The sequence below is a fragment of the Panicum virgatum genome, chromosome 7K (assembly GCF_016808335.1).
Source record: "Panicum virgatum strain AP13 chromosome 7K, P.virgatum_v5, whole genome shotgun sequence".
Taxonomy (NCBI): domain Eukaryota; kingdom Viridiplantae; phylum Streptophyta; class Magnoliopsida; order Poales; family Poaceae; genus Panicum; species Panicum virgatum.
Window position 1 is genome coordinate 4,292,193 of NC_053142.1, and position 70,858 is coordinate 4,363,050.

General features: G+C 51.7%; 1 protein-coding gene, 4 long non-coding RNA genes and 1 other non-coding gene across 7 annotated transcripts; 1 reads left to right on the top strand and 5 right to left on the bottom strand.

The window, feature by feature from the left end:
* Positions 1-12,536: 12,536 nt before the first annotated feature.
* LOC120639628 lies at positions 12,537-16,475 on the bottom strand. The gene is made up of 3 exons (XR_005661524.1): positions 16,152-16,475; positions 16,061-16,063; positions 12,537-12,720 (listed from the first exon to the last, which is right to left on the bottom strand). It is a non-coding gene; the product is annotated as an uncharacterized LOC120639628 (long non-coding RNA).
* A 1,061-nt stretch (positions 16,476-17,536) lies between these two features.
* On the top strand, positions 17,537-18,455 carry LOC120639629. The gene is made up of 2 exons (XR_005661525.1): positions 17,537-18,104; positions 18,171-18,455. It is a non-coding gene; the product is annotated as an uncharacterized LOC120639629 (long non-coding RNA).
* Positions 18,456-31,675: 13,220 nt separating this feature from the next.
* On the bottom strand, positions 31,676-32,515 carry LOC120639631. The gene is made up of 2 exons (XR_005661526.1): positions 32,373-32,515; positions 31,676-32,221 (listed from the first exon to the last, which is right to left on the bottom strand). It is a non-coding gene; the product is annotated as an uncharacterized LOC120639631 (long non-coding RNA).
* A 2,869-nt stretch (positions 32,516-35,384) lies between these two features.
* LOC120639632 lies at positions 35,385-37,754 on the bottom strand. Its single transcript, XM_039915488.1, has 3 exons — positions 37,476-37,754; positions 37,300-37,365; positions 35,385-35,690 (listed from the first exon to the last, which is right to left on the bottom strand). The coding sequence occupies exons 1-3, from the start codon at positions 37,737-37,739 to the stop codon at positions 35,649-35,651; spliced, it is 372 nt and encodes a 123-aa protein (XP_039771422.1). The 5' UTR covers positions 37,740-37,754; the 3' UTR covers positions 35,385-35,648.
* Positions 37,755-39,112: 1,358 nt separating this feature from the next.
* On the bottom strand, positions 39,113-39,218 carry LOC120643247. Its single transcript, XR_005662932.1, has one exon. It is a non-coding gene; the product is annotated as a small nucleolar RNA snoR103 (small nucleolar RNA).
* Positions 39,219-39,570: 352 nt separating this feature from the next.
* On the bottom strand, positions 39,571-40,637 carry LOC120639633. 2 transcript variants are annotated; one of them, XR_005661528.1, is made up of 3 exons: positions 40,312-40,637; positions 40,051-40,207; positions 39,571-39,924 (listed from the first exon to the last, which is right to left on the bottom strand). It is a non-coding gene; the product is annotated as an uncharacterized LOC120639633 (long non-coding RNA). The 2 variants fall into 2 exon arrangements; XR_005661527.1 differs by having other exon boundaries at positions 39,616-40,207; positions 40,312-40,636.
* Between the last annotated feature and the right edge of the window lie 30,221 nt (positions 40,638-70,858).

The following is a 70,858-nucleotide window of genomic DNA, read 5'->3' on the forward strand; positions in this document are numbered from 1 at the left end:
ATTGATGGTTACGAACAACAATTCTCGTAGGTTGAAGTCATCTTGTTTGTATTCGTCCCACATCCATACACCATCTTTACGCCATAGCAATAATAGTTCCTCGACCAATGGTCTTAAGTACACATTGATGTCATTTCCGGGCTGCTTTGGGCCCGGGATAAGTATAGGCATCATGATGAATTTCCGCTTCATGCATAGCCATGGCGGAAGATTGTATATGCATAGAGTGACAGGCTAAGTGCTGTGCCCACTGCTCATTTCACCGAAAGGATTCATGTCATCCGTACTCAAACCGAACCTTATGTTTCTCGCATCCAAGGCAAAGTCAGTGTACGTTCTATCTATTTTTCTCCAATGTGACCCATCCGCTGGGTGTCTCAACATTGAGTCTTGTTTGCGTTCCTCTTTGTGCCATCGCATCAACTTAGCATTATTTTTATTTCTAAACAGATGCTTCAGATGTGGTATTATATGCGAGTACCACATGACCTTGGCGGGAACTCTCTTCTGGGGACTCTCCCCGTCGACGTCCCCAGGATCAGCTTTTCGGATCTTGTAACGCAATGCACCGCATACAGGGCAAGCATCCAAATTCCCGTAGTCACCTCGGTAGAGGATGCAGTCATTGGGACATGCATGTATCTCCTGCACCTCCAATCCTAGAGGGCAAACAAGCTGTTTCGCTTCATACATCATGCTAGGCAATTCGTTGTCTTTAGGAAGTATTTTTTCAAAAGTTTTAGTAATTCACCAAATCCCTTGTCTGATACACCATATGTTGTCTTCCATTGCAGCAACTCCAGTGTTGTGCCAAGCTTCTTCAACCCATCCTCACATCCTGGGTACAACAACTTGTGATGGTTCTCTATCATCTGCAGGGGGTATTTATAGGTGGCATTTTGCCTCCTAGGTACAATTACTCTTTTGTTCCCTTACAACGGTCATATTCCAAGAATATTCCTGGGCGCACACATAATTTCCCTAAAACAACTTGAGTGCGCTATAGCTCAGACGGGCCCGCAACTCCAGGCAATCATCTTCGGCCTGTCTGACGAAGGCCATGTGGCCCATTGCTCACTCTTCGCTACGAAGCTTGCGTCCCCCGGTCTTCCTGTATCTTCGGCTTCCGACCCGAAGACCAACAAAGACGGACTTCCTCTTTGTTCGCTCCTGGCGTTGGCTTCAGTGTGCACGCCGTCTTGTCTTCGCGCACCTTCGGCGTCAGGCCCGAAGGTGGTGTCCCCAACAGTAGCCCCTCAGAGCCTCGGCCGATCTTCAGGAGGGGCGCGGCTTCGACCTCGTGGGAGCCATCGGCGCCCCGAAGCCCCACCCTTCAGGCTGGGCGTCGCGATGGTGTCCGGCGAAGCGCAGTCCGTGTTGACCTGCAAAAAATGTTGCACTCTCGTCGAGGAAGCAAAGATTTCAGAATTAAACCATTAGTTCGCGTTCAAATTATCGGATTAATTTTTTGGCAGGAGTTTTTCCTTTGGCTTGTAGATTTGAAAGGACAAAGTTGCCCCTCGGTCTCCTAATATCAGACGCGTAACGCGGGGTGCTGGCATCTTTCCACTTTGCGGCGCCATGCGTGCTAGATCTCTCGCGCTCGCCCCCTCCCCTTTAAATAGCGGGGCCGTGACTGTGCATGTTACTTCTCATTGCCTTTGCTTCCCAGCCACCTCGCTTCTCATCTCGCGAAGGTTCTTTCTGAGCTCGTTCTTGTTCGAACTTTTTTGGTGCTACACTTGAAGAGTGGCGACCTTGGAATAGTCTGCATCTTCGGAGATGGCTCCGAAGAAGAATCAATCAGGAGGGCCGACGACCACCGTACTCGGCTTGTCAAAGATGACCGTCCCTCCTCGACGACCTGGCTCGTCGAGGCTTTGTCTCCTCGGACGATGTCTGTGCACCTCTGACGGGTGAGACCGTCGCACGTCCCCGCACCGACGAAGTTATTGTCTTCCGCGATTTCTTCACCGCCGGCCTTCGGATGCCCCTCGACCCCGTGGTGGTAGACAAGTTTCGTCTGTTCAAGGTGTACTTGCATCAGATGACTCCTACTTCAATCGTGCGGCTGAATCTATACTTGTGGCTGGTGAAGACCTGCCGCCTTTCTCCAAGCGCCGAAGGCTTCGCTCGTGCCTTCAGGGTGCATTATCAACCGAAGAGGATTTCCGTACAATCAACCAGAGGCACAGAGATATCGGCCATTCCCCAATACGGCTGCTATTCCTTCGCCTTCCACAAGAACCTTCCAAGTCCAGTCACTGCGAGCAAGAACAAGTGGGCCAACGATTGGTCATCTCACTGGTTCTATCACAAGGTGACATTGGATCCCGTCACGAAGACCCATCCCCTCGTCATCGACCACGTTGCTGCTCTTGGCGATGTGCCGAAGGCCGCCTTTCATGTCCGAGCCGAAGATGAGGCTCTTCTCGCACTACTGCAGAAACTGTCCAAGACCTTCAGCACGCGCGACATTATCGAAGAGTTCGTCGCGTGCGGCTGCTTCCCCGTCAGGGTCGGTTGGGCCATCTCCGGCTGGTTGGACGAGGACCTCTGGATCGAAGGTATTCCGGTACCTGTCTTCGCGTCCGTCTTCAGTCTTCGAGCTGAACGTAAGTTTTCATGCCTAAGTTCATGTTATGGAGATGTACGCCCCGCTCTGTCTCTTATGCTTTGTGCCTCTTCAGTGATGCAGGGGTAGATCCTGTCGTTATCGAGAGCCGGGCCGACGAGATGGTCGGGTCGGTCTCGAAGGACGAGTACAAAGCCCTAGTCGGGCATCTTAGCAGAGCTCGATGGAACCGGGTGTTCCATGCTTTGGGCCTCTCCGCTCCTTAGCGGGCGGCCAAGGCGAAGATCGCCGAAGGTCAGGGCGCCGCCCCCACGAGTGCCTTGGAGATGGCAAAGAGGACGCGGGCGTCTTCGACGGCGGCGCCGAAGAAGAAGGATCGGATTCTGGATGGTATCTTGCAACAGTCTCCTCTACGGAGCAAAGGTGACTCCGAAGATGGTTTGAGCAGAGACAGTAATCGTCCCTCCTCGAAGCGCCTCCGTTCACTGCGGAGAAGGTGTCACCACAAAAGGCAGTCCCCCCAAGCCTGGACCTTGAGTTCAGCACCGCCCAGGAAAGTGACGACGAGGGGGCTGGCGACGAAGTGCAAGTCGGGGTCGTCTCCCCCCATCGCACTCCCGCCGCTCGCGAAGCTCCTCCAACTGGCCCTGATGCCGAAGCTCTATCCATGCATGAGACAGCCTCCTCCGGTTCCGAGAACGAGGGCGACAGTGGCGACAGCAGCAGCTCTTCTGATAGTAGTAGCTACTTCATTCGCAACGCTGATCCGGAGGCCGTGGCTACTGAGTTGGGCACGAAGCCTACGGCCGTGCGTCTCGGTGGCAACGTTGTTAAGTCTTTTCGGTTCGAGAGCCAAGACCGCGAGCGCACCTTGCTAGCCGCGGCAGGTGTGTCATTCTGCTTCCCACTGATGGAGAAGGACCTGATGGACACCGGGCTTAAGAACATGCTTGAGAACGCCCAGGACCTGTCTCTCAAGGCCTTCGTGGCCGCACATTGCGTGGCCCGGCAGCTGGAGGCCGAAAGCAGATCGAAGTCTGCTGTCGCGGACCTAGGAGAAAGCTGCCTTGCAACAGCGCCTTGAGAAGTCTGCTGCTGAGAGGGATACCCTAGCCACAGAGCTATTGGCAATGGCCGAGAGGGCGGTAAGAGCCGAAGACGCTGCGAAGGCTGCGAAGAAGCTGGCCGAGGACGCGGAATCCTCTCATGAAGTGATGCATACTCGGCTTCGCATTTTCAAGGAAGCAATCAAGACCGGGGCGGAGAAGCTGCTAGAGGATCTTCCGGACCTCCTTGCTAAGTATGGGCTTGTGGCTCTGGACATCTTTCCGGAGGGCACCGATACTGTTGGCCTGGAATCATTTTTAAAGTGCCTTCGAACCTGCGTCGCCATGGTCGATGCCGGGGCACACTTCCACGAAGACATCAGCACAGTTGTCGCTGTCCGCACATTGAGCACCGCAGTATATGGGCTCTTTCCCGCTGAAGCCGGCGCCACAGCCGGAGTGACGAAGGCCCAGCTCCGCTCCCTTCGCGACACAAGCTTCCGCTGGCTGGGCGAAGAGGCGGTCCGTTCGGAGACGCTGCCCGCCTTGGCAAAAAATATTGCCAGGAACTTCTTGGACCACTTCTTCAAGGGAGAAGGCCGTGCTATTGTGCGGCGCGAGGTCGAGTGCATGAAGCCCCATGTGATCGTCTATTCTCTTTATTGCCAATCAACTTCGCTACGAAAACCTGCTGGCGACTTCTAGTTGTTGTCATCTTTCAGCTCCAGGACAAGGCCGATGCCATTGCGGAGCTCATCCTCAAAGAAGTTGCGACTGCCTTAGAGGGACCTGGCAACGAGGGAGCTGGCGACGAGGGAGGAAATGTCGACAGCGATCGTGGAGCCACCGACCGAGCCCCGGCGCCCGAAGACCAAACCATGGGGGGCTCTTCTCATGCTGCAGCTGGTGAGGTGTGAGGGCCGTGGTCGTGTGATTGTCCACTTTCATGTTGTAATTATCGTTTTTTGGAAACTAACACCTTCGGTGTCTACGCAGGACCCTGCATTGGCCCCTGCGCAGGTGATCGAAGGCGTGCTTCCTCGCATTCTAAAACGAGGGAATTTTTATGTTGCTGGTACGTCTTGGGTGAAGTTCCATGCTCGTTACCCTTCAGTTTCGTTTGAAGAATTTTGGGCGGATAGGGTGCACGTTTATGAGCTTTGGAACGCCGATACGAAGCATTTTTTTGCCGAGTTTCAGCGTGATCCAGAGAAACACGCGAAGATCCTTGCTGGCCGCGCACTTCATCGCGAAATAAAACGGATTCTCGATACTGATAGGCCGTATAGTGCTCCCGCCGGTCTCCGTGAACCAAAGTCGGAGCCGGTGGACGAAGATCCCCTGTCACCACATGAATTTATGTATTGTCATAAAGGCATCTTCGATGAGAGCTCAGGTTAATTTGCGTTGCCCTCGGTTGTAGGGGACGACTTCGAAGCATTTCTTCGATCGACAGCCGAAGAAATAATAGGTGTGGCGGTCCGGGAGGTCATATCTGAGGTGGACCGCCTTGTCTTTGAGGAAGAGACCTCGGATGTAACTGTGTAATTTATTTCTTCGTGCTTTCGCACGAAGTGTATCTTTCCGTTGTAACAAACTTGTACTTTGTGTGTGATCCATATTGGATATATGGTTGTTTGGCGTTTATCGTTCGGCTCTGCACAAATGTATGTTGCGAAGCGCCAACACCCCCCCCCCTCTTTTGTGTGGGCGAGGAGATAAACGAGTTTTGCCTTGTTCGTCGGCAACGCTATCGTGCATGAGCTGTTTGCGAAGCGCCACCCCCCCCCCTCACTCGACTGGCGGGGATGATGAGCTTGCGCAGCGGGTTTTAGCCCCTTCGGACCTTTATTTTGATTGTGCACATCTAGGTCTCGGACTTGCATGATGAGAGGAATCTTCAGCTCTTTAGTCAGAGAGTGTCGTGCTTAGCCTTCAACTTTCACGCAACAAGAGTTTCTGCCTTAGGCTTCCGCATGTAAGGACTTTGTTGGGGGGACCTTCGGCTCTTTAGCCCGAGAGGTTGCGCCTAGCCTTCAGCTTTTGCATGACAGGACTTTCCGTCTTAGGCTTTCGCACATAAGGACTTTGTTAGGGGACCTTCGGCTCTTTAGCCGGAGAGTGTCGCGCCTAGCCTTCGGCTTTCACGCGACAGGACTTTCCACCCTTCGCTTTCATGTGAGAGGATTTTTGTTAATTTCTCATGAAGTGAAGCTAAGAGGAGCGAAGCCCCTAATCGGGATTGCGCCTCGTGCTTACTTCTATCAAGCGTTATGGCTTGCATTTCGCGCCGATGACTCCCCTCTTTGCTTTTGACGAAGAGGGATATACGCTTCGGCGCCTTTCCAGCGGGCCAGTTCCTTCAAGATTCTTTTGTGGGGGCCTTGTTTATATTTTACAAGGAGGTTACATAGGGTTCCGCCTCATTAAAAACCTCACACCTTCGGCGCCCGAGTGGACACGCAAAAGCTTCCCCCGTGAGAAAAAGAGCACGGGCCCTTCGGTACATTGTGCGGATTTACACAAATGAGAAAAAGAAAAATGCAAAAAGAATAAATTTGCTCTATGAGCCCCTTCGGTTATTTCCGTCCGGCGGCTCTTATATGGTTCCTACACGTAATGCTTCTGTAGCATATCCTTGTTCCACGAATACGGGTCTTCGGTGCCTTCTGGTGTGCGGAGCCAGTATGCCTCCGGCCTTGCCATGGATGCGACGATAAATGGGCCGTCCCACTTGGTGTGCATCTTGCCTTTTTGCTTGGCCTTCGGTATTCTTCGAAGCACCAAGTCCCCCTCTTTGATGTTTCTGGGCTTCACCTTCTTGTTCTTCCACCTTCGTGTTTCTTCTTGATATTTCCCAAGTTGATTGCTGCTTGTATCTTGCCAGCTTCGATTGTGTCGATTGAGGGCTTGATGTCTTCTTCGGCGTTGTCTGCCCCTTCGGCTGTTCTCCAGGATTTGAGTTTGATTTCCTCGGGTGTTTCGGCTTCTTCACCACAAAGAAGCTTGAAGGCAGTGAACTTCGTGGTCCTGGACTCTATTGTATTGTGAGACCATATTGACCCTCGGCAATTCATCCACCCATTTCCCCTTCGGAAGCTCAGTGATATTTTTCTTGATGCCTGCGAAGATGATGCCGTTGGCCCTTTCCACCGCGCCGTTTGACTGCGGGTGGTAGACCGAAGCGAAGCATAAGTTGGTGCCCAGCTGAGTGGTGAACTCCCTGAACGTTGCACAGTCGAACTGCTTGTCGTTGTCCACTGTAACCTGCTTCGGAACCCCAAAGCGGCAGACAATGTTCTGCCAAAAGAACTTTTGTAGGACTCCGGCGGTGATATCCCTGAGTGATTTAGCTTCAACCCACTTGGAGAAGTACTCTACCGCCACAACGGCGTACTTGTAGTTTCCTGGAGCTGTAGGTAATGGCCCAACGATGTTAATGCCCCATCGCGCACGATGCCATACCGGAGGCAGTAGCTGCACCTCGTCGGGTGGGAATTTGCTGTAAGGGGCATGCTTTTGACAATTTGGACATGTGCGAACCACATCATGAGCGTCCACCACAGCCGAGGGCCAGTAAAAACCTTCGCGGAAGGCTTTGCTCACCAGGGCCCTCGTTGCGATGTGCAAAGAACACATCCTTGCATGTATCGTTTGCCCTCTTCGCATGAGATGCACTTTAGGAGTGGTGCACAGACTCCCCCCGCGGTATAACGCTTCGCCTATGATTCTATAGTTCCTGGCCTGAAGTGCCATTCTCTTTTCCTCCTTTTCATCCTCCGGGACAAAGTGTCCGCGAAGATAGGCCATGATTGCGGCCCTCTAGTCTTCGCTGGTTATAGCGTTGATGAATTTGGTGGGTTCTTCGACACAATTGACGGAGGCCCGCTTTAATGTTTCAAAGAACACATATGGTGGTAAAGGATCAAATTGCGTTGCTACCTTTGCCAGCTAATCGGCTTGCTTGTTCTTCGTTCTAGAGAAACTGCGGATACTGAACCCGAGGAAATATTTCTCCATGCTTCGCACTGCTGCCAAGTACTTTGCCATTTCTAGATTGAGAGCCCTGTTTGACTTATTTATTTGGCCTGTGATCAATTCTGAATTAGACCTGATCGTCAATCTTCGCGCCCAGCGCTCTTGCTTTGCGAAGACCCAAGAGAAGGCCTTCGTACTCTGCGACGTTGTTGGTGCACCCCTTGAAATCAAGTCTGACTGCATACTTCAGTTGTGTGGCCGAAGGTGCTGTCAATACTGCCAAAGCTCCTGCCCCGTCTCTCTGGTAAGCCCCATCACACTCAAGTTGCCATGTTGCTTCTATCTTTGGGTTTTCTTGCGAAGGTGTGGCTGGAGTCCAATCTGCGATGAAGTCTGCCAAGACCTATGACTTGATTGCTGATCTGGACACGAAGTCAATAGTGTGCTCTGCTAACAGCGCAGCCCATTTGCCTATTCTGCCGGATTCTTCTCTGTTTTCAAACATGTCCCGAAGTGGGAAGGAGGTTGGGACCATGATTTTGTGGCTCTGGAAGTAGTAACGAAGTTTCCACGCTGCCATGACCACCGCATATGCAAACTTATCCATTTCTGACTACAACAACTTTGACCCATTTAGGGCTTCGGAAATGAAGTATATGGGCACCTGTGTCAAGGCCCCTTCAATCGTTCGTTCTTCGACGAGAGCGGCGCTAACAGCTGCGCCCAATGTGGAGATTACAATAAAAGCCCTGCCTTCTCCGAAGGGCTGGACATGACTGCCAACTTGTCAATGTATTGCTTGAGGTCTTCGAAAGCTTCCGCCTGCTCTTCGCCCCATTCCATGTTGGCCCGAGCGTTTCAGCGCCTTGAAAAATGCAAGGCACTTCTCCACTGACTTTGATATGAATCGGTTCAGCGAAGCCAACCTGCATGTCAACTTCTGCACCCCTTTTCTTGTGGTGGGCGGTTTCATCAGCCTTATGGCTTCGATCTTCTCTGGGTTTGCCTCGATTCCCCTTTCGGTGATCATGCAGCCCAACAACTTTCCTCTTCGAACACCGAAGACGCATTTCTCTGGGTTCAGCTTTAGGCCATGGCGATGAAGGTTTGCGAATGTTTCGCGAAGGTCTTGAATATGATCCTCTTTCTTGCTTCGAACAACCACATCGTCGACATATGCGGGGATGTTCCTCCCTAGTTGATCTCCCAGCACTTTCTTTATCATTCTATTAAAAGTGCATCCGGCATTACGGAGGCCCTCTGGCAATCTCACATAACAATACATCCCAAAGGGGGTAGTGAAACTGGTTTTCTCTTCATCTGCCTTGTTCATGAAGATCTGGTACTAACCGGAGAAACAATCTAGCATACTTAGCATCTCCGAGCAAGCTGCCACATCGACCACGGTGTCAATACGTGGTAGAGGGTATTCATCTTTTGGGCACGCCTTGTTCAGGATTGTGAAGTCAATGCACATTCGCCATTTTCCATTCTTCTTCAGCACCATGACAACATTTGCCAGCCATTCTGGGTACTGGACCTCGCGGATGACGCTCGCGTCCAGTAGCTTTTGCACTTCGGCCTGAGCTGCTTTCTGCCTTTCTTCGGACATTGTTCTTTGCCCCTGCTTTACTGGCTTCGCCTTCGGATTCACCCTGAGTTCATGCTCGATAACTTCTCGACTGACTCCTCGCAGGTCCGAAGAGGACCAAGCTAAGACATCTTGATTGTTGCGGAGGAACTGTATGAGTCTGGCCTCTTCGGCCGCTTCGAGCCCCTTTCCGATGATCACCATTTGGTCGGGCACATCTTCGCATAACGGCACCTTCTTCGTATGTTACGCCGGGGATACTCCTCCTGATTCCTCTGGCTCTTCGCCGATTGCAGCCTCCTTGTCCTCTTCTGGTGTCTCAATAACATGAACATTCTTGTTTGTGGTCGACACATTGTCTTCGCATCTTCTTGCTTCTTCTTGGTTGCCGAAGACCGCCGCTGTCTCTTCGGCCTTTACTGTGTCGTTCTTCACGATGGTGACGATCATCGTGGTTGGACCTTTCTTCATGGTGGTCCCTCTTGCCATTGCCCCGGTGATGGTGTCTGGACTCTCAGGGTTCTTCTTCGGAGACGTTGTTCACTGTTCTTTTCTGCTTCGGCTCATCTGCGTGCCACGGTTTTGAATGGGACCTCTCACTGCTTCGTGACTTCTTCTGCTCATTCTTCTCCTCGAGCCTTCTCCTCTTCACACGGTCAGATATGCAATACTCTTGCGTTATCTCGAATAGCTTCGTGATTGTCTTCGGCTTACGCCGGGATATGTTTTCTCCGCATGGTCCCAGGTTGATCCCCTTCACCACCGAATCGATGATGCTCTGGTAGACAACATTTGGTGCTCTTGCATGAAGCTTCATAACACTCTGAAGATATTCTTGCAAAGTCAAGCTTCCTTGCCTCAGATCGTGAAAATCACAAGATGTGATTTCGTCGGGCCTCACGGCGCGGAAACTTGCACATAGTTCGAGGCGAAGCTGCTTCCAAGACAGAATGGTTCTTGGTGGAATGTTTGCATACCAACGCTGTGCTAAGCCCTTCAATGCGAGGACGAGCGCCTTCGACTTACACGCAGTGCCTCCTCCTGATGCTTCTATGGTGGCTTCGTATTTGAGGAGGAACTCTTCGGGATCTGACTCCCCGTCAAACTATGGTAGTATTGCTGGGTTGAGGCGATGAGGCCACTGCACCTCCTCCAGTTCTTCGGATAATGGTGATATTCGTTGATGCCTTCTTCGGTAATGCTCTTCGCCGTCTGACTCGGAACGGTCAGAGATCTCTTCGATCGGTACGAACCTTGAGCAGAACCTTGGTGGTTCGTGTTGCCGCGGGTTGACCACAATCATCTCCTTCTACGGTGGTGGTGGTGGCTGCAATTTTTCAAGCTACAGCCGCTGTGCACGGAGCTTCTCCTGTAGCGCCTTGCAGCGGAGCTCCTCCTCCCTCAACTTGTTGTATTGTTCTTGACGCTCTACTTCAGTGAGCATGGTCTCCTTCCCATTCGCTCTTGTTATCATCTGTCGCTCAGAAGGCTCTGCTTCCAAAGCCTACTGCAGAGCCCTTCGTGCTTCTTCGATGCGGGCATCGATGCGACGCATCGCCGCGATGTCTTCGGCTGAGACGCCGATGTCTAGAAGGATGACTTCAAGCTGGCCATCTGCGACGGTGTCGACGGAGACGCCGTCGCTGCTGGTCTCGTTTGCCTGTGTTGCCGCCACTTTGCCTTGCAAAGGTGTTGTCGGTGTCGTCGTCGTGACCTCCGAGGTGGCTCCGGTGGTTCCTCTCTTCTTTGTCACCACCATGTGGTGTATCAAACCGACAGGTGGGCGCCAAACTATTGGTGGAGAGTGTCTCCGGAATGGACGAATACAACAACAGTAAAGGAAAAGCACGCCAATCAAGTAGAAAATGTACTCGCTCTATTCAATGTGTCCCATCAATGCACATTACAGGGGGTATTTATAGGTGGCGTTTTGCCTCCTAGGTACAATTACTCTTTTGTTCCCTTACAACGGTCATATTCCCAGAATATTCCTGGGCACACACATAATTTCCCTAAAACAACTTGAGTGCTCTACAACTCAGACGGGCCCGCAACTCCAGGCAATCATCTTCGGCCTGTCCGACGAAGGCCATGTGGCCCTTTGCTCACTCTTCGCTACGAAGCTTGCGTCTCCCGGTCTTCGTGTATCTTCAGCTTCCGACCCGAAGACCAGGGAAGATGGACTTCCTCTCCGTTCGCTCCTGGCGTTGGCTTCAGTGTGCACGCTGTCTTGTCTTCGCGCACCTTCGGCGTCAGGCCCGAAGGTGGTGTCCCCAACAAGCCTCTCTTTTTCACTCTCACAATCTTCCCGCTAACCGCACAATGCCTGCCCAAGCTTGTCGGTGGGCTCATTTTCTGCAGCATCTGCTTCAGGCTCTTCCATGGCAGTATCATCATCAAAGGCACCGAATCTAGCATGGATTGGAATTTGGGCATCATCATAATCTACTTCTTCATTGTCTTCCATCATAACACCCTTTTCTCCATATTTGGTTCAACATAAGTATTTGGGCATGAAACCATGACGGAAAATGTGACTGTGAAGGGTTGTTCTAGAGAAATATTCTTTATTATTCTGGCAGTGTAAGCATGGGCAGCACATGAAACCATTCTGCTTGTTTGCCTCGGCGACATTCAAAAAATAATGCAAGCCATCAATGAACTCTTTGGTACGTCGGTCAGCTTTGTACATCCATTGCCGGTCCATCTGCATTGTTTGAATAACATGAATAGAAAAATAAATGGTCCAAAGTAATAACATTACTCATACACAACGATTAATTAAAAGGTCTACATAATCCATCACACAAACATAATAATTTAAATGGTCCAAGCTGAAATAATAGCAAATACAATACATGCATGCTAATACAAACTACTCACGAGACCTATTGACCGAGGCCTCGTGAACCGGCTCGCGAAGTCTCTCCACATTGCAGTCAAATTTTGCTAGCCCTGACACTTCACGCCTTGCATTATATCGAGCCATCAACTCGCAATCGTCATCTGTACCATGTAGTTCGACATTAAATTCATGCTGAAATTTGCGATTTTCTCGACCAAGTTCAAAGCATTGAAATGCTCTCTTAACCCAACGACGAATACGCCATCTCAGAAGTCCAACACGCTCCTCAGGTCGGAACTCAAGGGAATGTCCGGTGGGCTCCATTTGATTTTGTACCGCCGCCCGAGCGGACGCCCGACGCTCTAATGTACTCACAGGTGGCAAACTCATACTCTCTACACTTATCTTTACAACTATATAATGAAGACACATACAAAATACAACTAATTATTCATAATACAATAAAAAATTAATAAAATGATAAATAGTCAATTGTAAAATATACATACTCACATTGTAATATATATACTCTCATTGTAAACAAAAATCTAGTTTTAATTTATAAAAATAATATGAACTCTCTATACATGGAAAATCACACATCAACTCTCTATACAAGAAAATCACACATCAACTCTCTATACTCATCTAGATAAACTAAAATAAGTAAATCTGTCTATATATGCTGTGACATCCCAAAAATCCATCAAATTAAATCACGCGTTAAAATATTTTTCAAAACTTTTTCATCGTTGACCTCATTTAACCCTAACCAGAAAAATTTTCGCCGTCCCGACACCCGATTTAAAGCGTCGTTCCATCTTTTCTTTTCTTTTTCCACCGACCGTACCCATCTCTCTTTTTCCCCGCCGTTGTCCCATCCCGCGCCGTCTGGCGGCCTGTTGCCCACGCGCGACCGCCGACCGCGAATATCGCCGGCGCGCGCTCACTCCTGCTCTCTCTCTATCTCTCTCTCCTTTTCTTTTCTCTTCTTTTTCCTTTCCTATTTTCCTCCTTTTTTTCTTTTTCTTTTTCTTTTCCTCCATCTCTCTCCTTCTTCTCTGCTGCGCGTCCCCGAGCGCTGCACAGCTCGCCGTCGCCCTCGCTCCGTGCTCCAGCACGCGCGCGCCCCTGGCCCCTGCTCCCGACCACGCGCTCCGCGTGCCGCGACGCACGCGCGCACGCACCGCCGCTGCCTCCCTTTGCACTTGCCACTCAAGCTGCCGCTACGCGCACGCGCTCGCCGCTCCGCTCAGCACCGCCACCCGCGCGCACGCGCTCACGCACCCGCCTCCCCTGCCCAGCCCACGCGCACGCCTGCCCACGCCGCGCACCATGTGGCTGCTGTCACTGCCGCGCCGTTCGCCTGCTGCCAACGCGCGTGCCCCCGCGCGTGCGCCACGCGACGCGCGCTGCCCGCCGTGCCGTTCGCCTCCCGCGGCTCGACGACGGCGTCCCCGGTCCCGCTAGCCTCTGCTCCCGGCCCCGCCCACGCGCGCCAAGCCCTGCTACCATGTGCGCTCGCCGTGTCGCCCGCCGCCTGGCCGCACAGCGCTGCCGCCTCGCTGGCCGAGCCGCACAGGCCGCGCGCAGCAATGCCACAGCGCCCCGCCTCGCCACCGAGCCTCCCTGATCGCGCACAGCGGCCGGACCTCCCACGTGCGCCTGCCTGGGCGGTCTTGTCGTCCTCGCCGCCGCACGCCACTCCACGACACCTGCAAGCGGCCAAACGCCACTAATGGTGCCCGCCGAGCTCGCCGACCGGCCACCGCGCGGCCCCCTCCTTCCCACCGCCTCTTTTAGCCTATAAAAGGGCCCCCGCGTCGCTCTCGAGCTCCACATCCCTGGCCACCACCGCTCGCCGCCTCCCTGGTCCCCTAACGCCGCCGCCAGAGCCGCCTAGCGCCGCCGCCGCCAGTCCTCGTGGCTCGACCTCTCCGCTCCACCCAGCCCAAGGTAAGAGGGGGAATCGAACCCCCTCGATCCCCTCTCTCTTTCCCCTCTCCTCCCGGCCGCCGCCGCGCCCTGGCTCGCCGGCGCAGGGCACCGCCGTCGCCCCCTTCCCCCTCCTGTGTTTTGACCACGGGAGAGAGGAGGAAGAAGGGTGGTTTTGCCCTTAGGCCCCTCCCCTTCTCCCATTTTATTTAAGAGCCCTCACCCCTTTATAAACCTTTTTGCATAAGAAACCCTGGCTAAATTCCTATTCACAAATAAACCGTCCACCATGTAAATGTATTTATAAATAAACCCCTACCCTTTTCTAGAATAACCCGAACATTCCCCAGAATTCTAATCAGGTCCTTTCACTAATTACAAACAGGTCCCTGACTCCTTGTTTAACCCCTAAGCCTCTCCGTAACCTATCATTTCATGCGCCAAACAACCTCCGATCGACCTGAAACTTTACCACACCATTGCTAACATAATTTTAGCCATGCCATTAGGAAACCATCCAAAAATACTACTCCTATCCCCAAATCTTAATTGTTTCCGATTCGAGCGAAACGATAAAACTTTTATTTCTTCTTCTTGATTGTGTGTTTGTTTGTATGCGCCGTAGATCATAGTGTGAACAAGGGAGAACCCGTCAACGAGCAGTACTGCGAGCAAGCGAACGAGGATCAGTTCCGCGACACCGAACCTGAAGGACAGTACCTCGAGCAGGATTTCCCAGAAGGCTTCGAAGACGGCAAGTTCAATCCCATCCTTTGATGCATACTTTTGTCCTAGTTTTTATAAACACAACCTATTGGCCTGTTTTAGAAAATTGCATATGTTTTGCCTGCTGAAAACATGGTTGGATAGCCACCCCTTGATTTGTTATAACTATTCATTGACCACCTAGATTAATGTCTGAATGTGTTTTGTTTGGACGTTAATCATTGCTAGAACGCTTAGGACCTTATACACAATACAACTTATTTTATAAAGAAAATGTGTGCGTGTGTGGGAAGGGAGGAAAGTGGAATTTCGAAAGATGAATTTAGACGGGATGGATGGCATTTTTGTGTGATTTGCCGATGGGTGTGCTCGTGCCTGTGTGGCAGAGCAAGAAAGGGAGATATCCATCTTGTCACAATTAAGGACCGAGTTGGTGTGTCATCTCACCTAACTCCACTATCGTGCAAACCACTCGACCGTTGAATGGGCAACGGCTTAGCATAAACCCCACTAGTTAGTCTGATAGCCATCAGGAGAGCTGAGAGCAACGGGTGATCAAGGAGAAGGGATTAGCTCTGTGTGACTTATGCCCCAGTTACAACCTCTGTGATAGGTCAATGACCCCTTGGTGGATCCCGTGATGGCTAGTCAGGTCTAGCTAAGGTGGGTAACGGCTTTGTTGGGATCCACACCGACACTACGGTGTTCGAGCTGTGGTACCCCGCTTGTGGGTAAAGTTGCACACCTCTGCAGAGTTAAAACCTATTCGAATAGCCGTGCCCACGGTACTGGGCGAGTTACGGTGTGGTCACATAACTAGTGTTTATTTTGAGATGGGTTGGCGTGAGTTGTTTTGGGAGTGTGTCCGGCAGTTGTGCCGAGTGCTACGGCGGATGAGGAGTCCGGTAGCAGCTTAAAATTGGGTCCTGTGTGGGCCAACATTATGTGTTATTCGGTACAAAGAAAACTTGTTTTGAAAATCCTTTCTTTCAAATTAACCCATGCATAAAAGATTGCTTTCCGCAAATTAAACCATAGCCTTATCCTTGATTTATCATATGCATTATATTCTATTTATACCCCCTCCGTGGGTGTGGTTGGACTTGCTGAGTACGTTTGTACTCACCCCATTCTTAATTTTTACAGAGGAAGATCCAGACTTTGTTCCCGAAAACGTCGAGTAGAGGTTCCGTCCTGCACCCAACCTTGCCTGTGGTAAGGGTCCCCCGCAGGAAGTTCCGCATGGCGCAAGACTCTGATGACCCCCTTTTCGTAGTTAATATCGTTGTGTGGGTGTTAGTTGTTATCCTCGCGATAGTGGCGCTTCACTGCCCACTTCCGCGCAGAGTTGTACGGTGATGTACCATCTGATGTAATAAAAGTGTTATCAGCCTCCTGGGACTGATAATGTATCACTTTTAAGTCTTCTCTTTTGAGGGGACGCTTCATATGCACAGCTAAAAGTACCACACACATTTGAGTTCAAATGGTATAAAAATGAAGAAATTTTCACAATGAAACCTCCCATTATTTCTCTATTTCTAAACAATAAAAACTGAGCTAAACAAGAAATAAATGATGAGAGGAACAAGCTCCTAACCTTTATAACTGTTGAATGGACAGGGAATCAAAGAGTCTTCACAAATCGTGGACGAAATGGGCAAGAACTCCCCCCACCCGAGCCAAGAACAGCAAGAACACTGAGCTGAATGGCTCGAGCAGGGGAGAAAGAAAGGGGATATAGGCCGGGGCCTTTTGTCCCGGTTGGAGCCACCAACTGGGACCAAAGCTTCATCCTTTGGTCCCGGTTGGTGGCTCCAACCGGGGACCAAAGGTCCCCGGGACCAATTGTCCCGGATGGAGCCACCAACCGGGACAAATGGAGGAGATTTGGTCCCGGTTGGTGGCTCCAACCGGGACAAAAAGTCTCTACCCCCCCCCCCCCCCCGCTGTCCCGGCTAGCCGTTGGACCCGGGACTAAAGCACTTTTTGGTCCCGGGTCCAAAGGCAGCCGGGACAAATGATTTGGACCACAGACCTATTCTGTAGTAGTGCATGTGTGTACCGTGTGTGACGATCAGTGCTATATATATGCATAGTAAAATTAAGGTGTATGATCAGTGGTATATGCGAATGATTACAACAAGAGTGATCTCTATACATTGTTGATACTCTATATCTGGTTAACTATTTGTAGCTGACATTCTCTACATCCAATCCGTTCCGTATACATTGCACTTTTATTTATATTCAAAACTGAGACAATCTCTATATCGTCCGATAGAAAGTGCATTCATCTAATTTTTGTGTACTAATAATAATCTCATTAAAGTTTTAATAAATTCTAACGAGTTCATTTGAGAATGAGAGCATACATATTGTACATGAAAACAAAAAAGTTTGATGATAGGCCACCCCCATTCTTAAAGTGAACGACGCCATCCGAAATCAAGATGAAGGTGAAAATTTATTTTATTTTGTAAATTAAGATTAGGAAAGTTGTTTTATAAGGGAGTCCATGGTTAATGTCTTGTAGGACTCTCAAAGCTCAAAAATTACATATACACCAACCAAACACTCACACAAATCCCTAAAATAAAATCCTATGTGCTGTCACTGCGGCTGGTCAATTGAGTTTTTCCAAGCTCAGTTAACAAGTCGAGCTCTCAATCTTAACCCGTCTAGAAAAATATCAACCAATTTTTAATCCCAGTTACTTATCTTCAGATAAACTCATTACTAGCTTGCACTCCTTCCTTGCTCCACTGCTTTGCTAATCTTGCATAGATTTGGATTTGTGGAGATTGGAGAGTTATTGGTGAGAGCCTTGAGTGAGCTTTATTCCCGTCTCTTGAATTTTTAGGAAACTTCGTCAAGCATCACATGATTTGGATCTGTTACTCAAGTAGCCTCGGTCATAGACAACTAGGTGTCACTGTTGAGTACCCAACTCGTGTCGGCTGTCCCAGCTAGTTTGTGTTATCCGATCCTCATCGAGATTCATAGTAAGAGCAACTCCAACCCACCTCCCTTCCGACCTCCTATTCTGCATTTAGGAGAAAGAAACAGAAAAAACACCTCCAACCCACCTCTCATCCCGTTCCTAGCGATAGGAGAGCTCTCATCCGACGGGCTCCTACATCTAGGAGCCCCAGTCTGGACTCTCATCCAAGGCGAGGAGCAACGGCCGCTCCCTTCCCGCATCGGCACGGACGCCTCTTTCGCCCGGTACGCCTCCTCTCCTGTCGTAGGAAGTGGATCTCGAGCAGAGGGCCGGCGGTGGCGGTGGCGGCGGCCAGCTGGATTTGCGACCCTGGCGGCCAATTGATGTGCTACTCTTGAAAGGGGAGGGGAGCAAGCCGGGCTCGTGGCCGCTACCTGCTGTGCCACTCGAGGAAGGGGAGGGAGGTCAGGGAGGGGAGCAAGCAGGGCTCGTGGCCGCTACCTGTGTGCCACTCGAGGAAGGGGAGGGAGGTCAGGGAGGGGAGCAAGCAAGGCTCGACCTCCGCCTGCTGTGCTTGAATAGAGAAAGGGAGATGGAAGGGGAGGGAGGTCGGGGAGGGGAGGAAGTAAGGTTCAGCCGCCGCCGTTGCGCTGCTCGTCCGGCTGCTGTGCTTGAACAGAGAGAGGATATGCTTGTAGTTTAATTCTAATTATCCTGGTATTGTATGGACTTGTAGTTTAATTGAGTTATCCTGGTATTGTTTGGACCTGTAGTTTAATTTAATGATATTGGTATTGTATGGACTTGTAGTTTAATTATATGCTGCCGTGGTGATGCTTGATCATAAATTATATGCAAAATACGGTATTAACGGGGCGTTTAAAATGTAGTGGTTTGAAATATAGCCATTGAAAATAAATCATGCAAAAATTAAATGTTAATTTAAAATAATTCTCATGGTAGTTACTTGATATGAATAAAAAATGAGGGAGATGGAGATATAGGAGTAAGGATGAGAGGTCGGTTGGAGTTTATTGTGAAATAGGAGAGAGAAATGGGATGAGAGATTTTCATATGGGTGGAATAGGAGGTTAAAAATAGGTGGGTTGGAGTTGCTCTAAGTATCCAAATCTTTGTGGGCTTCTCACCTTTGTAGGAGTCAGGTTATCTGATCTTTGTGGTCGGTTGAGAGAAAAAGGGTTGAAAGCAACGACCTGACCCTTTGTGGGCATCTTAATGGAGATATATATAGTTTCCTTTGTGAGAGTGAATTTCGGATCTAAATCTTGGATCTCTTATTTTCCTCATATTCTTACTTGTTCTAAAGTTGACTTTTCGAGATCTAGTCCGATCTACTTGTTCTGAGTGTTTTGGGCACAAGTGTTCTACAAATCTACAAGTATCCGTGTCATTCCAAGTCTCGTAGATTCAAGTCTCAATGGGTTGTTTTAAGTTTAGTTCGTAACAAGTGACTAAGTCACTAACTCCAATAAACATAAACTAGGTTTAATTAGGTCGGATCAACAGGGATTGAAACCTGGTTGATCCACTTCTATCATTTTTGTTTTTATTAAATTTCATATTAGCTTATTCACCCCCTTCCCTCTAGGTGATATCAACAGACCTCTCATCCGACAGCTATTCATCAAGAGACCTCTCATCCGACTGCTATTCAATCTGACTCTGACACAAAAGAAAAATATAATAACAAATATGGTGTCGGGTTGCTTTCTTGAACTTGACTCTGTTTTAGCATATAATTGTGATATTCCTTATAGATGAGAGACCTTCTAATGCATATCCATGTACCTATCTGCACTACTACAAAAAACATTATCCGAGACGGACATTTTTCATTTTCCGAGGCGGGCAAAGGCAACCACCTCCGAGCTAACGTCTCGGTTAATCAGTGAATAACAGAGGCGGTTTTGAGCCCGTCTCGGTAAATCGAATTAAAAAACAAAAAAAAGCCCGATAGGCCCGCCGAGCCCATCACAAGCCCGCTGAGCCCATCACGAGCCCATCGTCATGCCTGGCGCCGCCCCGACGCCACCGGGCATCCTCCGCGCTGCTGTCGCCGCTCGGCCGCCGTCCTTCGCGTCGCAGCCACAGCTCCGGGCCACGGCCGGCCCCTGGCCCCCCCCCCCCCCCCCCCCCCCCTGATTTCGCCCCCGCGTCCCGGCGGGGCCCCTCCCCACCCCCCCCGGATTTGGCCCCTGGTCGCCGGAGGGGCCGTGCCCACGACGAGCCGCCGTCGAAGAGGCCGCGCCGCGCCAGGAGGGACCACGCCCCCCACGCGCTAGGCCGCGCAGATCTGGCCCCGGGCAGCCGGATCCGGCCTCGGGCCGCGCCGTCGCCGGACTTGGCCTCCCCGGCAGCACGGATCCGGCCTCGGGCAGCCCGGATCCGGCCGCGCCACCCCCGGAGTTGGTCGCCGGCGTCGCATCCCTCCCTTACCGCCGGCGCCTCGCCGCCTGGGCACCTCCGCCCCGCCGCCCAATCTGGTCGGATCCGCCGCGGGGAGACGAGATCCACCACGCCACGCCGCAGGGAGGGGAGCACCTTGCGCTGGTGGAGGAGCTCGGGGGGAAGGGGAGCGCTGCCGCCTCGCCTACGCCTGCGCCGCCTGCCGCGGCCGCACCTGCTGGAGGAGAGGGCTACGCTGCCCGCGCCGCCCTGGGAGTGGGAGATGGATGGGGACGCCGCCTCGCGGGAGAGGGAGAGGGAGAGGGGTGGCGGCGGTGGGCCCTCTCGGGAGGGGAGGGAGGGCCGGCGTCGGGGCAGATCAGGGGCAGGGGTGGAGAGAGAGAGAGAGATGGGTGCGGCGGCAGGGGTGGAAGAGGAAGTGAGGAGTGAGACTTAGGGTTTATTTCATTATATACTCCTTCTGAATAACTGGGCTCATTGGGCCTTGCTTGGGCCTGGTATTAATCGAGGCGAACACTTTAAGACGTCCGCCTCGGTTAATGGATTTTGAGAGGCGGTTCTTCGTAATAAAAAATGACCGCATCGGTTAATCGCAGGCATTAACCAAGGCGGTTTTTTAACGTGCCCGCCTCCGAGCTGTTTTCAAAGCGCCTCGCAAAATCGTTTTTTGTAGTAGTGCCGATAATTTAACAATTTGCGATACAAATGTTATTGCCTCGTCCTTGAATGCTAGTCATAAGCAACTTATGCATCAGCCAAATAAACTTTAAATGGATATTTTATCGGTGAGCTAATAACTTTAGCAATTTTGATGAGCCTTCTTGCCTTCTCAAGCAAATAATGGTCACTTAAAGGCATATATATACTTATGAGTTTGGAGTACTATCATTTGGCAACTTTTACGAATATACCCTTTCTCTTGGCAATTTTAGCTTGTCAGATTTTCGCTTGTTTGAGACGATACTTATATCTTGATTTTTGCCACTTCCTGCCTTTTGCCTGTTTCTTATAGCTTTCATGCTGATGATTTAAAAAAATGGATGCATAACTCTATCATGGAGTACTGTTCTTGTTTGAGATTCCACTGTACGGTTATTAGCTTATATAATGTACATATTTGCAAGCAATTTGAAGTATTTATAAACTTGTGCACGCAGGACACGCTGGTGACAAAAAAAAATGCAAACACTCTTTTCTTGAGACATGTTCGACTACTATCTTCTTTGTTTTACGTTATCCATATAGGAAGTCAACCAAAGGCTGATGCTAGTATGCTACTGTGTATGCACTAGCTAATCGGAGGCGTACGACTGAAAATTAGCAGCTCAAAATTGAATTAGCATCTAAGAAAACATAAAGACGTGTAGGCCCAGTTAACATTTTATTTTTCAACGAAAAGTGCGCAGCACACGCTAGGTATATAAAGTAACGCATCATTCCTGGAAAATTGGAAAATAGCCCATCCGATGCTTACTTGGCGAGAATTGAACAGTTATAAAATTTCAAGTAGGCATCAGTGAACTGAATAGTTATAAAATTACTACTAAACATCAGCAATAATATAATCAACTACATGCAAGTTGCTCAATTTAGATGGACACATCCATTATTGTTGATTGGGACCCAACTATACATGAATAACACTACTACAAAAACTAATTTGTAGCAACACCTTAATCTTTTTAAGGAGCGAATTAAAATATCACCCATTCTTACAAAGGGACTATGGTACTGTAGCAGATGATCCTCCCCTAAAAATGCATCTTTAGGGGTGGGTCACCCCATCACCGCCCCTTAAAATAAGTTATTTTGGAGGCGGGTCATGAGGCCACCCACCCCTGAAATATTATTTATAGGGGCGGGTCGTCCCGTCACCCACCCGTGTAAAGTTTGAACTCAGCAAGCGCGACAGGTAAAAAAATTCCAGTGGGCGGCGGAGCACCTCTTCCTTATCTTATCTCTCCTCTCTCTCTCCTCGTCTGTCTCCTATATCTACTACAATAACTATTTTCCAAGGCTGTCAAAAACTATTAACTAAGGCAGGCAAACCCAACCGTCTCGAAGCCAAAGTCACGATAAATGACCTATTTTCCGAGGCGATTTGTTGCCCACCTCGGTTAATCAAATAAAAAAAAGAAAAGAACAAGCCCGCCGAGCCCATCCCGCCGCCGCTGGATCCCGCTACCACCGCCGTGCGCTGCGGCACCGGACGGCCTTGATACGCCGCGGACCCGCGCTCCTTGCGCTGTCCGGGCCTCGAGCCGCCAGGAGGAGCGCAGCCACCGGATCCAAGAGAGGAGAGGGAGGGAGAGGGGCCGGCGCGGCGGAGCTCGAGGGAGAGGGGCCGGTGCGGCGGAGCTCGAGGGAGAGGCCGCGTCCCCGCCAGATCCGGCCCCAGTGCCGCCAGACCCGGCCGCATCCCTCGGCGCCCGCCGCCGTGTATCGGCGCTCGAACCGGGCTGCCGCGTCCCAGCGCTTGCGCGAGCGCCGTTGCCTCTCGCTCAGGGCTGCTGCCGCCATTGCGCACACGCGGCCACGAGGGGCCGCCGCACGCAGCCGCGAGTGGAAGAGCGGCGGGCAAGCTCGCCCGGAGGGAGAGGGTGAGGTGGGAGGCATGAGAAGATAAGATTGGAGAGGGATGGGTGGAGTGGGTTGGGATTTAGGGTTTGGCAACAATAAACTGAGGCGGGTTTTATTAGTTATCCGTCTCGAAAAATAGGTCTATTTCTGGAGGCAGTCTCTTTAGAAATAACCGCCTTCGTTAATGGATTTTGCTGCCATTGCCGAGACGCTGCGGTGGTGCACTGGGTGCGGACGAGCTCTAGAGCTTGGGACCTGGGAGGAGTTGGGAGAGACTGCGAGAGGCATGCATGTTTCTAAACCGCCTTCGTTAATGGATTTTGCTGCCATCACCGGGACGCTGCGGTGGTGCACTGGGTGCGGAGGAGCTCTAGAGCTTGGGACCTGGGAGGAGTTGGGAGAGACTGCGAGAGGCATGCATGTAAAGCTTAGAGCTTGGTAGCTGGGCGAGAGGCATCGGGTTTCTTAAAGCCTACTGATCCCTGGAGCTCTCTCCGCATTTCCTGTGCCGCGCGACACGCAGCGAGGCTGGCCGCCCGTGGTCGTCTCCTGTGCTCATCCGTGGGCCCCACACGACCTCCCTCCCCTCTCTCTTTCTCATTTGTTGCGGTGCCGATGCTAAAAAAATACTGCTCTACGACAGCGAAGGGCGGCGGCGCCACAGCGGCGCGCGGCCTCGCCGACGAGCCCACACAAGGTGCTCTCTTCATTCCCCCTTTCATCTCTCCCCTATTCTCATTAGCTTTGATATCTCAGCTCCTCCCTTAGTCCCTTTCTCTGGTCCAGGCAGCATGGAGGCTGGAGATGGAAACCGGCGGCGGCGCGGCCTCGTCCACAAGGGATTCCCCAACGCCTCCTCCCTCCTCCGCTCCCTGCCTCCTAGGGTGCGCACCCGCTGCCCGTCCTGAAGTATCGCTAGACATCGGATAATTTTGTTTGTGCTTAACCATTTGTGTGAATTAACTCCATCTGCCTACTAATTTGAGAGCCTCCCCCGTCGCTGTTCGCGACCTACCTCTGTGACGGCGTCCTCGCTGAACCCCCTCTATGTAACAACTCATATCCACCCACTGTTTTCATCTAAATCCGCTGCTGGCCATGGAGATAGGGGCTTCAGCAGCGCAGCGTTTCCCTCTAGAGCTCCACGCAGCGTGGAGGGAACGCTTTACGCCCCGTTTGGGAGGGCTTCACCGGCGGCTTCACGAGCGGCTTCAGGTGAAGCCCTCCCAAACGTTTGTTTCAGGACCGGCTTCACGTGTGAAGCCGGTTCTGAAGCCGTCGGCGGCTTACACAGGCAAGGTGAAGCCATGAAATCGTGGCTTCACGCGGTTTACACATCAATCTAACAAGTGAAGCTGTTTTGCCAAATATTTTCTAAAACGGCTCCAACTCCACCAGAAAAGCCGCTCCATCTGAGGAGCCAGAGCCGGAGCTGTTTTTAGAAGAGCCGAAGCCCTACCAAACGGGGCCTTAGTCTTTAGAGCTGCAGATCACCCCAACTCCCGCCGCCAGCCATTGACTTGGACGGGCTCAGGCTTTGGAGCTTAAGAATTAAGATATTCTCCTCACGCACCAGATAGGCCACAAGTACAGGCAGGTCATCCGAGAGGGCACATGCAAGAGTGATGATTTCACCGCATACAAACACAAGCAGACCCTCTGATTGGTCAATCTTCCTGCAAATAAATTAATTGATGAGGTTTTTCTCCCTTCACTACCGGAAATCCCAAAGTTACCGAGTGTTGCATGCTTTGCCAAGTGTCCCGCAAAAAACACTCGGCAAACAAAATACACTCGGCAAATAAATTATTTGCCGAGTGCCAAAAAAACCACTCGGCAAAGAGGTATTTTCAAAATAAATTTATAAGAACATGTTATAAAAAAGAAGGAGAACAAACAGGAAATAAAATAAAAAAATATTTACCGAGTGTCTCGATCTGGCACTCGGCAAACAAGAGGTTTACCGAGTGCCCCGAATCCAACACTCGGTAATCATCTCCTCCGCAATCCCGCCCTTTTATTTCAACCGCGGGTACTCTCTCTTATCCTCTCCTCTCCCCGTCTCCCTCCGCGCGCAACTTCTCCTCCTCATCTCCTCCGCAGTCCTCGTCGGCGGCGCGGCGGCGGCGCGCGGAGCCGCGACGGCGAGGAAGCGCGTGGGACCGCGACGGCGGGGCGGCGGCGCAAGGCGGGACAACGACAAGGCTGCGACACGCGGGTCCGCAGCGGCACGCGAGGCCGCGACGGCAGGGTGGCGGCGCGCGGGTCCGCGGCGGCGCGCGGGGCCGCGATGGCGAGGAGGCGCGCGGGCCCGCGTCGGCGTGGCGGCGGCGCGCGGGGCCACGACGGCGAGGAGGCGCGCGGGGCCGCGTCGGCGGGGCAGCGGCGCGCGAGTCCGCGACGGCGGGGCGGCGGCGCAAGGCGGGACGATGGCGAGGCCCCCGCGGCCACCAGTCACGACGGCGCGTCGGCGGGGGTGAGGCGCTGAACGACGGTGGGAGCAGCGGGCGGCTCCGTGCGACGGCTCACCCGCGGCCACCGGCTACGGCAACGACGGCAACAACAGCCTCCTCGTCGCGGCACGGTTAAGGCTGCGCGGCGGCGCTGCCGGCGAGCAGCGTGACCGTGTGGAGGCGCTAATGTAGGAAGCGGGCGAGGTGGTGGATGTGGGGGCGGCGGACGGTGGTGGCGGCGGCGGATGGTGTGGCCGTTTTTTTTTTATTTCCTGTTGAAAATGTTCGCCGAGTGTTAGTTTTGGCACACGGCAAACTTTTTGCCGAGTGTTCGACAAAAAACACTTGGCAAAGAGCTCTTTGCCGAGGTTTTTTTTTACTGAGTGCTATTCGCCGAGTGTTACACTCGGCGAATCATTTGCCGAGTGTGTTTCGCTCTTCGCCGAGTGCCCTTGGCACTCGGCGAACCCCTGCTCTCCGGTAGTGCTTCATTTTACCAGTGATCTTTGCTCGATTTTATTTTTCCCTGCATATAAGAGACTATAGCTATTTCCTAAAACATTTCAATTGTCATAATCACGGCAGGAACATAAAAAAATATTTTCAAGTTTAACTGGAGCAGAATTCGTATCTCTCATATCCATTATATTGTTCGGATAACAATCGTAGGAGCAGATACAGTTAGTGTCACCAAGTACATTCTACAGATAAACAATGGAAGATGCAATTATCCGACTTGATTTTAGTTTTTACAAATCATAGATGAAAGATTTAGCTATTGGCCAAAGAAATAGAATACAATACTGATTATTTTAGTATTTAGGCTCAAAGTTTGTGTGACACATCACTTGTATTTCAGTAAAATCGTGGTGCTAATCCATGTTCTCATATCAATGCTCATGCCAATTCTTTGATGTTCCAACACCACGTTGTGAGAACCGTCCAATTTGATACTATTTTAAACGAACCGCCGGTCATTATCATCCAAATGAGAGTTAACACGTGCTTGCCGGAGAGCGTGCCACGTGTTATCCCACATCTAGAGACACGAATAACCGACACATCATTCATCTAAAATAATATCAAATCCGGTAGTCCCGGTATGTGCTCTAATATACGCCCAGAATCAGCATATGCACATACCGTTTACAATCGAATACATCGCTAATAATCCTCAAAAAGCAGTTTTACAAAACTAGATTTCGAAACTTAATATTACAAATTCAAAATAGGAGGGTTCAACCAATTTCCATTACAAGCTTGAGCTCACGAAAGCCATATTAAACAGAGACTTAAAATTTATTGTATTTACATGCTCTCACGGAGTTCAGCTACGATAAAACATACTTAAGATAATGATGCCTTGCTCAAGGACATCAGCACAGCCGCAACGACCTACACCTCCCCCGCATTAGGATCGGCGGGGTAGAAGTGGCCGAACACCACTTCCGGTTCACCTGCAACTAGGTTTAGAAAGCAACCTGAGTACAAAAGGTACTCGCAAGACTTACGCGATTAAATAAGCAAGGATCATGCATTGGCTCAAGTAAAAGCTTTAAGGTTAAGTAATTATTGCATAAGCATTAGCTCTCTACACTATCACCTATCAGAATTGATTAATGTTACCCAAACCCCTAATAACTTTTAGTTAGCTAAGAGTATAACATGTAAAGTGTCACAGAGGTGCCATGAACCATCTCCATCATAACCGAATTTCTACAAGGAGTTCATGGGATAATGAGCTTGCTCATAACCGAGAGCGCGGCAATTCGAATTGATTAAAACCTTGCATGGGTGTACTACTTTACCCACATGAAGCGAGGACCATGCGACTCGGACTATACATTAATGATCAAGTCAAAAAAAGTAATTGGCTCATCTGTACCATTATTTGGATATGTGGTAGCATGGAAAGTTGCTCAAAACCAACGTCATCCACGGACGGTCCTTAATCGGTCCAAGCGGACTATGCCCATGTGACTTCATTCCTTAGGCCCTACCATTCCGCTCGAACCTCGATACTACCAGACCTGATGACCAGGCCGAACGAGTGCGATCAAGGGTAACCGGTAAATGTGATCATCCAAATTATTCCTGTCTAGCGAGCAATATAAATATTCTAAGCGAAGCTAAGCATCTAGTCAGGTTAAGTAATTAATTGACTAACTAGTGCCAAGAACAAGAATGACAAATCAAGGAAGGATAATGCCCGCAGATAGGTACAAGAATGCAATACATACATACTATACATAACCCAATATTACCCGGTGAGATAACTAATTAAGTCAGATTAAATAGGAGCAAGGATTCATGTTTAGCTGCTTGCCTTGGTTAACTTCCGGCTCGACCACGAACGGGATTCCGGGTTCAAACTCGACAGACTCGATGGGCTCCACGGGTTCGACCTCCGACGGTTCGGTCACTATAATGCATGAATGTGGTGCAAGAATTAAGAAATGAACTAAACAACAAGTATAAATCATGGAATGAATTGAGCATGTAGAGAACAATACAAGGAACTCATGAAAATTGAATTTGCAGAAAAAGCAATTTCCTACAATTGATCATAAATATATTAGTTTTCAGCGATTCAAAACAGATAAATCAGAAAAGATAATAAAACTTATCTAAACAAATCCAAGAAAATTATCTTAGATACTAGGCACGAAAACAAAGCTAACAAAATTCGTTTTACTATTTTCTCATTTTCCAGAAAAAAGTTCTATATTAAACCATTTTCAGACAAAGCATAAGAAAACAAGCTAAAAATTTGATAAACAGCAAGTAAGCATGTGAAAAAATTGAACCACTGAAAAATACACCTCACAAAGAGTCTAACAAAATTTAGTTTGAAATTTTTAGAGCAATACTCAAATAACTAAGCATTAAACTCACTTTTGCAAGATAAACCTATAGATAAATTTACAGAAAAGTAACATACAAAACAACATTTTTCCTAAGTAGATATCAGCGATACAAATCCAACGAAACAAGTTTTGCATTTTTCCGAGATCGGTACGATTTTCTATGCATTTTTCAAGATTGCAGACATAAAAAACCTAAGAAAACCCTAGCCAAAATGCTAAACGCACCCGGATCCGGCCACACCCGCCAGGCCAGAGGCCGACAGGTGGGCCCCACGAGCAGGCGCCCCCGGGCCAGGTCAAGGCAGGCCGGGCGGCCTTGACCCGGGGCGTGCCCGCGCCCACGGCGCGACGCGCGCGACGTGGCGGCGCCGGCGAACGGCGGCACGGCGGAGGCAGGGCCGGAGCGGGCCAGGGGAGGTGCGCACGGGGATGAGGAGGAGGTGGCGAACCTCACCGGCGGCGGCGCAGGCGAGGAGCGGCGACGGACGGGCAACGCAACGGACAGGGGTGGCGGCGGGCGGAGACGCTCGCCGGCGGCCCTGCAGGGAGGGAGAGGGGGCCGGGTTAGGGGCGAAATCGGTCACGGGGAGGGAGGGGAAGCTGCTCCTACGAGGAATCGGCGAGGGGATCACCGAAGACGACGAATTGCGGCGGCCGGCGGAGCTCCTGGTGGCGGCGGCAATGGAGATGGGGGCCAACGGGGCTAGGGTTTGGGGCAGGGAAGCCGGTCGGCATGGGAGCTAGAGGGGAGGGGGAGCGGCGGCCGGTGCGGATAAGGACGGGGCGGCACGAAAGCCGTAGAAGGCCGGGGAAGCGATGGAACACCCCTCGGCGGCCGGCGCGTGGCGTTGACGAGGCTGTTCACGGTCGCGGGATGGGCGCGGCGCGGCGTGCAGTGGACGAGGATGGCCGGCGGTGAGGCTGACACGCGACACGAGGATGGTCGACGGCAAGGCTGACGCGTGGCATGCCGCGATGCGTGCGCCGGCGCTTGACGTCGGGGTCGTGACACACTTGAGATTAGAATTGCAAAGTTTTATGCTGGTTAATCTATAAACAGAGTAATCTTGCAATGCTCCAAAGCATAGTGGCATAATCGTTTATAGTACTGACACGCTATTGGTACTAACATGCTTTGACAAATGTTTTATTCTTCAAGCTTTCCTTTACTCTTATCAGAGCTCATTTTAGATATTGGTCTTGTGTATGTTTTATTTACCTAGAATGATATCACTTCTCTATCCTGTTAGAGGCAGTCTTGAATAATTTTATTTTGGATGCCGCAATGCTTCGCTTACTTTTGATGCCTCCCTGAATGTATGTGTATGCCTTCATGATTTCGTTTAATGCCCAAGCCCTCAAGGTTTCGCTAACTTTCAGAATAGTACAAGTTTCCATTATTGCCTTTTTTTTAAATTTCGCTCATAATAATTCCTGTTTGCGAATTAGATTATTTTATATATGTTAGAAGTTTGATTTGCATAGTTGAGTGCATTGTAAAGATAGTTTTAACTATACTGTCTGAAAATGCAATTATATCATTTTATAAGGTCCAACCTGCAGCTCGATTCGTTTGACTACAAGAATATGTACAAAATTGCAGTTTAGCTCAGGTTATATTCTTATGCAGTGGCATTTTTGTTTACTTCTCTTCTGAATGTCTCGATTTCAATGGTCATTTCGTTTGCATGCTTCACTGCAGGTTGCCTTGGATCCTGAAAGCGATGATGTAGCAGTGGATAGTGAAAAGACGCTCACATGTATCCATTTCTCAGTGAGCTTAAAAAAATGAACTACTTTGGTTGGCTCCTAAAGAGATCATGGCAACTTCATTTTCTTCCACTCTACAGACTTGCAGGAGTGTGGTCATTACAGCAGTTTTTTATTCAGACCTCACATATTCTACCTGCATGTAGTTTACTTTTAGTTCAGATTGCGATTGCAAGGCTCCTGTTTTTATTTATATTTGAGCTACATCATTTTACTGTTTACCTATGTCTGTGTTTATCCATCATCTCCCTTTGTGTTTCCCTCACTTTTATATAGTACCATTAATCCCAGGTAAAGCATAATTTAATATTTAGGAGCTACAAACTCATATCTCATTATATTCCTGAAGTCATGATAAAATTTTCCTATAAGCTTTGCATCAAAGAATGCAGACGTTCTCGATAATCTATTTTGTAAGTTCTTTCGTGCTTTATGTTGTTTTGTGTCCCTGTGCTGTTAAGGTTTAGAAACTGCCAATCTAATAGACTATGGCAATTGGGTATCTTGCTTTGGAAGGCATCCATGGTTTGCTTCTGTGCTTTCTTCATTATATCTGGTTGTTGGCACGTCTGTTGCTGACGTTATCTGGTTGTTTAGTTGTAAAAATCAAAATTCCAAATCTATTACATCGAATGAGAATCTTACATGCATGGAGTATTAAATCTAGATAAAATAAAAAAAATTAATTGCATAGTTTGCTTATAAATTATGAGACAAATCTAATGAGCCTAATTAGACCATGATTAGATATTAAATTGCTACAGTAACAACTATAGTAACAGTGTGCTACTGACGGATTACTTAGTCTTAATAAATTTGTCTTGTAGTTTACATACGAGTTCTGAAATTAGTTTTGTAATTAATTTATATTTAATACTTCAAATGTGAAAAGATTTCATTTCAAAAAATTTACGGACGCAACTAAACAAAGCCTAAGGCTTTTTGTATGTTGAATGGAAAGGTAGAATTTCTACTTGGTTTATAGACTGTGATGATTATTTTTGTAATATTACTGCAGTGAGCTTTTGAATGAAGGATCTGACGGGCTTTAAGGCTCTTTATTGATGAGACATTGTTGTCAGATCTTGAATTTACGGCATCCCGTGGAGTTGAATTACAATGTTTTCTTAAATTTTCATGATGTGTGTTCACCTTTTCTTTTGTTTGTTTGCCTACCTATGTATATACCATGTCTGTTTTCCTATATACAAGACATGTTCTTGATATTGTAACTATATTGTAATTCATGGGTTAAAAAAGACAATTTGTGGAATAAAATTTTTGATGCTAATAGTGGACAGGATGATGCACGCTGCGGGACGGGACGCAACTGCTCAACGGAGACCCATCCTCCCGCGTCACAAACAGTTGACATTAAAGCGGCCTGTACGGACAAGACACCCAACAACTCGGTCAAAGAGGTCAACTGGGCCCACCGTGAGGCTGACGGGCGGGATCGGGACCCTCACCCCCTCACGGCGGTGTAAACATGTCCCCCTCTGGCCTATAAAAGGAGGACGTGCCCCTTGCAGGGGCATTCGGTCATCATCGCTCACATCCGACATCCGACACACGCACATACATCCAGAGACCTGGGACCCCGGTTCTCTCTTGCCCTTTTTAACTCCTACTGTAAACTATGAATATAAGAGCACGAGAGCTCGAATTGGACACAGGGACGTTCTGACCGAACCAGTATAAAATCTTATGCCTTTACTTATATTACCATCCGTTTCTGTGATGCGCATACAAATTTACTAGCCGATGGTTCCGAACACCGACAGGTACTAAAGTTTGTGAAAACAAACAGCCCCTTAAGCGGGTTACCGGCTGTAACATTGACGTCACCTCAGCAGCAGTTAGGGCAAATACAACAGTTTAGACAGCAGCTGTCTTTTTGTCATACACAGACAGCTAAATAGACATCTTGTACAACGGTTAGCCAATTGCTGTCTATTTGACAGTCTATAAGATATTTAATTCATGTTTTAACATGTAAATCATGATGATCTAGTACATAATTTAATCTTTGTAATCATTTTTATGCTTACATGAGAGAACCCATGATATATTCCAATAATTTGCATGAGTCTCAACAGATTCTGAATTATAGTAATTAAATAAGTTTTTTTCTGAACAGAACCTGATAAGTTCTACCGTAAGAACTTAGTTCTGCTACACGGGACCCACGTGCCAGCCTCATGTACATCTTCTTCCTCTCTTTGCTGCTGGTGTTTCTTCCTGCCGCATTAAAAAACATCTGTCTGCTCCTTGCTTCTTCCACCGAGCAAGAAGGCAAGCAGCTAGCGGCTGCAGCTAGCGGCTCCCCATCTAATTTTTCTCAGCTCCCATCAAACCAAGCAGTTGTTGGCCAATGGCCATCATCTCTCCCATTGAGCAGACTGCAGTTGCATGATAAGCTTCTGTTCCTCCCCAAATCGAACAACCGCTAGATGGGAATGGCCAGATGAGGAACCTGGCGCGCTTGCAGCAGGAAAAAAATTGAAATCAACATAAGCAATTGATTTTTGACGAGCAGCTAATCAGTTGCTACAGCTTCTTCGATCGATTTCTTTTCCACCACATGGAGCTCGATTTGGATAGAGAGGTCACGATTGGGGAGGAAGAGAGGTACCTGCGCTCCTGGTTTGTCGCCAAAATAGACATCTCGCACGCAAGATCAGCGGATCCGCGCCGCCGTCGCCGACCCGCAGCGCTTGGTACAACGCGACGGCAGCTCGTTGCTTCGCCTCGCACCACGCGCCAAAGCTGCCGACGAACGAGACGACGGCCGCGCTGTCTGTCCGTTCCGCAGGGGTGTTTTTTTGCAAAAAAAAAAAACAACGCATGTCGACGGGATCGTCTCGCCGTTGTACGTGCCCTTAGACAAGGGGCAGCAACAATGCACTTAAAATGATAATTTTAAATAATAAATGCAATCTATATGCTGCACCTTACTACATTATTTAAGTATCAGTAACTAATTGATTTCTGTGATGCACCTTAAACTTAAACTTAAGATCAAGCCATAGTGAATAAAAAAATAATTTCTCTCTTCTTTGCTGTTTCACAAAATCTACTCTAGAGCTTAGGGCGGGCCTGATTGGTTGCCTGCGAGTCGCAGAACCAGGCTCTGGGGATGCAGCGGGTGGCAGTTTGGTTGCGTGCATCTGCTACTGGGCCAGGCTCTCGGCGTGCAAACGCCCCTCCGCGGCCAGGCACTGACGATACGTGAGAATCGGCCGTATCTGCCGGGCCTGGCTCGTGCGAGCGCGGCAAGCGCATGAGCGTGTATAAAAGTTGCATCGATGCCAAACGTCATCGTTTTGCATGCGCCGGACCTGGCCAGCCGTGGCCTGGATCTCTCGTACGAGCCAGGCTCGTCCGGGAAGCCAACCAATCACCCCATTAGGAGCTGGGAGGGGTTGGGAGACTAGGAGAGGCATGTGAGAAGCATCAGGCATGTAAGGTCCTGTTTAGTTCCAAAAAAAATTCTACAGTACTTGTCACATCAAATTTTTGGACACATGCATAAAGTACTAAATGTTGTTGAAAAAATAACTAATGACACAGTCTAACTGATTAGCACGAGACGAATCTTTTAAACCTAATTAGTTCATAATTGAATATTAATTATCAAATAACAATAAAAGTGCTACAATATCAAAAACTAAAAAATTTCGCAAACTAAACAAGGCATCGCCGTCGCAGAGAGGATTTTGATCATTCTCCGTACGAGAACATCTCTGGTGTCACCGGTGGCTAGGCCGGTGGCTGCAGCCTAGCATCTGGCAAAGAAGCACCCCGAAGAGGAGATCCATCCACACACCAACGGAAAGAGCTTCCTGCGGCGATTCCGCCGGCCCCTCTCCTCTCCGACGGCCGGTCCGGCGTCGGAGAGGACGGTGGGCCGCAGAATCGTGGCGCGGATGTATATAGACTAGATGTAGTTGTGTCTAGGTCTAGGGTTTGCCGGAGGAGGGTCGCAGTTGTTCCTGTTCCCGTGCGGATGGCGGCGGCGCTTTCTCTTGCTCGGCCGGGCTTCCTCCCGCAGGTTGTCGGAGACGGCGGTGCAGCGGGGTGGATCTTGTTCCTTCTATTCGCCGCTGGCAATGGCGGCGCGGCAGATAGGATTTTGCTCCTCCTAGAACATCCGGGTGAGTTCCTTCGCTTGGATTTTCTTTGTGAGGCTGGTTGGAGTCCCTCCTTTGGTGTGTGGATGGATCTCCTCTTCGGGGTGCTTCTCCTTGGCTTTGTTGTTGGCGTTGTACTCGCCGGAGTTCGGGTGGCGTACTGGGCGTCGGGGATAGCGGATGCGGAAGGATTTGGGGCCGATTCAAGGGAGCCGACAGCTGTTGTCTCCAATCGACGATCTCTTGCAGCTTCCCAACGATTGGTGTCCGCTCTTTGCATTGGCATGGCGTTGAACGGCAGCTTGAAGTCCGGTTGCTTTGCTCGATGGCCAATGAGATCTAGGCGCCAGCGTCAGTTGAGGAAGAAGATAAACAGTAGCGGTCAGGACTTTGTTGTAATTTATGTGTTACTCAGGGACCTTCTTGCAAGAAAGGGTTGTACTGTGCTTTCTTTTTAATATATGTTGTACTGTTGTGCGTGGGAGAGCATGCGTCTGCTCTACAAGCCACTTCACATTTTGGAGGGCTTTCATAAATCAATTAAATTACTTTTATGAGAACAGGAATCGTATATAAACAAATTTAAATTATTACGAGGATCATATTCAATGTCAAGTACAAATTTGGTGCCTTGCTTACGTCCAGCGTGCAAACGAATGAAATGCTCAGCTGGCTAGTATACAATGATGTACTATAGCGCACAGTAACTAGAGGGTCACCGTTGCCCAAAGAATTCTTCGGCGGTGAGTGGTGACATACAACACACACACCCAACACCACAAGGATTCATGGAAATTTAACATTCGAACAGAGCTAGGCCAAAATGACAGCAGGTCAATATCATCTCTGACAAAATCCGTTGATTAGCAAGCGAACAACATTTATTAATTGTTAACAAAGGTTAACAATGGTACGAAGAGGACTGGCCCTGCTCAGCTGTATAGGTCCGGCTGGGATGGAGCTGCTGCATCTCCAGCTAGCCAACCAGCGTTTGCTCCCAACAAAAATCAGTCCAGCCGCGCCCTATCCCAACCAACCGAACAGACGGAAAATCCGCTGATTGCTGAATTACATTAAGTTGAGGGAATTGCCGCGATCTGCCCAATTTGATCCGTCGTCGCAGTAAGCTCTGCAGAACATCTCAAACTGCCAACTGCGAATGATCAGCGGCATACCTACAGGGTCGTTCGATCTGATGTTGCTTAGTACGCTTGGCAGGAAGAACAGAAGAAGCACCGACACACTGCAAGTAGCTTTTGCTACCGGATGCTAAGCTAGAATTATTCTTGCCGATTTTGCCCGTAAGCATACAGTGCAGATATGCATGGACAACTTACAAAATGGCGGGCAAAGACGGGCTAGCAAGCGAGCGCCGTAGCAGCAAGATAAAATCCACTGGCCGTCTAGCCTTAGCAGGCTGGCCGCATTGTCCAACAATCACACGGTAACAATGCGCTAGCCAAGTAGCATCACACATGAGAAAACATGCGGTGGCGCAAAAACTCATCAGCAGGGGCATGCAAAACTTCACCATATATAATTGCTGAACTTCAAAATCGTTGGCAAAAAAGGATTCTTTCCAGCTTTTGCCCTTTACTTCCTCATTTCAAGTCATGGGATCAAGAACTTATTATGACGCAAAACTAAGGTAACTCAGCAGGTGTGTTACAGACAAGAGGTCCACAAATGATAAACCCAAATGCACGTATGAAGAAGGGGTCCACTGCCAATTTATGACATCCTTGAACTGCAGGTAACACATTGCATCCCTGCCATCCTTAGTGATGAGCCTGTGCTTCCTCCTTTTTAGGTTTCGTCGCCTGAGAGATCGCGCAACATCAGAAAATTGACAAGTGAAAATTCAACTCAAGCCATTTGGCAAACAGGATATCTTAATAAAACAGTTAAACAAACAATATCCTTCACAACCACAATGAGCATGCAAGCTTATCTGTAACCTGGCCCAAGAATATTGTGCTACTGCAAGATTAAACCAACACCGAATGAATCCCACAGTTTAAATCCTAAAATAGAAAAGATCAAGATAGCTTGTGTGTAGTGGCCATGTCAATGAGTTGAAAAGAAATAGTAATGCTGAAAATTGAGAAGAACCAGCACCACCATCTATAGAGCAAGAGGGGGTACAAAGGTTGATCAGTTGATTAAGTAACATGAGATATGAGACCATAAGGCCACACATATTAATTATTCAAATAAATTATCCTACTACTTTGCACCAAGAATCTGAAAAACATAAATGGCAACAGTTCCATCTAGCTAGACAGTCACCCAGATCCCAAAAAATGACAATCATCATTATAATAATTATGACTTGCTTTTAGAAATTAGATATCTAAAATCCCCAGGAATCTGTAAAATACTGGAACTGAGTTATTCAAGCTTCACTTAAGCTCAGTCATTCAGTGTGATACATTTTTACTGCTTCAAGGGCTACCACATGAATAAAACAAAGAACAAATGACATGCTTATAATATCAACCTCATAAACAGCATCTTATCATGGCAATGGATTTACAATTGATGCATGCTGCAGGTGAAACTGCAACCCTAAGATTCTTCTGTAATATATAAACTTGATCATGGTACTCCAATAGGAAGTACACATTAATAATAAACAGAGGCAATAACTAAATACAGACCAGTTGAATTCACCAAGCTCAGAAAACACATGCATCATCAGATAATCTGGGCAATACCAGTACACACCAGGCCAAACATTAGCCTATAAACACTTTCCTCTACTGTGGAACACTTACTTTGACATCTTTCAGTAATACGAAACCAGGCACAAATATAGGATATTGCTCAAATCTCAACCATGGCATAAGGCCCATAACATGCAAGAGAGAAACAGTACATTTGTTACTATCCACCAATCAATGTCCAAAAGTTGCAGAACTAGCAGAACGAGGTTATATACAAGAAGCGGCAATTATGCCACATTAGTTACAAACCTCAAGTTGGATTCAAGGTGATATAATCATCTTGAAGCAACACCGAAATTGAGGAATAATTTCATAAGTTTGGGAATTCAACATAATGAAAGCCAAATGAGCAACTGGCAACACTGCAGGGTACTGGCCAGAACATGACTACTAACGACCTAATACGCAAACACACTTCATCTTCAGGGAAGAAGATTAACCTATATATCACAAACATGAAGAGGTAAACAAACAAGGGCTAAATAATTTCAGTCTTAAGCCACAAATCAACATACAACGGCCTCAGACTGGGCAGAAGGAACTAAGCCATTCAATCAAAAGGTACCATCGCAACAACACATCTAATCCTCGCGTCCTAGAACCCCAAGTTTTTTCCACAAACCCTAATGCTAGAACGTTGCGGGTAATCAAACCATCTGCCCCGCCGCTACCAGATTGCGCGAATCCACAGCCGAGAGTTTACCTTGAGGATGGAGAGCTTGATGCTCCCGTAGACGACGCCGACGCCGAAGGCCGACGCCCTCGCCACCTGCGGAGACAAGACGAGGAAGCGAGGTGAGGGAGGGTCAGATCCGATCGGGATGCATCGCCAGGGCAAGAATCTTCTGGAAGAAGCGGAGGCCGAAGGAGGGAACTTACGAGAGCGAGGGTGCTGACGCCGGAGTAGGGGCCCGGGGTGAACGGCATGGCGGCGGCGGCGGCGGCGGCGCGGGGCAGCGGAATCTGAGTCGGCGAGGGGTTGGGGAGGAGTGGAGGAGGCGAGCTGGCGAGGGATGGCGTCGTCTTCAGCGTGGGGGAGAAGAAGAAGGGGGAGGAGGTGGGCTGGGCCTTATATGGGCCGTCCTCGAGATGCGCGTGCTCACGGGGAAGTTGTTGAACTGGTAAGCGGGGCCCGCGTGTCATTGAGAAAGGGAGGAGGGGAAGCCTCTGCGCTTCTGCTTCATGTGCGGCAAGAAGAAACTTGGACAAAAATTTCGTCGCGTCTACTATGATGAGTTCAAAAAACTATGTGATGAACATAAATTTCACAAAAATTCAAAAAAATCTTTTAAAGAAAAACAAAATTTCAAAAAAAAAAAGAATCAGAATAAAAAGAACATCAGTGTCAACTCAGCGGTTAGAACTTCATTCCATGTTACCAAAAGAACCTGAAAGCAAGAATTTCAAATTTCTCATCCATTCATACTCATACAAGTATGAACTGAGTCACTCTTCAGTATGCACATTCATATATACAGTAAATCACAAGTAGCGCACATGGCCAGCGGTAGTATTACCAACATGCAACTCTACAAGCTGTCAGAAGGCAACCAGACAATCAGAGTTAGGCTCTTCTATCAGCAGGGACTGGACTTGCACAAATAACACACGTAAAAATCATCCATTGGCACAGCACAAACACACACAAGTCACAAGGATGTATAACAGAACTACTATGTTTATGTTGAAAATACTGGCAATAGTCCATCCATCGCTGTTTTGCCTTGTCGTGCCTGTGCGCAGCAACTGATATGCTTATAGATAATAGTAACACAAATAAACCATTTATTCGCACAACATCAACAAATTTGTTCTCACAGAGGTAATAAAAATAAACAAATATATTACAAACACAGTCAATCGTTGTCCTAAGATCACGAAGTGTATGAACAATTGCACACATCATCGTATCATACTGAAGCGGCCAGTGGTTTCAGGTTAGGATTTAGGAAGGAGGCGGGGTCTTCCACCTCCACGAAACTGGCTACTGAAATTTGGAGCATGGGCAAGCGCGGCACCTTTCTTAATTTGCAGCCTCATCGAACAACACAGAGAACCCTGCATGCTTATAACTTATTATCAAACACTTTGAGAACCTTTTATCTGGGTTGCATGAATAAAAGGAACCGAAGATACAACAGTATATGGCAGTTTAAAAATGCAAATTAGCTAATTTGAGTGCCACATGTTCATGCTAGATCTCATTCTGATTTAGGTCAAGGCATTAACATTACGAATTTGACAGTTCCTACATGAGCTGAGCAATTGAAACTAAGAGAACACTACACCAAGTTTCAATCAATTTGTTGTTTGTATTTACTGTGACGTGTGCTCCACGCAGGTGCGCCAAGAATTAGACCATTGATATTTTAAGGAAAAAACTGAAGGATAGCTGCATGCCATTAGTTTTGATAGTTTCTATGCACATAGCCTACCAAAACTAAACACTGACCCACTTAAGGTGATGAAACATAACCGACATGTTAGGCCATATCCTTGCTTCTAGTGCCCAATGTGTATGTGTGATGGTCCTTTGTGAGCATATATGACTCAATAATGCTCACCTAAATTCCATCAAATTTGTTGTCTGTCCATATTTACAGCAGGACGCAACTCACGCGGCCTACCAAGAATTAGGACAGTGTATTTATGAGTTGAGAGCATAACAACCACATGAAAGTAAGTATTTTTACTCTTCAGAATATATCTGTTTCTGCAAATGTTATGACCATACCAGCAGCATGAGGTTACCACTATTTTTGAAAGTAATATAAACTGATAAAGCTAGTAGTCAAGAAACATATCCTGCTAGGTTCTTACAAATCTCTTGTTAGTGTGGATGTGTGGTAATCACTTTATGAGCGCTTACGACTCAATGCCCAACTAAATCATATCAGCCTTATTATTTGTCACTATTTAGTATTTACAGAAAGACACAAATCATGCGGACTACCAAGAATTTGGAGATTACAGGTTAAGAACAGCAATAGGTACCTATTTACTTACTCACAGGCTATAATTGAAGAATAGAGTGATAAATTGGTAGTAAATGGATGCTATAGTCCACTTTAACATTTCCCAAATGCAGAATTCTTCCTAGACATATGTTTTAGGAATCATAGAAAGCAAACCTAATTCATTGATTTATTCTCTATTCATATTTACAGCAAGACACAACTCATGCAAACAGCCAACAAGTCTCCAAGAGTCTTTTAGATAAAGTCTAGGTCAGTGAAAACAAGTCAGTCCATCATTGTTTTGCACAGTTCTGGTGATCCATGTTTCTTTTACTAAGATCTGCCTGACTTTCAACTTCTTTCAATTTAGCCTAGCATTAGGAGAGACATGCAGAGAGAAAAGATCAGCAAGATGCACAAGCCGGATTACACGCTTGTGGGTTATGAAATCCAAAATTGTCATACTAAACATATGGTTCAGTAAGTAAACTAAGTACCTTTAGTTTGGTATTTCTAACAGCCAAAGCAGATAAAGAACTTCTGAAAACCTCCCAGTCATTCTCTGCGACTTCTGGTGCGACCATGCAATACAGCGCGAGTTAAGCCAATGAAAGAGATCTAAATGATGGATCAATCGATGGGAGCTCAATGCCTCTGCAAACCAAAAAGATCACAGTTATAATCGCAACAAGAACCTGTAATCTCCTCCACAGGACAAAGCGAGCACCATGAAACTTAGGGCATCTCCCTCTCCTTACCTGCGAGCTTCAGCAAAGATCCAACTCTTTTCCCCCAAAAGCACCGCGACTCCGCGAGCGACCTGCGCATTCTCGGCCCTCTTCCTGCAATCTTCGTCCCCACAGATCTGGAAAGGCCCAATCCTATCCCCTGGAACAACATTGAGACAAAAATCGAGAGCCCTACCCCTAGATCGGACCTGGCTTTCGCGTTGACGATGGCGAGCATCTGGCGCGGCATCTTGAGGGGGCGGCACTCGGGCAGGCAGACTACCGGGCCGCCGAGGCAGCCGGCCCGCCGTGGAGAGAGAGGGGGGTAGAGGAGCATTTTGGAGATGGAGTCATGGACAAAATCGTGAAGGGCTTTTGGTAGAGCTCCGGCTCCTCTAGTGGAGCGGTTTTTTTGGAGTCGGAGCCGTTTTGTAAACTGTTTGACAAAATAGCTTCATCTGTTGGAATGAGATTGTTAAATATCTAAATTACCCTTCTCTATATTTTCTTACTCTTTTCTTCTTTTTTACTTTTCTTTCTTTTCCTCTTTTTCTCCACTCCATTTCTTTTTCTTTCCATTCCTTTTTTTTTCCTCCTCTCGTTATCCATTCGCCCACCCTGTCCCATCGCCTTCCTTGCGCCTCCTCCCCGAGCTCCGCCTGTGACGCCGCCGCCAACGGCAGCCTTCGCCCACGCCTCCTCCTCCGCGGCGGCGGCCTCGCGCCTCCTCATCCTCCCACGAGCCCACGCCGCCACCTCCCGAGCTCCGCCCACGCCGCCGCCGCTGGCCTTTGCCCGCGCCTCCTCCTCCTCTGCGACGGCCTCCCTCCTCCCCTAGCTCGCGCCTCCCGCCGGCCCTGCAGTCTCTCCGCCCCGAGGCGAGCTCCCACCGACCACCCTCCTCCCCGCGAGCCGCACCCCTGCGGCGGCCGGCGGCCGCATGCCCGCCTAGGGGCAGGGCTGGCAACGGATACTCCGAAGCCGCTTGGAGCCGGATGGAGCTGAGATTTTGTGGCTTTGCCAATGCCAAAGTGCTCCAGAGAGCGCATTTTGCGGGGGGCTCTAGAGACGGAGCCGAGGGTGAAGATCCCGTTTGGCAGGGCTCCGCCTGGAGCCGGTTTTGGAGCTGCTCCTGGAGCCCTGCCAAACAGGGCCTAATTTGACGTGAGTAAATTTGGCATGATGTAAATTCTAACTAAACTGATGTAAGAAATACGAACATGATTAAGGCTGGACAAAAAACTCGTGGCTCGATAGCTCGCTCGGCTCGGCTATTGACGGTCACTAACGACCCATTTTGACCGTCAACTATCGTGCAAAAGTCGAGCATCAGAAGAAATAAATGTTAGCATAGGATAATTATTTGACGAATTCCACAGATACTAGTATGAGAATGTGTGCATGTGAATTTGGGCCAAAACTGCATGAAACAAGCATATTATCCAAGGCATAAATTCCCGGGCCAAGCACAAGCAAGCCCAAAGGCCAAAAAGGCCCACTTGGCAGCTGCACATGAGAGAGACACAGCCCATAAGCAAGGCGACACGTCATCGATCCGAGGCAACACCTTCTCGACAAATCAGACGCGTTCACGAGGATCCAAGGGCCCAACAGAGCTACCAAACCGACTTAAGACATGCCCTTACCCATATACATGATATGGGGGCCCACCTAACAGTCTTCTAAACGAAGACCAGGGCAAACGGAGCCAGCCCACGGTCGGCCGACCAGCTAGGTCGCCCGACTGTAACACCCTTATTTAAATTCCAGCATTTATTAATAAATTTAATTGGCTTTATTTAAATTTCTAAGATTTATTGTGTTTAGTTGTCATTTAATCTAATTTTTGTTCCTTATGTAATTAAAATTTATCATAGGTTTAATTTTTGTGTTGCATTCATGCTGGTGCATGGTTTTGTTTTGTTTGTTTGTATAGGAGTTTGAATTCAAATTCATTTGAATTCATTTGCTTTGAGTTTGAATTAGGATTGGAAATAGAAGTGAGAGAGAAATAGAAAAGGCAAAACCCAAAACCCAGCTAAACCCCAGATCCCGGCCCAAACCAAACCCAGGCCCGGACCCCTCTCCCCTCTCCCTTTCCCTGGGACGGCCCAGCACCCGCTCCAGCGGCCCAGCCCAGCAGGCCGACCCCCGCGCGCCCCTCCTTTCCCTTCTGGTTCAGCGAATCCTTCTCCGCACGGCCCACCGTCTCCCGCTCAGCCTGCTCGCCCCAGCGCGTCGCCCACGCTCGCCCCGCGCCCCCGCCTTCTCCTCACTGACGTCGCGGCCCCACCTGGCAGCTCCATCTTCCCCGCCGTGACGCCCGCAGCTCTGCTCTTTCCCGCAGCGCCGCGACCTGCTGCCCGTGGACCACTCTAGCCCTGCAAGGTCCACTGGCCGGCCTCCTAGAACCCCTCCTCCTTCTAGAAACTCCACCCGAGCCGGAATCCCGCAGAAATTGCGATGAGATCCGCTCCCCCGTGCTACAACCGCTCGCCGCGATCCCCGCGCTGCGCCAGCCAAGCGGGCACGCCGAGATTAGCGGGCTCCTTTTCTTTAAACTCACCCCGAACCCCTGCGCATCCCATCCACGCCGCCGCCGCTGCCCAAGCCCCGAAAACAGCTCTCTCGCCGTCGATTTCCGCCCGGAGGGCCGCCGCCGGTAACACCTCCGCCCCCCCTCAATTCCTCGCCGCTGTTGGCGTTCCTGCCCGCCTGTCCTCTCCGCTGGCTTCACAGCGCGCTCGCACGACGACCCACGGGACCAAGGCGACCGGAGCTGCACACCTGCGACCTCGCCACGAACCCCGCACCTCCTCGCCGCCAGAGTTCGCCGTCGAGCCCCTGCGCTGGACTCGCCCTTCAATCCAAGCCCTCGGTGAGCCGTAGCCCCTGGACCCCCCGGAACACACCGCGCCGGCGAGACCTCGCCGCGCCGAGCCGCCTCCACCGTCGAGCTCCACGCTCAGACCTTCCCCATGCTCATCTAAGTGCCCAGGTGAACTACACGTTCCGCGTAGAGGCCAGCCGACCCAAACCCGGGTCGAAACGACCCCCGGAGCGTCGGATTCGACGATCTCCGACGAGCCTAGCGCCGCGCCGCCGCGAACAGAGTCGCCGGCGGTAGCGCGCCGCCGCCCCGCGCGCCCAAAGCCCCAGGACCGTCCGATTTGTTTCGGACGCACGCGATTAGATCTGGAAGCCAATGAATCTGATCCATTAGATCGAGATCTGACGGTCCACGCGCGTGGATACCGGTCCACCTGTCATTTTTGCACAAGAGCCCCTGGATTTTATTAATATCAACCCGCCATCCTGGATAGTTCAAAAATAATTACTGTTGGGCCCAGTTTTTAGCAGATAACCCCCTGGCTTTTCTCAGAATAGGACCCGCCGTCCTAGCTTGGTAATTTTGCGAGTTAGACCCCAGAACTAAGGTTTATTTACGTTTTAGTCCTCGATTTTTGCAGAAAAGCCCCTGGAACCCTATTTTTATTACAAATAAGCCCCTGAACCTTGTTTTTAGCCTAGAAAATGCGTTTTAGCTCCATTTTTAGCGTTCTTTATATCCACGCGATCGTTGTAACGCGTAGAATAGTTTTAGACTAGTTTAGTGTGCTGTTTTTATGTATTGATGTACTGTTTCTTAGTTTTTATTAGTGTTTGCTTGTATGCTTATTATTATGCATTGTTTTGGCCATGTGTTCGTGAGTAGACGTTGATCCATCTGAGGAGCCCCAGTACCAGTACCAGGAGCAGCCGTCTTCGGAGCAGTTTGAGCAGCAGCCAGAGCAGTACGAGGAAGGCAAGTGTAACATGAACAACCTATCACTTTTAAATACATTTTCATACTGCATTTTAATACTGTATGCCTATAAGGACTTTCCTAGCCACTTTATATCCTTTATATATATCCTTGGGTTGTATTTTGGTTAGTTGTGCTAGGTTGCTGCGCTATAATACACTCTGGTCTTTTTTAATTAATTTGATTAATGGTTTACTTGAACTTAATTCTGAGAGTGGCACTCTGTGTGGCTTGAGTGGCTCACATCTCGTTAAAAGATGGTTTTTGTAGAAACATGGTTTAGGGGGCTAGCACGGTGCTTAGTGCTTGGTTGGCCACTCTCCATAAGGACCGGTTCATAGAGCGATAACCTGGGACAACAGCGCTACCACAAGGCTAGAATGGGATAGACTTGGCTTACTAATTAGGTCTTTTTGGTTTGGAGTAACTTACCTGCGGGGCAAGAGTAGTAAGCTTCAATGGTCCCTACTCCTCCGGCTTGGTCTGTGCTTGGATTGCGCTCCTGTGCTTGTACCCCCGGAGGTGGGCCCCATCGTCGCTGACCTAACTCTCGCGGTTACGCCTTACCAACGAGATTCTTTGTAACGGCCTCGTAGTGAGTCGCTAGTCATCTCACCTAAGGAAGTGTGATGAACCTCTAGCATAGCTCACAACTTGTGGGTAAAGATGTGCAACCTCTGCAGAGTGTAAAACTGGTATACTAGCCGTGCTCACGGTCATGAGCGGCCCAGATCCTCCTTTTGATTAGTGGGGTTGTCTCCTTCCGACGAGGGAGGTGCCTCTCGGGGTTATCTTGGTGGCTTGGTTTTGGTTTGGTTTCTCAGTAGTAACATGTTTAATCTTGATTAATTACTATGTAATTGGGTTTATGGTAATTCATCAACTCGTAGTAAATAGCTTTAATAAAATTTTGCCAAGACTTAAAAGCTAATGCAGTCAGTCAGCCAGCCTAGAGCCTCATAGTTTGTGTTATACTTGTTGAGTACAAGTTGTGTACTCACTCTTGCCTCTTCTCTACTTTTTCCTCTTGGCTACGCTACTGCTGCTCAGTTCCTGCCGACACGAGGGAGTTCGCTCAGCGCTACCAGGACTATGAGGACTTCTAGGTGTTCGTCTCCCAGTCGATGTCCCTGTGGCGCCCTGCTTCCGCTTCGGAGAGCTTTTATCGTATTTTGTGCTTCGCTTCTGCTGTATCAGACATTTTATCATTAATGTAATAAATACATTCGTATTCGCTTTATTGTATCTTTTTACGTGATATGTGCTGTGATATACTGTTCATTCTGTTGTATATACGTGTGACTTGATCCTGGCACGTATATGATTGCTCGGTTTATGTTCTTTTATAAACCGGGTGTTACAGAGTGGTATCAGAGCCGTATCGACTGTAGGACGAAGCCTAGATAGAACTGGTCGAGTTTTAGGACTTCTTCTCTCCAATCCTTGTCTGCTGAAACTATTTTACTTTTATACCCCTTGAATTCTATGACTGTTACCCTTCTTGCCTTGATTTCTCTCTCTGAAGAATAGTTTTCGTAGATTTTGGCCTGAATCAATCATCTGACCACCATGAGTAAGCTAGGTGACCCTTTTATAATAATACGATAGTACGTTCTGCGACGCGTTGTGTTAGTCGAGTCGGATGCTAAACTCGGCTAAGTTGTGAAAATTGTCTGCTTGTTATTATGCTACATGTTTGATTTGGATTTTTGAATGATTGCATAGCTTAGTAGTTTATATCTGTTTAAAGAAAATCACTCTTATGTTAAAGTTAACTAATTAAAAAAATGAGTTAGATCGTTGGGGGTAAAACAGTCCACTCTATCCTGTCTACTTTATCATGGCTGAGTCTTTTTCCGCAAAGAGTTATCATATCCATCTGAATTTATTCCTGCAATATCCTTACTCGTGAAATCTTTTGTCCAAAATCAGATGGTGAACACCAGGCGTGGTTCTGACCAGCAGGGGCAGAACAACCAGGGTCAGAACACCCAGGGAACCGGGATCCCGATACCGCCACCTTTGACTCCGGAGCAGTACTTCCAGCTCCAGATGCAGATGATGGCCACCCTGAACAACACTGTTCAGGCTCTTCAGCAGGCTCACACTCAGCCTCCGCCTCCTCCACCGCCGCAGCCTCGCGACAGGCTTGCTGAGTTCCTGAGGGGTCACCCGCCGACGTTTTCTCACACGTCCGACCCTCTTCAGGCTGACGACTGGCTCCGTGCAGTGGAGCGTCAGCTGGACATCGCCCAGTGCGATGATCGGGAGAGAGTTCTGTACGCAGCAGGACAGCTGTGAGGGGTAGCTTTGGACTGGTGGGAGTCCCACCCAGTTCATGACCGCGAGGCTCTCACTTGGCTCCAGTTCAGGGAGCGTTTCCGCAGCCACAACGTCCCCGCGGGCGTTATGAAGATGAAGCAGAGGGAGTTCCTTGCACTGAAGCAGGTAATCTTAAATATAATCATTCAGCGGTTCATTTTGAGCTAGTACCCCTTGTTCTATCTTTCCGAGTCATGAATTAATCTTTCGATATCTATCTGTCTTTGTCACTTCAAGGGACTATGTCGGTCACAGAGTATCGTGATCTCTTTCTGCAGCTTGCTCGCTACGCCCCTGCCGATGTTGCGGATGACCGCAAGAAGCAGGAGCACTTCATGGAGGGTCTTGAGGACTACCTCCAGTACGCGCTGCTCAACCTCCGCTTCGACGACTTCAACCATCTAGTTGACAGCGCGCTCAACACTGAGCGCAAGCACCTGGAGATGGAGGACAAGAAGAGGAAGGTTGTCCCCGTTGCTACCGGCAGCAACACTCGTCCTCGCCTCCAGCAGCCTCAGCAGTACCAGCAGCCGCAGTACCGGCCTCCTCAGCAGTACCAGCAGAGGCCCCCGTAGCAGTACCCGCCTCGACAGCAGCTGGCAGGTCAGGGCCAGAGGTTACCGGCACCTCCGGCTCGTGCTGCTCCACCGGCACCGCAGGCTCCACGTCCGGCAGCTCCTACCGGACAGCAGGCTCAGGGACCCCCTCGCACCTGCTTTCACTGCGGCCAGCCGGGGCACTACGCCAACGCTTGCCCTCGGAAGGCGCAGGCGGGACAGCAGGGGCGCCCAGCTCAGCCCAGGGCGCCACTTCAGGGCAGAGTGAACCACGTGACGGCCGAGTCAGCGGCCGAGGCTCCTAACGTGGTTATTGGTACGTTCATGGTTAATTCATATCCAGCTACAGTGCTTTTCGATACTGGTGCTACGCATTCCTTCATTACTCAGTCTTTTGTCGAGCATCATGGTATTCATACTAGCACATTAAAGAGGTGCCTGTTAGTATCTTCACCGGGAGGACAGTTGAGGTCTCACACTTACTGCCCGAGAGTCAGTGTTTCCTTGAGGGGAGTAGAGTTCTGTACTGATCTGATGGTGCTAGACACCAAGGGTATAGATGTCATTCTGGGAATGGAGACTCTAGCCAAGTGGGGAGTTCGGATAGATTGTGCTCAGAGGACAGTCTTGCTATCAGCTTCTAGTGGCCAAGAGGTTGTTATCAGTGCAGTAGAGCCTTCTAGATTTCTTCATCAGATGGAGGCTAGACCCACGGACGGTATTCGCATGGTGTCTGAATTCCCGGATGTCTTTCCGGATGATCTGCCAGGTATGCTGCCTGAACGCGCCATTGAGTTTTGTATTGATCTCTTGCCTGGCACAGCTCCTATTGCAAAGCGGCCCTACCGTATGTCACCTATAGAGCATGAAGAAGTTAAGAAGACTATTGATGAGTTGCTAGCCAAGGGCTATATCCGTCGCAGCTTCTCTCCTTGGGCTTTTCCATTGTTGCTGGTAGATAAGAAGGATGGCTCGAAGAGAATGTGTGTTGATTATCGGGAGCTGAATGCAGTCACTATCAAGAACAAGCATCCACTGCCCCGTATTGAGGATCTCTTCGATCTGCTTCGAGGTGCTCATATATTCTCGAAGATTGATCTTCGTTCGGGTTATTTTCAGCTTAGGATCCGTCCTGGGGATATTCCGAAGACGGCATTCACCTGCAAGTACGGGCTATATGAGTATACGGTCATGTCCTTCGGCTTGACTAATGCCCCGGCTTTCTTCATGCATCTGATGAACATGGTCTTCATGGATTATCTAGATGTCTTTGTGGTGATTTTCATTGATGATATTCTGATCTTCTCCAAGACAGAAGAAGAGCATGAGGAGCATTTGAGACTCATATTGCAGAGATTGAGAGAGCATCAGCTGTATGCCAAGTTCAGCAAGTGCGAGTTCTAGATTGACGAGGTCCCATTCCTCGGTCATGTTATCTCTCAGGGGGGCATTGCTGTTGATCCGAGCATGGTGAAGGATGTACTCGAGTGGGAGACACCGCAGACAGTAAAGGAAGTCAGGTCTTTCTTGGGCTTAGCTGGATATTATCGGAGGTTCATTGAGAATTTCTCCAAGATCGCGAAGCCTTTGACTTCTTTGCTGGAGAAAAATGTGGCTTTCGTGTGGACTGATGAGCGTCAGAGGGCCTTTGATGAGCTGAAGAAAAGGTTGACTACGGCGCCAGTCCTGACTCTGCCAGACCAGACGAAGAGGTTCACGGTATATTGTGATGCTTCGAAGGATGGTCTTGGGTGTGTTCTGATGCAGGAGGGCAGAGTGATCGCTTATGCTTCACGACAGTTACGTCGGCATGAGCTGAACTATCCCACTCATGATCTTGAGTTAGCCGCAGTGGTGCATGCTCTGAAGATTTGGAGGCATTACTTGTATGGGCAGCGGTGTGATATCTACACTGATCACAAGAGCCTCAAGTACATTTTCACGCAGAATGAGCTGAACATGCGGCAGAGGAGATGGCTAGAGTTGGTCAAGGATTATGACCTGGAGATTCACTATCATCCAGGCAAGGCCAATGTCGTAGCAGATGCTCTGAGCAGAAGAAGTTATGTCAACATGGTTGTGGCTTTCCAGATGCCTCCAGAGTTATGCGAGGAGTTCGAGCAATTGAGTCTGGGCTTTTTGCATCATACTTCGAGTGCAGCGTTTGAGGCAGTACCGACTCTAGAGTCAGAGATCAGGCAGCATCAGAAAGATGATGAGAAGCTGCAAGAGATTCGTGAGTTGCTCAAGAAGGGCAAGGCTCCTCATTTCAGAGAGGATGATCAGGGTACCTTGTGGTACAAGAACCGGATTTGCGTGCCTGATGTGCATGATCTCCGGAAGTTGATTCTGAGTGAGGCCCATGATACAGCTTACTCTATTCATCCGGGCAGCACGAAGATGTATTATGATCTGAAGGAACGTTTCTGGTGGTATGGGATGAAGCGTTCAGTGGCAGAGTACGTGGCTATTTGTGACACCTGTCAGCATGTCAAGGCTGAGCATCAGAGGCCAGCAGGTCTGTTACAGCCTTTGAAGATTCCAGAGTGGAAATGGGAGGAGATCACTATGGACTTCATTGTTGGATTGCCTCGTACTCAGAAAGGGTACAACTCCATATGGGTAGTAGTGGATCGATTGACGAAGGTTGCTCACTTCATTCTAGTAAACACTACTTACTCCGGTGCTAGACTTGCAGAGTTGTACATCTCTCGGATTGTCTGCTTGCATGGTGTGCCCAAGAAGATCATATCTGACAGAGGGTCTCAGTTCACTTCTCGGTTCTGGGAGCAGCTTCATGATTCTTTGGATACGAAGCTGCGTTTCAGTACGGCTTATCACCCTCAGACAGATGGGCAGACAGAGAGGACCAACTAAGTGTTGGAGGATATGCTGAGAGCCTGTGCTATTCAGTATGGTACTAGCTGGGATAAGTGCCTGTCATATGCTGAGTTCTCATATAACAACAGCTATCAGGCCAGTCTGAAGAAGTCCCCCTTTGAGGCCTTGTATGGCAGAAAGTGCAGGACTCCTCTCTATTGGGATCAGATTGGTGAGAAGCAGCTCTTTGGCCCTGAGATCATAGATGATGCAGAGCAGATGGTTCAAGCTGTGCGAGAAAATCTGAGGATTGCACAGAGCAGACAGAAGAGCTATGCAGATGGCAAGCGGAGAGACCTGACTTTCAGTGTTGGTGATTATGTGTACCTGAAGGTGTCTCCGATGAGAGGAATCCGCAGATTCAATGTCAAGGGGAAGTTAGCACCTCGGTATGTGGGGCCATTCAAGGTGCTAGAGCGGAAAGGCGAATTTGCTTATCGCCTGGAGTTACCTCTTAACCTCTCGGGAGTTCATGATGTCTTCCATATATCTCAGCTGAAGAGGTGTCTGCGAGTACCCGAGGAGCAGGCACCCCTGGATGGAGTCGATGTGCAGGAAGATCTGACTTATACTGAGCATCCGGTAAAGATTCTGGAGACATCAGAAAGGGTTACTCGGAACAAGCGCATCAAGATGTGCCGAGTTCAGTGGAGTCATCACAGTGAAGCTGAGGCTACATGGGAGCAAGAAGATGAGTTGAAGAAGACCTATCCAGATCTCTTTGCTAGCCAGCCCAGCTAAATCTTGGGGACGAGATTTCTTTAAGGGGTAGGGTCTGTAACACCCTAATTTAAATTCCAGCATTTATTAATAAATTTAATTGGCGTTATTTAAATTTCTAAGATTTATTGTGTTTAGTTGGCATTTAATCTAATTTTTGTTCCTTAAGTAATTAAAATTTATCATAGGTTTAATTTTTGTGTTGCATTCATGCTGGTGCATGGTTTTGTTTTGTTTGTTTGTATAGGAGTTTGAATTCAAATTCATTTGAATTCATTTGCTTTGAGTTTGAATTAGGATTGGAAATAGAAGTGAGAGAGAAATAGAAAAGGCAAAACCCAAAACCCAGCTAAACCCCAGATCCCGACCCAAACCTAACCCAGGCCCGGACCCCTCTCCCCTCTCCCTTTCCCGGGGACGGCCCAGCACCCGCTCCAGCGGCCCAGCCCAGCAGGCCGACCCCCGCACGCCCCTCCTTTCCCTTCTGGTTCAGCGAATCCTTCTCCGCACGGCCCACCGTCTCCCGCCCCGCCTGCTCGCCCCAGCGCGTCGCCCACGCTCGCCCCGCGCCCCCGCCTTCTCCTCACTGACGTCGCGGCCCCACCTGGCAGCTCCATCTTCCCCGCAGTGACGCCCGCAGCTCTACTCTTTCCCGCAGCGCCGCGACCCGCTGCCCGTGGACCACTCTAGCCCTGCAAGGTCCACTGGCCGGCCTCCTAGAACCCCTCCTCCTTCTAGAAACTCCACCCGAGCCGGAATCCCGCAGAAATTGCGATGAGATCCGCTCCCCCGTGCTACAACCGCTCGCCGCGATCCCCGCACTGCGCCAGCCAAGCGGGCACGCCGAGATTAGCGGGCTCCTTTTCTTTAAACTCACCCCGAACCCCTGCGCATCCCATCCACGCCGCCGCCGCTGCCCAAGCCCCGAAAACAGCTCTCTCGCCGTCGATTTCCGCCCGGAGGGCCGCCGCCGGTAACACCTCCGCCCCCCTCAATTCCTCGCCGCTGTTGGCGTTCCTGCCCGCCTGTCCTCTCCGCTGGCTTCACAGCGTGCTCGCACGACGACCCACAGGACCAAGGCGACCGGAGCTGCACGCCTGCGACCTCGCCACGAACCCCGCACCTCCTCGCCGCCAGAGTTCGCCGTCGAGCCCCTGCGCCGGACTCGCCCTTCAATCCAAGCCCTCGGTGAGCCACATCCCGGTCCGCCCTTTCTTTACGCGCTAAATTTTGGTAGCCGTAGCCCTTGGACCCCCCGGAACACACCGCGCCGGCGAGACCTCGCCGCGCCGAGCCGCCTCCACCGTCGAGCTCCACGCTCAGACCTTCCCCGTGCTCATCTAAGTGCCCAGGTGAACTACACGTTCCGCGTAGAGGCCAGCCGACCCAAACCCGGGTCGAAACGACCCTCGGAGCGTCGGATTCGATGATCTCCGGCGAGCCTAGCGCCGCGCCGCCGCGAACAGAGTCGCCGGCGGTAGCGCGCCGCCACCCCGCGCGCCCAAAGCCCCAGGACCGTCCGATTTGTTTCGGACGCACGCGATTAGATCTGGAAGCCAATGAATCTGATCCATTAGATCGAGATCTGACGGTCCATGCGCGTGGATACCGGTTCGCCTGTCATTTTTGCACAAGAGCCCCTGGATTTTATTAATATCAACCCGCCATCCTGGATAGTTCAAAAATAATTACTGTTGGGCCCAGTTTTTAGCAGATAACCCCCTGGCTTTTCTCAAAATAAGACCCACCGTCCTAGCTTGGTAATTTTGTGAGTTAGACCCCAGAACTAAGGTTTATTTATGTTTTAGTCCTCAGTTTTTGCAGAAAAGCCCCTGGAACCCTGTTTTTATTACAAATAAGCCCCTGAACCTTGTTTTTAGCCTAGAAAATGCGTTTTAGCTCCGTTTTTAGCGTTCTTTATATCCACGCGATCGTTGTAACGCGTAGAATAGTTTTAGACTAGTTTAGTGTGCTGTTTTTATGTATTGATGTACTGTTTCTTAGTTTTTATTAGTGTTTGCTTGTATGCTTATTATTATGCATTGTTTTGGCCATGTGTTCGTGAGTAGACGTTGATCCATCTGAGGAGCCCCAGTACCAGTACCAGGAGCAGCCGTCTTCGGAGCAGTTTGAGCAGCAGCCAGAGCAGTACGAGGAAGGCAAGTGTAACATGAACAACCTATCACTTTTAAATACATTTTCATACTGCATTTTAATACTGTATGCCTATAAGGACTTTCCTAGCCACTTTATATCCTTTATATATATCCTTGGGTTGCATTTTGGTTAGTTGTGCTAGGTTGCTGCGCTATAACACACTCTGTTCGTTTTTAATTAATTTGATTAATGGTTTACTTGAACTTAATTCTGAGAGTGGCACTCTGTGTGGCTTGAGTGGCTCACATCTCGTTAAAAGATGGTTTTTGTAGAAACATGGTTTAGGGGGCTAGCACGGTGCTTAGTGCTTGGTTGGCCACTCTCCATAAGGACCGGTTCATAGAGCGACAACCTGGGACAACAGCGCTACCACAAGGCTAGAATGGGATAGACTTGGCTTACTAATTAGGTCTTTTTGGTTTGGAGTAACTTACCTGCGGGGCAAGAGTAGTAAGCTTCAATGGTCCCTACTCCTCCGGCTTGGTCTGTGCTTGGATTGCGCTCCTGTGCTTGTACCCCTGGAGGTGGGCCCCATCGTCGCTGACCTAACTCTCGCGGTTACGCCTTACCAACGAGATTCTTTGTAACGGCCTCGTAGTGAGTCGCTAGTCATCTCACCTAAGGAAGTGTGATGAACCTCTAGCGTAGCTCACGACTTGTGGGTAAAGATGTGCAACCTCTGCAGAGTGTAAAACTGGTATACTAGCCGTGCTCACGGTCATGAGCGGCCCAGATCCTCCTTTTAATTAGTGGGGTTGTCTCCTTCCGACGAGGGAGGTGCCTCTCGGGGTTATCTTGGTGGCTTGGTTTTGGTTTGGTTTCTCAGTAGTAACATGTTTAATCTTGATTAATTACTATGTAACTGAGTTTATGGTAATTCATCAACTCGTAGTAAATAGCTTTAATAAAATTTTGCCAAGACTTAAAAGCTAATGCAGTCAGTCAGCCAGCCTAGAGCCTCATAGTTTGTGTTATACTTGTTGAGTACAAGTTGTGTACTCACTCTTGCCTCTTCTCTACTTTTTCCTCTTGGCTACGCTACTGCTGCTCAGTTCCTGCCGACACGAGGGAGTTCGCTCAGCGCTACCAGGACTACGAGGACTTCTAGGTGTTCGTCTCCCAGTCGACGTTCCTGTGGCGCCCTGCTTCCGCTTCGGAGAGCTTTTATCGTATTTTGTGCTTCGCTTCCGCTGTATCAGACATTTTGTCATTAATGTAATAAATACATTCGTATTCGCTTTATTGTATCTTTTTACGTGATATGTGCTGTGATATACTGTTCATTCTGTTGTATATATGTGTGACTTGATCCTGGCACGTATATGATTGCTCGGTTTATGTTCTTTTATAAACCGGGTGTTACAGACCCAGTGGTGACGGCCCACGGGCCCCACCGCCTCTTAGATGACGCGTGGCGAGGTGTGGTTGGTCCCCAATGGCGGTTTGGGGTGATTCTCGGGTGAATGGCTGGTGGTTTCCTCCTATAAATACAAGGGGAGGGGGTCCAAATGAAAACACACACAACAACACCACACACCACACCATCTCTTCTCTTGAGTTCTCACTTGAGTGAGAGTTGTCTTAGGGAGTTTAGGAGTAGAGGTACTCAGGAGGGGCGCCAGTAACAGCGCTCTTCTCCAAATTGTACCTCTACGAGAGTGAGGGAGATAGTTGGGGGATGTGCCGGGCTTGTCGGCGCTCTTCTCCGCTTGTACCTCGACGGATGCTTATTCGGTTGTAAGTGTTCGAGACTTTCTTTGCTTATTTAGAATTAGAGTCTAGATCGCAAGTTATCATCTTTTCCTTATATTAGTTGATGTGTATGATAGCCAGTAGCATTTGACTCTAGAGTTGGGCTCCGGATCGAAAGGATAACCCTGTACGCCTCTAGAGTTAGTAGGAAAAGGCGTAGACGTGGTGTCTAGGCTGGACTATTGTCGGGTATCACAATTAGGGACACCCTAATCGGGGTACTAAGACCGCTTTTAAAAACACAAACACCTGTTAAGGCAACTAGGCCCACGGCCTCCTTCCAATCTGGAAGAAAGGAAAGGACTCAATGAAGCCCAGCACGTGGCCCATTCACATCCCCCTCGAACCGGCGGAACGATCTCCGCCTCGCTCGAGGGTCCCTCTCGGGCCCGCTGGACAATCTCCGCCTCGCTCGAGGGTAGCGGATCTACCCTCGAGCGGGTGCCTCATTTTCTGCCTCGCTCGAGGGCTCCCTTCGGGACCCTCGATCACGCAACGCACCTCCGCCTCGCTCGAGGGTAGCGGATCTACCCTCGAGCGGTGACTCATCTCCGCCTCGCTCGAGGCCGTCTCTCAGCACAAGGGACAAACGGCCCCGCCGCCCAACCGCTCGCCGTACGAAGGCATTGAAAGCCAGCCACTCTGCCACGGCTCAAAGGACAAGCGGCGTCAGGCCACCACTCCCACAGTGGATGTGACCAGGGTCCCATCCGCTGACTTCGGTCACCGCTCCGCCATCCAAAAGGCTGTAGCGGCACTGTGGGACATGCAACGCGAGACAAGACAGGCCCGGCACGGCCCCCGTTCCTGTTCTGCCGACACTGACCATCCGGACTCACCTCCTATTGGGGAAGGGGTCCGGTAACGTCATGTGTCCTCCCAAACGGAGCGCTCAGCGTACACGGACGGGCCCCGGACCTCCCCTTTTTAGGAGCCCGAGACCTCCACGTGTCCCCCAGACCTTCTAGTGCGCACGACCGCACTCCGACCAGGGGATCCGGGGCTGTCCCGCACCATTTCTACCGCCGGGACACTACCGGACGACTGGCGTTATCTTTGCTGTACCAAGGACGAAATCCGGGACGACAGCGACGCACGCCGCCTTCCCACAGTGTACTTTCTATAGTGTCCGACCACTGTACCCCACGATTCAGGGGAGGACGGCGACTTCCATGCCCCACTCATGTACGCCGCCCCTCCTTGTGACTATAAAAGGAGGAGGCGGGCTCCCCTTAGCTCTGGCTGGACTCTAGTCTGCTTGGTCTCTCTGGCTTCTCTCTTCAAGAGGACGTTCAAGGACTACTGAGCACTCATCTCAACCGACTCCACTCCTAGCTGAGACTTGGGAGCTTCTCTCCCTCTCTCGCCTTGCTTGTACCCCCTACTACAAGCACTCCGGGTGCAAGATAATACAGTGCCCTCGCACACCCCTTTGCTGGACGTACATCCCCGCGGTCGGAACCAGGATAAACTGTGTGTTACTGTGTTGCCTCTTGCATCATCATCTGGGATGAGGAAACACGCAGTATTTACTAGTTGGGATCCGGGCCCCCAGGTCGGGACACCGACAGTTGGCGTGCTAGGTAGGGGCAGCTGCGTGACATTTTTCTCTCTTGTTCCCATTTGATCTCCAGGGATGGCGAGCAGATCCGACCCATACCTTATGGGTGTCTCGGATCCGCTCCCTGCTGGATTTGTGATCTGGTTCGGGAGTCTCAAGTTCAGAGCGACCGGCAACGGCTACCTCATGCGGCTCCTCTCGCCCAGACGCAACCCTATCACCCCGACTTCACCGGCCCGGCATAACAGGCGCTCGGGTCAGCGCTCGCGACAAGCACGCACGGAGCGGCATCGCGCGGCACGTCACAACCCCCCACGTGGGTTGAGGCTGGCATGTCGCAACTCAGCATCGAGGCGAATGGGGCCACCGTTCCGTCATCACGTGCCTCGGCATCATCTGTGCCGGCACCATCACCTGCAGCGGCGCTAGTGCCTCCCAAGGGGGGCTCGACTTCGCCCTTGCCCTTCCCCTTCGGGATGCGCAACACTGCCGCTCGGACCTATGCCTCTTCAATCAGCACTAACTTCACCGAAAATAAGGATCTGCCGGGTCATCATCTTCTATCGATCCGCAACCTCATCGCGTCGTCCCTCGACGAATCCTACCCCGAGACGGCGAGCTCGATCGCCGACGACGTCAACTTCTTCATGAACAACTTCACGGTCGAGGAGGCCGAGGACTACATCGGGGTTCGCGACCCCGACGCTCTTCGCTCGTTCCAGCTGGTGACGGCTTACTGCCTCACCTGCTCCGAAGACTCCAGCGAGGGGGATTTCGATCCTTCCCGGGAATGCTTTATGGTGGACCTTGCGGACGAGCAGAACGACCACGCCCCAAGCAACGACGGGGACGTCGGGGTGGACGCGCAGGCAAAGCAACTGGTGGACCCGCCTGTGGCCCCTCCTCGTCAAGCTCGGCGGTGCGATAGACTCAGCTGGCGCAGCTCAAAGAGCTTCAAGCCAAGCTCGACGAGCAGCGTCAACAAACCCAGGAGCTGCGCGTCGCACTCGAGCAGCAGCTCACCGCGCGTGGTACACATGCCCAGGCGGCGGGACGTGTTGCCCAGGAGCGCATCCTGGCCGATGACAACATCGACAAATCTCCAAAACTGCAAACGGCCTATCTATTTCAAGCCATGCCCGAGCCATCGACGCCTTCGGGCCGCAGCCTGCGCCGCGAGGCACAGGAGCTCATCGAGCAGGCTGCCGTGCAGCAGGCCGAGAGTTCTGCGTCTTGTATGCGCTCGAAAGCCCCGTAGCAGCCTGATGGGACTGCGCACCAGGACCACGAGGTTTCTGTGCACACACCCCCACCAGGGAAGCGCAAGGCAGCCGTAGCGCCCAGTGCGAAGGCACCTTCGGTGCACGAGCGCATCGGGAGAGTTCCCGTAAGGGAGCGAATCCGTGACACTCGCGGTCATGCTGACGACAGCGACGCCCGCAACGTCATCAACGGCAGGAGGTACACCCCTCGACGGGGTGGATGCTTCGAGCCTGAGCATGACAAGGGTGAGTCCCCGGAGCCTCCGGGCACCCGAGTATTTAGCTGGGAGATTCGAAGTGCATCCTTTCCTCCGCGCTTTCGACAACCTAACACCCTCGTCAAGTACTCGGGCGAGACTGACCCTGCAGTTTGGCTCAACGACTACCGCCTAGCGTGCCAGCTAGGCGGTGCAATGGAGGACGCGGTCATCATCCGCAACCTTCCTCTTCATCTTGCTGACGCCACACGAACTTGGCTCGAGCACCTACCTGCGGATCAGATCCACAACTGGGCCGACATGGTCCATATCTTCGTGGGCAATTTCCAGGGCACGTACGTGCGCCCTGGGAACTCCTGGGACCTCAAAGGGTGTCGTCAGAAGCCCCGCGAGTCCCTGCGTGACTACGTGCGACGGTTCTCCAAGCAGTGCACCGAGCTCCCCAGCGTCACTCATGTCGAGGTCATCAATGCTTTCCTCGAGGGTACGACGTGCTAGAACCTGGTGCACGAGCTTGCGAGAAGCCGACCCGTCAGCACCAATGAGTTGTTCGACACTGCCACCAACTACGCCACCGGCGAGGAGGCTGTTGGTGCCATCTTCGACGACAAATCGAGCAAGCGCAAGGACGATGCGCCCGCGGAGGGTGCAGCATCAAGCCCAACGCCCCCACCAAGGAACTGAAGCGGGGGAGGAAGGGAAAGAAGCTGGTCCCACCGAACCAGCGTGAGTCGGGGCGGGCAGAGGACTCCGAGGAGGCCTTCGCTGCCGCCCTAGACCGCAAAGGGCCTCGAGGCCCCCCTCGAGGTGGTGGTGGCCAATTCGACGACATGCTCAAGAAGCCGTGCCCTTACCACAAGGGCCCGGTCAACCATACCCTCGAGCAGTGTGAAATGCTCAAGAAGTATTACAACCGCGTCGCACATCGCGACAAAGACAAGAAGAAGGACGCGGGCGACAAAGGTGGAGATGACGAGTTCCCCCCAGTGGAGAACGCCTTCTTCATCTTTGGAGGAGCAATGACGAATATGACTTCTCGGCAGCGCAAGCGTGAGCGCCGCAAAGTCTTTTCCGTCACCAAAGCCACGCCATCCTACCTCGACTGGTCGAAGGATACCATCGCCTTTGGCCGAGAGGACCACCCCGACTACGTCCCGCATCCGGGACGGTATCCGCTCGTTGTCGACCCCATCATCGGTAACACCCGCTTCTCCAAGGTGCTCATGGACGGAGGCAGCAGCCTCAACATCATGTACGCCCCCACCTTGGAGCTCATGGGGATCGGACTGGACAAGCTTCGCCCCAGCAAGTCACCATTCCACGGCGTCATGCCAGGGAAGAGAGTCCAACCCCTCGGCCAGATCGATCTGCCTCTGTGCTTCGGCACAGCAGCCAACTTCCGCAAGGAGGTACTCACTTTCGAGGTGGTGGGATTTCGAGGGTCCTATCATGCCATCCTTGGTCGTCCTTGCTACGCCAAGTTTATGGACGTCCCCACTACACCTACCTCAAGCTCAAAATGCCGGGTCCGAAGGGCGTCATCACCATCGGCTCTTCGTTAGAGCACGCCTACGAGTGCGATGTCGAGTGCGTTGAGCGCACGGAAGCTCAAGCGGAGGACGAGGCCCTCGCAGCCACCCTCGACAAAATGGCGAGCGAGGCCTTGGACTCCATGCACCGACACGCCGGGAGCCACTCCGACGACAAGGCGTTGCAGATCAGCGCCACCCTCGACGACAAATAGGAAGTGGTGCTCGTCGATTTCCTCCGCACCAACGCAGATATCTTTGCGTGGAGCCCCTCGGACATGCCTGGCATACCGAGGGAGGTCGCTGAGCACTCTCTTGATGTCCGACCCAACTCCAAGCCGGTGAAGCAGTGCCTAAGACGCTTCGACGTGCTCAAGCGCCGGGCGATCGGCGAGGAGTTGCAGAAACTTCTGGCGGCCGGATTCATCAAAGAGGTATTCCATCCCGAGTGGCTAGCTAATCCAGTATTAGTGAAGAAAAAGAGTGGAAGCTGGAGGATGTGTGTAGATTACACTAGTTTAAATAAGACATGTCCGAAGGTTCCCTTTCCTTTGCCATGAATCGATCAGATTGTAGACACTACCGCGGGATGCGAACTCTTATCCTTTCTTGATGCTTATTCCGGTTACCACCAAATCAAGATGAAAGAGTCCGACTAGCTTGCGACTTCTTTTATCACACCCTTCGGCATGTACTGCTACGTCACGATGCCCTTTGGCCTCAGAAACGCCGGAGCCACATACCAGAGGTGTATGCTCCACGTTTTCGGAGACCATCTAGGGCGCAGCGTAGAGGCATACGTCGATGACATCGTTGTGAAATCCAGGAAGGCGGACGACCTGGTTGCTGATCTCAGGATCGCATTCGATTGCCTATGAGCCAAACGGGTAAAACTTAACCCCGAGAAGTGCGTGTTCGGGGTGCCTCGAGGCATGCTCTTGGGCTTCATTGTCTCCCAGCGGGGCGTCGAACCCAACCTTGACAAAGTCTCGGCCATCACTCGGATGGGACCGATCCGAGACCTAAAGGGGGTACAGAGGGTCATGGGATGCCTAGCGTCCCTTAGCCGTTTTATCTCACGTCTCGGCGAGAAAGGCTTACCCCTGTATCGACTCTTGAGGAAAACCGAGCACTTCACGTGGACCCCCGAAGCTCAAGAAGCCCTCGAAAGGCTGAAGGCATCGCTCAGTCGTGCTCCCATTCTCACACCACCTACGGACGGCGAGCCCCTCTATCTGTACGTAGCCGCGACGACCCAAGTGGTCAGCGCAGTGATCGTGGTCGAAAGACAAGAGGAGGGCCATGCTCTGCCCGTCCAATGACCGGTGTACTACATCAGTGAGGTGTTGTCAGAAACTAAGACACGCTATCCACAGATTCAAAAGCTGCTCTACGCAGTGGTTTTGGCTCGGCGCAAGCTGCGCCACTACTTCGAGGCTCATCCCGTCACCGTGGTCTCGTCTTTCCCCTTGGGAGAGATAGCCCGCAACCGGGAAGCTGAGGGTACAATTGCCAAATGGTCTGTGGAACTGATGGGAGAAACACTCACCTACGCCCCTCGCAAGGCGATCAAGTCCCAAATCTTGGCTGACTTCGTGGCTGAGTGGACGGACACTCATTTACCCCCGTCACAAATCCAGGGCGAATGCTGGACTATGTACTTCGACGGGTCGGTGATGAAAACCGGCGCCGGTGCCGGCCTTCTCTTCATCTCACCCCTCGGAGAACATATGCGATACGTGATATGCCTACACTTCCCTGCGTCGAACAACATGGCGGAGTATGAGGCCCTCCTCAGTGGCCTCCGCGTCGCCATCGAGCTCGGCGTCAAACGTCTCGATGTACGCGGTGATTCTCAACTCATCGTCGATCAAGTAATGAAGGAATCTAGCTGTCATGACCCGAAGATGGAGGCGTACTGCAATGCAGTGCGCCGCCTCGAAGACAAGTTCGACGGCCTAGAGCTTAATCATGTCCCGCGAAAGTACAACGAGGACGCCGATGAATTAGCCAAGATCGCGTCGGGGCGGACCACCGTCCCCCCGAATATCTTCGCTCAAGACATCATTAATCCCTCCGTCGAGTTCAAGAACCCGACGGAGTCAGGCCCCTCGTCCGCTGGGCCCTCCGACGGACGAAGTCGAGCCCATGGACATTGGTTTCGGCACCACCTCCGCTTACGAGGCCGAGGCAATGGAAGTTGACGAGGCCCCCACTTCGCGAGATTGGCGCGTCCAGTACCTCGACTGGATGATTCGAGGGGTTCTACCCTCGAACCGCGCTCAGGCGCGACGCCTCGCCAGGAGGGCCAAGTCCTTCATCCTAATCGACAATGAGCTACACAAGCGCAGCCCCTCGGGTGTCCTGCAATGATGCATCCCCATCCCCGAGGGCATGGAGCTGATCCGCGACATCCATGCTGGCATCTGCGGCCATCACGCCATGCCACGTACCCTCGTGGGTAACGCGTTTCGGCAAGGCTTTTACTGGCCCACCGCGGTCGCCGACGCCACCGACGTTGTGTGGACCTGCGAGGGTTGCCAGTTCTATGCTCAAAAAACACACCTCCCGGCCCATGCTCTGCAGACCATCCCCATCACGTGGCCGTTTGCCTTGTGGGGACTAGACCTCGTCGGTCCGCTGAAGAAGGCGCCCGGGGGCTTCACCCACTTGCTGGTGGCGGTCGACAAATTTTCCAAATGGATAGAGGCTCGATCCATCGGCAAGATCAAATCCGAGCAAGCAGTTCTGTTCATCACCGACAACGGCACCCAGTTCACAGGCAAGAAATTCTTGGCGTTCTGCGACAGCTTCCACATACGTGTGGACTGGTCGGTTGTGGCACACCCACAGACGAACGGGCAAGTGGAGCGTGCCAATGGCATGATCCTCCAAGGACTAAAGCCAAGGATCTTCAACAAGCTGAACAAGTTCGGCCGGAGGTGGCTCACAGAGCTACCCTCAGTCATTTGGAGCCTAAGGACGACCCCGAGCAGAGCCACGGGTTTTTCTCTGTTCTTCCTCGTCTACGGCGCCGAGGCCATACTCCCCACTGACTTGGAGTATGGATCGCCGAGGCTCAAGACATACCAAGAGCAACGAAACCAGCGAGCTCGCGAAGACTCGCTGGACCAAGTGGACGAGGCTCGAGACATGGCGCTCCTCCACTCTGCGCGCTACCAGCAGTCCTTGCGAAGGTACCAAGCACAGAGGGTCCGGCGCCGAGACCTCAACGAAGGGGACTTGGTGCTGAGGCTTCGACAGGACAATAGGGGCCGCCACAAGCTCTCACCTCCATGGGAAGGACCGTACATAATCGCCGAGGTGCTCAAACCCGGCACGTACAAGCTGGCAAACGAAAAAGGCGAAGTCCTCACCAACGCTTGGAATATACAACAGCTACATCGCTTCTATCCCTAGAACTTCAAGTTTTTTGTAAATTTGCTTGTACTCGCATCTTCAATTTCCCGAAATAATAAAGTACACCTTACTGGTTTATTTTTGCGAACCATCCGGGCCCTCGAAGGCTAGGATGCGCGCTAACTCTGGGTACGCTCGGCTTTACCCTCGGCAAAGCCGAGCCTCCCTCGGGGGCTACTATGGGGGGAACCCCCGAATGTCCCCAAAAAGTTGCCAATGTTTTTCGAAATATTTCCGTCTCGACCCTAAGTTTCTCGTATCCTTGGAAAAAACGGACGCGAGGCGTAAGCAACTACGGTACGGGGCCGGCCGAGTCGTGGGGCCGCCTACGCCTCCGGGATACGGCACCCCCCTCGCCACCCTACGCCTACGTTGCTTATGAACGCGAACCCCCTCGCAGACGTTCGTCCAAGTCGCATACAAGAACACGGGAATAAAGTAAAGGAACACAGGCTCGAACACACAAGGCCTCGACGGGCGACACATTCAAATTACGAAACAAAATCTTTTATATTCATAGGATGCGATTACAAAGCGCGACTATGATATAAACACTAATCTATTTACAATGGGCTTCGAGGCCCATCTTTCCTACAGGCTACCATCCCCCCCTTGCGGGTCTTTAGGGGCGTCGAATTCGGCGATGGGAGGGATGTCTGCCTCGAGCTTCTCGGCAAGAATAGTGGCGAACTCCTCCGCGGCTGCGTCGGCTTCATCCATGATGGCCGATGCAGCATCAGCGTCATCAGGAACAACGTACCCCGACGACACCCTCTGGACATCCATGAGGTAATGCTTCGAGGCCACGGCGAGAGCCCGCAGGACACCAAGGCGGAAGGTGCTCTTGGCATGTTTGGCAATCCGACCGCCTAGCGCGCGCAGGCGACTGATCACCGAACTGCCCGAGACGGCACCCTCCCTCTCGAGCTCTTGACGCACGTTCACGGTAGTCTGCTCTAGCTCGGCAAACTCCATCTGTGCCGCCATGAGCGCGGTGTGGACCGCTTCCTTCGCCGCGGTCTCGTCCGCCACCTTTTGCCTCAGCTCTGAGCAAAGGAAATCGACATTAGCCACGAAAGAAAACAAATCGATGAAAAATCGAAGGTACTCACCCGTCATGATCTTCTACGCTTCCTGCCTCTGGGTACAGGCGGCCTCTTCGAGTGAGGACAAGGAGGCTTCCTTCTCTCTAAGGGTGGCCCCCATGTTCTGGAGGGCCACCTCCTTCCCCTCGAGGGCCTCGCCCTTTTCTCGGAGGGTCCCGGTGAGCGCGACCACGGCCACCTCTTTATGGAGGAGCTCGGCCTTCTGCTGCTCGAGCGTCGTGCTGAGGCACTGCAGCTCAGCGCTCTGCACCTCCGCCTCGCGAGCTCTCTCCTCGAGCGCCGTCCGAAGGCGCTGCAGCTCGGCAGTTTGCGCCTCGGCCTCCGAGGCCTTCTGCTCCGCTGCCGCCCTCTGGACGTCTCGTTCACCAGCAACCTGCGCCAGCTCCTCCTCCAGTGCCTGCTGACGCGCTCCCAGATCGGCCATTTTTGTGTTGGCGTCGATATTTTTGAGCACCAGCTCGGCGTTGTGTTGCTCGAGCTGGCTCATCTGGGAGTACAGCCGGTTCATCTCGGCGCCCTTTTCGCGCGAGATTTCCCTCAGCTGCTGCAAAGGGGGAGGGCGTGGGTGAAGACGCGTAAAAGCTAAAACCGAATCCGAGCAATTTCCGGGGGGAAATATTTACCTGGCTGACCTGGTAATCCGCATTCTGGTGGAGCTGGAAGGCGCGGTCGAGGGCCTGCAAGATCTCGTGACCGACGCCCATCTGCTTGTTCCAGGCCTCCTCCTCCTCCTGCTCCTTGCGGAGGAACTCTGAGGGGACCCCGGACGGGACGATCGCCCCGAGGTGGCTCCCCTCGGACGCCCCCGCTTCGACCATGCCCGCGCTGGCCGACGCGAACTCGGCGATGTGTGCGGCAGCGCTCGCCGCAGCAGCGGGGTCGATGTCCATCGAATCCCCGTACTCCTCGCTGCTGTCCGGCAGCTCCACCACCGCTGTCACACCCCCTTGCGCCGTTGGCTCAGGCACTACCGCAACGGTACCCTCGTCCAGGGCCTCCGCGGGCCCCGGCGCAGGGGCTCCTTCCACCGCCGGCGCCACTTGCGCCGTACCCTCCTCCGCGACGCCCCCGCCCTCGGCCCTCGAAGGCTCGAAGACGAGGGTCTCCTCCACACGGTCGGCAGGGCGCTCCTGCGCGCCCCCACCGGTCTCTCCTTCCGTATCCGGTCGGGCGGCGCTGGCCGCGTCGCCCTGACCGGCCTCAACTTCGATGGCTGCCTGGGCAGTGCCACCGACACTGCCCTGGCCGGCCTCTTCGCCGGCATCGTCCGCCTGAGCAGCCGCTTCGGCACCACGCTGGCCGGCGTCGCTCTGACCGGCGTCACCCTCCTCCTCCTGTGCCCAAGCTTGCTGCGCCGCCTGGGCCCCTCGAGCCACGGCCTCCCGTAGCCTAGCGGCCGCCGCCTCGAGATCCACGGCGGGCTGGGGCTGCGGCACCGTGTGCGGAGTGCTGCGTGCCCCGGTCTTGAGAGCCTTGGCGGGGGCAAGCCGCACTGCATCCTTGGGAACGGCCCCGGGGATGGAAATCAAGAGACGCGAGTTGAGCAGGATCGAGAAATCCACCAAATACATAACAAAAACGAAATCCAAAATACTTACCCAGATCGAGCACTCATGCTCCGCTTCCTCGTGGCGCTCCTTCGAGCCCGGGGCATCGTGCTGTCCCTCGAAGACTGCCCCGAAGGCGCCCCCCTCGTGTCGGCACGGTGGCTCGAGGCTGCCAGCACGAACGACTCCTCTCCCGCCGCAGCCTCGTCGCCACGGATCAGCACCTGGGGCGCGGGCGTCTCCTCGCCGGCCGCCAGCGGGGATGACTCCCGCGCCGCACCCTCGAGGGAGGGATTTGCCGATGACCCCGCTACGGCCCTCGGCTCCTCTGGCGCCACGGTCGCTCCCTCTTCTTCATCCCACAGGTAGAACAGTGAGGGGCTCGCGCCCTCCCCGTCCCTCCTCAGAGCGTGGTCCTCGGCATCCGAGGCCTCCTCCTCGTCCTCCTCCGAGGACTCGGGTGTGGCGGGCTGCGGCTTCCCCTCCGCGCGAGCGAGCTTGCACGCCTTGTCATGCCTCGCCTTCCTCTTCCTTTTCCTCTCGGCCTTCGTCTCCGCCGCGTCCTTCCACCTCTTCATCTTCTCCGCATGGAGGCGATTGATCAGGCGCTGTTCTGGGACCGGGGGCCTCGAGGTGCCGCACCTCAACCCCTGTAAAACACACCCGAGATAGGGTCAGGAAAAGGGAACTATACGACGCACGACGAGTTCGAAGCTAAAACTTACCAGGGAAATATACCCCAGCTCGGGGCGCATCTTGATCCTCCAAAGATCCGCGGGATTTTGGGGAAACTCCGCCACCGCGTACTTCGCCCTCCGGGCGGCGTTGGTGTGGGAGAGAAGCTTGCTCGACGTCCTCGAGCCTTCAACCTTGCTCCCGGGGGTGAGCTCGAAAATCGGCAGGGCCCTTTCCACGAGAGGGATAACCCTCTGCCGGTGGAAGTTCGCGATGACGGCCGCTGCCGTCAGCTCCTTCTTCGCCAGACGCACCAGCGCGTCGGTGAGGCCCTCGAGCTTGGCCTGTTGCGCTGGGGGCGACACCCCCCAGTCCCACTTCGGCGGTCGCTCCCGAAGAACTTTGTTAGTAAACGCCGGAAGCGCGCCCTAGTGGTTCCAAAGGTAGAACCACCCTCGGCTCCACCCGGCGTTGTTCGTCATCATCTTGCTCGATATGTAAAAGTTCCTCTGGGTCGGGCGGACGTGGAGCGTCAGGCCACCGGCGCGCGCGTACCGCCTCGGCTGGTTCCGCGCGTTCTCGACGAAGAGTTCGCCGTAGAACAGATGGATCCAGAGGTCCCAGTGGGCTTCGATGCCGAGGTACCCCTCGCAGACGACGACGAAGACCGCCACCTGCGAGATGGAGTTGGGGCTGAAATTGTGCAGCTCCACCCCATAGTACTCGCATAAGGCCCGCATGAACCTGCTGACGGGAACGCCGTAGCCTCGCTCGTGGAGGCACACAAAGCTCACGACATAGCCTTGCGGGGGCTTCGGCTCGGTCTCGTCCGGGTGCGGGGAAATCTACGCCGGCGCCCCCAAGTCGGGGTTCCGCAGCAGCAGCCAGTCGGCGACCAGCTGCTCCAGGACCGCCACGGTGGCGGAGGACTTCCCCCACGGCAAGGGCTCCTGGATGTCCGACATGTCTTCAATTCGAGGGGGAATGTGGGAGCGAAAGCTCTGGATGGCTAAGGTGTTTTTTCTCCCTTCTCTATCTCTCTCTCTTTCTCCTTTCTCTTCTTCCTTCCACTCTTGGCTGCGGGCTCAGGATGCAGGGGAGGCGGAGAAGGCGAAGCAGAATGAAGGCAAATGGCCAGGTGAACCCAGAACCTCCCCTTTCCCTTCATATTTTTTCACCTTGACGGGCGCATCCGAAGCCTGGCCCAAATCTACCGCATCGAATGCGGTAGATTTTGCTATCGCCGACGGATGGGCCCCATGACCGTGGAGTCTCCCACGCGCGCACGCGGCAATAAATGTGGCACGGTAACCGGCGGGCGTGGCGCGACTGTTGCGCTATCCCATCCATCAGCCGCCGCCCACGCCGCTTCGTCTGCCCAAGGCGGACGCCTGAAAAGGCGCACCCACACCGTGCCGCACAAATCGGGCCACGTCGCCCGCTACCGGCGGAAGACCCGCGCGCGCGTGGCTCGCGGCTCTACGACGTTTTCAGATCACGACGGAATATTCCTTCATAGGGTCTCTTTACCCTCGAAGGAATCGCATTACGAGGCCTTACTGATCAGGGGGTCGAAGCCTGGCCCTTCAGGGGGTTCGACAGGCACCCTTGAACAACCCGCTAATAGCTCACTGAAGCAGCCATAGCTCGCAGCCCGGGCATGGGTAGCATGGTGCGCTTCACCCCTCCTCCCTGCGGAAGGGCGACGAGGGTCGTAATCGAAGTTGAGGGTTCCCCTGAACGCCTTCACACAGGCCTGGGCTCGGGGGCTCCCCGCACACCATGGTTCAAACCACACCCTCGAATAAGTCGACAACCGTCCATTGTGAAGCTCCACGTGTCTAACCAAACCCTCCGCTGTTGACGTGTGCTCTCCTGAAGGTTAAGCTGAGCGCCGGGCCACTGTACCAGCACTAAGAGTGCTGAGGCCGGCTGAAAGAGTGCCGATGCCGGCTGAAAGAGTTGCTGGACGGCCGCCCCAGTAAAGCTACCCAGTGGGACAACGTTCATAAGCCCTTGGGCGAGCACAAACTCTCCCCCAAGGTCTCGGGGGCTACACCCGCGGGTGCGCTGACGCGCCCCCGCGAAGGTGACTTCACACATATTCGAGGGTCGTAACTCTATGTACACCCCTATACCCTCGGTAATCCTCCCCGCAGAGGAGAAAGGGAACTTTATTGCTCAAATGCGGATAAAGATTACAAACGGTTACCGGCACAAAGCCATCGAAAGATACAAACATGTTACCACCTACGTGGCAATTTTCCCTGTCTTGGGGAGGAGCGAGCGACGAAGAAAGGCACCGAGCCCCTAGCTGACGCAGCAGCGAGGCTGCTAGGGATGCGAGGAATAGCCCCCAGACCACACGAGTCCAGCGGGACGCTTTCCTCGCAAGTCTTCTTCTAGCGTCTCCTCCACCAAAGACCATGCGGGGGGTCGAGCTGGCGGACAGCGCCCTCCGCACCGTCTCCCTGAGGGCAACCTCGTCACTTGGGGGGGACGATGCAAAGAACAGCCGCCCAACCTGGCACTAACGCCATGGTCAGGCGCCTCCATCCCCCTTCAGGCTAGGGGACATCGCAGAAGCATGACCCCACGGGCCCAACGCTCTTCTGCTGATCCCACTGAGCCTGGGGGATGGAGCGCACACCCACTCCGGTCTTCCCCTACCGCTCGCAAGCATTCTTCTAGCGCCAAAAGCCTAAAAAAGCCAAGCCACCCCGTCTGGGGGCCGGTCACAAAAAGGCAAAGGAAACATTACAACATTTAAGCAATGCTGGAAGAAAGAGTTGGGAGGTTGGAGAGGAAAGGGAACCCCACGACCCCTATTTATAGTTGCGCCGGGCACAAAGCTTCAAGCTTGGCGAAGAGTGGAGGCTCGTGTCACTCGTGGCGACATGGCACTCCACGAGCAAAGAAGGTCCTCGGTCACCGCGCTGAGATACGACCGAACGAAATAAAGCAGAGCTGAGCCCCTGGACGCCAAGAGGTGCAGTGTCGGCTCTGGCCGGCTGTCCTCGAACGGTGCGCCGCAAGGCGACCGGGAACGCCGGGGCCAAGGCCCTACGTGCGGGACAGCGCGACAAAAGCACTAGCTGCCAAGCAGCGGGCGCCACCGTAGCCCTGGCCCCCCTCAGCGCGCGGACACGTCTTGTCCTTTAAACAAACAAACAAAGAGGCGCATGCCTCGAAATACTCCCCCCACTGGCGTACTATCCCAACCGGCGTGTTGTCGCATCCGCCGGGCTGGTGCTCAGGCGCGTCTGGCGGGTGCGCGGCATTGACTGATCACGTCAAAAGGGAAATCCCCGAATTACCCTTTGGCCGAACCCACTGATTCAACCAAAGCCTCGGGGGCTACTGTCGGGTATCACAATTAGGGACACCCTAATCGGGGTACTAAGACCGCTTTTAAAAACACAAACACCTGTTAAGGCAACTAGGCCCACGGCCTCCTTCCAATCTGGAAGAAAGGAAAGGACTCAATGAAGCCCAGCACGCGGCCCATTCACACCCCCCTCGAACCCGTGGAACGATCTCCGCCTCGCTCGAGGGTCCCTCTCGGGCCCGCTGGACAATCTCCGCCTCGCTCGAGGGTAGCGGATCTACCCTCGAGCGGGTGACTCATTTTCCGCCTCGCTCGAGGGCTCCCTTCGGGACCCTCGATCACGCAATGCACCTCCGCCTCGCTCGAGGGTAGCGGATCTACCCTCGAGCGGTGACTCATCTCCACCTCGCTCGAGGCCGTCTCTCAGCACAAGGGACAAACGGCCCTGCCGCCCAACCGCTCGCCGTACGAAGGCATTGAAAGCCAGCCACTCTGCCACGGCTCAAAGGACAAGCGGCGTCAGGCCACCACTCCCACAGTGGATGTGACCAGGGTCCCATCCGCTGACTTCGGTCACCGCTCCGCCATCCAGAAGGCTGTAGCGGCACTGTGGGACATGCAACGCGAGACAAGACGGGCCTGGCACGGCCCCCGTTCCTGTTCTGCCGACACCGACCATCCGGACTCACCTCTCACTAGGGAAGGGGTCCGGTAACATCACGTGTCCTCCCAAACGGAGCGCTCAGCGTACACGGACGGGGCCCCAGACCTCCCCTTTTTAGGAGCCCGGGACCTCCACGTGTCCCCCGGACCTTCTAGTGCGCACGACCGCACTCCGACCAGGGGATCCGGGGCCGTCCCGCGCCATTTCTACCGCCGGGACACTACCGGACGACCGGCGTTATCTTCGCTGTACCAAGGACGAAATCCGGGACGACAGCGACGCACGCCGCCTTCCCATAGTGTACTTCCTACAGTGTCCGACCACTGTACCCCACGATTCAGGGGAGGACGGCGACTTCCATGCCCCACTCATGTACGCCGCCCCTCCTTGTGACTATAAAAGGAGGAGGCGGGCTCCCCTTAGCTCTGGCTGGACTCTAGTCTGCTTGGTCTCTCTGGCTTCTCTCTTCAAGAGGACGTTCAGGGACTACTAAGCACTCATCTCAACCGGCTCTACTCCTAGCTGAGACTTGGGAGCTTCTCTCCCTCTCTCGCCTTGCTTGTACCCCCTACTACAAGCACTCCGGGTGCAAGATACTACAGTGCCCTCGCACACCCCATTTGCTGGACGTACGGCCCCGCGACTGGAACCAGGATAAACCGTGTGTTACTGTGTTGCCTCTTGCATCATCATCTGGGATGAGGAAACACGCAGTATTTACTAGTTGGGATCCGGGCCCCCGGGTCGGGACACCGACAACTATACCACTCAGTTGTCTGATAGTCCCATGGTTTGTAGAGGTAGCCGACAGGTGGTGACAGCCCTGTTCGAGCCTTTTAATAATCCTCCACGTTCGTATATTGGATAGAGCACATATTGGAACTATCGGTTTGTATAAGCCGGTCGATACCTTTAGCTCGAAGTATAACGGCGACGTAATCTCTTCTTCTAAACATAGATTCTAGATCTTAGAAAGTCCTATCTTTCCTATCCTCCTACACCAGTGTGTGTGTCCTTGGACAGCCTGAACCCGTAGGTAGTGTACTCACGTTCCCTAGTGGATATGATACCCTG

Bases quoted from the DNA above. Each gene is read 5' to 3' on its own strand.
- LOC120639632 (XM_039915488.1), bottom strand. From the start codon at position 37,739: ATGACACGCGGGCCCCGCTTACCAGTTCAACAACTTCCCCGTGAGCAC. The intron at 37,366-37,475 runs GTAAGTTCCCTC...TTGTCTCCGCAG, and splicing joins GCGTCAGCACCCTCGCTCTC to GTGGCGAGGGCGTCGGCCTT. The intron at 35,691-37,299 runs GTAAACTCTCGG...GCGATCTCTCAG, and splicing joins TCAAGCTCTCCATCCTCAAG to GCGACGAAACCTAAAAAGGA.